Source organism: Ictalurus punctatus, chromosome 9, assembly GCF_001660625.3.
Source record: "Ictalurus punctatus breed USDA103 chromosome 9, Coco_2.0, whole genome shotgun sequence".
NCBI lineage: Eukaryota > Metazoa > Chordata > Actinopteri > Siluriformes > Ictaluridae > Ictalurus > Ictalurus punctatus.
The window spans coordinates 19495677-19562500 of NC_030424.2; the positions used below are offsets into that span (position 1 = coordinate 19495677).

The 66824-nt window shown below is 38.5% G+C and overlaps 2 protein-coding genes across 3 annotated transcripts in view; one reads left to right on the forward strand and one right to left on the reverse strand.

Annotated features, from left to right (window-relative positions):
- The window catches only part of supt3h (SPT3 homolog, SAGA and STAGA complex component), a 91798-nt gene extending 76453 nt beyond the window's left edge, over window positions 1-15345 (forward strand). For both annotated transcript variants that reach the window (XM_017476552.2, XM_017476551.3), the window contains exons 11-12: window positions 1857-1967; window positions 14761-15345. In XM_017476552.2, the coding sequence (XP_017332041.1) occupies window positions 1857-1967; window positions 14761-14802 (153 nt within the window). In that variant the 3' untranslated portion in view covers window positions 14803-15345. The remainder of the gene's footprint in view (window positions 1-1856; window positions 1968-14760) is intronic.
- Window positions 15346-35735: 20390 nt separating this feature from the next.
- cdc5l (CDC5 cell division cycle 5-like (S. pombe)) lies at window positions 35736-51944 on the reverse strand. The gene is made up of 16 exons (XM_017476901.3): window positions 51729-51944; window positions 50717-50820; window positions 50015-50176; window positions 49803-49930; window positions 49596-49695; window positions 49173-49391; window positions 46086-46230; window positions 44413-44601; window positions 44145-44293; window positions 43886-44048; window positions 43632-43796; window positions 41047-41127; window positions 40642-40884; window positions 40312-40509; window positions 36115-36327; window positions 35736-35933 (listed from the first exon to the last, which is right to left on the reverse strand). The coding sequence occupies exons 1-16, from the start codon at window positions 51771-51773 to the stop codon at window positions 35823-35825; spliced, it is 2415 nt and encodes an 804-aa protein (XP_017332390.1). The 5' UTR covers window positions 51774-51944; the 3' UTR covers window positions 35736-35822.
- Window positions 51945-66824: the final 14880 nt, after the last annotated feature.

Below are 66824 nucleotides of genomic sequence, written 5' to 3' on the forward strand. Positions count from 1 at the left end.
AACAAGAATGAACTTGTTTCACTGATGTTCCACAACATTCAAATGTAACTAGAAACGGAAAATGTTGTCAGGGTTTGCAAAAAATGTCTTACCGTTCGAGAATTGCTGTGAATAAAAAGGAATCAAACACATTGTGGCATGGGGTTATTGGAAAATAACGACACCACTTCATCATGTTTTATTCCTTATTTAATAACTACATATTGACTTGAAAATACATCTTAACCCTTTACTGCATGGTGTTGCCATATGGCAACACTTCATTTATCTCCAATGTTTTGATAGGCAATAATACAAAACTACTATTTTCCTATGTAAGTGTAAAAAGCCATCCATCCACATACTTTTTTCAACGGTAATTCCTTTCTAGAGGATACAACTTTTACATGTTTACTAAAAAACTAAAAAAAACCCACCTCTGCAATTTATAGTCTGGAAAATGCAGTAATTGGATTGTAATGTCAAACACTGTGTTATTTTTGACTGTATGATACTTTCCACCATTGCACATTGTTGCCACACGGCAACAATTTACCAACTGAAAAAAGTTAAATATGTTTATTACGGGAACTAATTCAAGTAATAAAAATCCATAAAAACAATTTTTGATGCAAATGTAATTCATGCAGTATTAAAAAATATCTGACTTGAGTTCACTGGTTAGTTTCATGATTTGTGTCCCTTTTATTTACATAGAAAGTGTGCGCTGAAGTGCTGCACAGTATAATAAAGTTCTGCGTAATGGTCCTGAGCTCTGAGTAATCTCAGTAAAGTTCTGAGTAATCCGAGTAAAGGGAGTTTAAAAACTCATCTCCAAATACAGTTTTTCAGCATGAACATATTTTGAGGTTATTGTACAATTCTGGAGTAAGGTATGCTCACATATGAGCCTATTCAATAATTTAATAAAAGTATGGGCCAGGTATGAGTACACCTGAATATTTAGTGCATGTAGAAATGCTCCATAACCGTATTAGTTCTAGTACATACACAAGTAAACAAGTGAGGTAGTGTACTTCTGTCCTAGTATGCATATACATGCTAATATATTAACAGTAGTGTACATCTCCGCAAGCATATATACATACAGTTGTTGCTTGAATTCTTTTTGTAAGTGTTATGAACCATGGAAACGGTAAAGAGATGCTACTTTTTCTACCAGTGACGCTATGCTCACACCCCTCATCCATTCATAGATATTTTGCATTTGTGGATTATACATATAACCCAGGAAGTTGGAATTAAAAAAAAAATAATGATGAACTCAATATGGATACGGATAGGAAAGACATGCTGTATTGTAAAATAACGAGGAAAGTTCAGTGGTCATCTCGATGCAGTCATCAACATCCCAGTGTCTGCATGTAGAGTGGAAACACTGGCAGGGAAATGTGCATTACACTTTCTCATATATCCTGCCATGTCCATTTTACCACAACTGATTTATTACAAGGATGAAAATAGGGAAGCTGTTTTTCCTTTCCTTTCTCTTTCTGCCTGAAGTCAAACACATTTGGAGCATTGAGCACAATTATAGGTCCTTTCCTACAGCAGATAGTTAACTAACATTTACTGTCAGCTCTCTATATATCAGATGAACTTCTCCGCTGAAAGTACATAAAGCACGAGCTGACACATAGCATTTACACGACTGAGGAGGTGAAGGCTTGAGCAATCTCCGTACTCGTTATCCAATTCTGATCCAGACCATCTTCAGAAATGTATTGTGTGTGTGTGTGTGCCGTGTCTGGACGGCCTCCTCTGGCTGTGTTTGTGTGTTAAACGGCCTGTCTCCCACTGTGTTTTTGATTTAGTAATAATACAGCCTGTGTGTTTTTTCTCCCTCTTCGTTGCAGAGCGCAGCAGCGTGTGGCGCGGAGGCTCAGAGCAGTGCCATCCAGCCCGGCCACATCAGAGAGGCCATCAGGCGCTACAGCCACAAGATTGGCCCACTCTCCCCCTTCTCAGTACGTAATAACAGAGCCGTAAAAGAGTTATATTTATAATCGCAGCACAGCCCCATTTTAAAGTGGTCAAGCTCTGAAGTATTGGAATTGTTGAGTGCAATTTGTGGTCAGTGTAATTTTCCTTGTAAAGAAAAAAAACATCACATAATATTTTGCAGAATTAAATAAGTGTAATTTCTATGCGTTTTGGATATGCAAAGGTTATTTCATTTTGCTTTTCTACTATGAGTTTTGTTTAAAAAAAAAAATCACGAAATGCCTTCTTGTTTTGCTTCCATGCATACATCACTCTGCAGCTCACTGTTGGAGAGTTATAATTTCACATCGTGCGCAGGAGTGTGGGTGTCGTAAGTGCTAGTTTGACCATGTGAAATGGTTACTGGAGTGTCGGGAGAATTCTCACAGCCAGTGTGGAGCGTATGCTATTGTGGTCAGTGTGTAATTCACAGGTAATGAGCTATTTAGCAATGACTGAGATTACAAAATCATTGCCAGTCAAGTCCAGCAGCCTGCAGAGACACATGCAGTATTGATGCAAAATCTGGAGTGGTGATATTTCTTTTTGATAATCCTTCTTCATGCTGAAATTGTTGTCATTGTGCAAGTTGTTTTCCCATCCATCCATTTTCTGTACTGTTTATCCTACACAGGGTCGTGGAGAGCCTGGAGCCTATCCCAGGGGACTCGGAGGGGGTGCCAACCTATCACAGGGCACAATCACACACACACACACAAACACTCACACACGTGTTCACATGCGTTCTACGGACGATTTAGAGATGGCAATCAGCCTACAATGCTCTTTGTGCTGGAGGAGAACATGCAAACTCCACACACACTGGGCAGAGTCAGGAATCGAACCCCCAACCCTGGAGGTGCAAGGCAAATGTACTAACCACTAAGCCACCGTGTCCCCGCAAGTTGCTTTCGCTTATGTTGAAATTTAGTGAAGTGGCTGGTAAATAGTTCGTTGGTGACGTTCCCCCGATGTAATTTTTCCTGCAATGGTAATATTAGAAGTGCATTAAAGCTTAATCTTGTTGGTTACAGTAGCCAAGTATCCAAAGTCCTCATAAGGACACGAGTCTGTACAGTACAGCCTTGGTAGGATTTGTGTTTCCTATAATTTTAGGGTACTGACATGTTCGTAATGAATCACACTTCTACCGCTGTGGCTTCTCTCTCCCTCTGGTCCTGCCTTATTCGTCCTAATGCTGAGCTTCTGTTCTGGTGACTCACTTTCTGCTGTTGTGAATGGATCCACATGGATACCCTAAAGATTTGCATTTCACAGAAATGTCACTCTTGCTTCAGTGAATAATCTCATCGGGATACTGTAGAGTTGTACCTGAGAACTGTTGCTGCAATCATAAAGACTGTCCTGTGTTTATCCCAGGACTCATTTACATTTATAGCATTTGGCAGTTGCTTTTATCCATAGCGACTTATAGAATTGATTTGAAGTCTCTGTCAGTAAATACATCCTAATACTGGTTCACTAGGTCACGGACTAAGAATACGATCAGTCTAAAAATACTCTGTTGGGGAGGTAATATAGTAAGAAAAGCACACAATCACAAGATTTTTTTTTTGAAAAATAAAGTGCTAATGGACTCTTACTCACAAAATGCTCAAATTGGGTTTACACTGTATGATTACTGCAGTCTTTTAAGATTATTACTTGTCACAGAGTATGATATGATCCCATGTTCCTGTCAGATTAAATCTGTGATTACAGTAAATGATTATGTTCTGCTTACGTCATCAGTCGGTATGATCCAGGCTCGAGCAGAAAATGGAGTCGCATAAAGGGAAACCTTTTCAAAGTTTCACCATTGCCACATTTGTAATATAACTGTTCCATGAGCTTTGTGTCATCCTGTGCCGTCCTCCTATTGGTGGCCTTTAGACGACGACTCGTAGCATCAGTCAAACTCAGTTTTTAATTTTAAAAATTCTGACACGGGCAAAACTTCAAATGTTTTTGTTCGTAGCGACATTCAATCAGTTGATGTGCAGTTTCAACCAGGCTGAAAATGATACATTAGAAATCTGGCTTTAGTACTGTTTGACTTAGCTCTTCTACAGTTATATACTGTAATGATTTATAATCACACATATGGTGTCACCTAGAAGTGAGTTCACTTTTCAGTCTGTTTTTTCCTCATGTTGTCTCAGGGAGTTTTCCCTTGCCACACTCACCTCTGGCTTGCTCATTACGGATCTAAATCTACATGCGGATTTCTGTAAAGTTGCTTTTTTTGTCATGACATCTATTGTTAAAAGCACTATACAAATGCACTTGAATTGTGTTTAATCACAGTTCATCTGAATGAACTCCTTGCCAATAAAGCAGCTGCTTGTCTTCTCTGTGTTCGCCAGAAGGGAAACGAGCATAGTGGGTCATTTCTTGTTGACAGCAGCAATGACGTTCCTCTTAATACTCAAAAGTCATCATGTCGCTCCCTTATTTATATATATATATTTATTTCTTTATTATCAGGATGCTTAAGTACCAGGATTAGCTTAAGTATGATGGAATATGATGGCTGATGACCTTCCTATGATATAAATGATCTGTTAAATGTTAAAGTTTCATTATCAGAAAGGCTTGATCAAATTAAGGAAGCTGTAGTCAGTGGAGTGTTTCAGTGATTGCTTAACTATAAACATGAGGTTGGCATGTTTAAAAAAAAAAAAAAAGAAAAAAAAGAAAAGAAACTATAAAGCACATTAGTATCCCCCTATATTGTGTAATATATAAAACAGGTTTTCCAACCTATGATGATGAGTGAAGGTTTCCAGATGTTCTCCTAGTGGCATTGAGGTTTTTGCCTTTGATGAGTTGCTCGCAGTCCGTCACCAGCAATGGCATAGAAATAATTAGGTGTGTGTGTGTGTGTGTGTGTGTGTGTGTTGTGTGTGTGTCTGTCTTGGGGTTGAAGTGGAGGCTGAGTTGTCTTGTAATTGGTTTGGTTTTATTGCAACTGGAGCCAGTTTAAGACCGTGATTAATTGTCCCAATAAGTAATTTTCACTCTGGCCTTTTACCACATGTCTAGGGTTAACAAATGTTTAAGATAAAATGAAGCTCTTGTTTGAGAGGCTGAGCTGAAGCTCTGTTGGTGTGTTCTTCATAGACAATTGTAGGGTTACCAGGTGAGCTTGTGCAATTTTGAGCTATAGGTTTATTATAGGGTTTATAAAAATAAATTTAAAAAAATCTGGAAATAGTTCTAGATTCCATAGATCTATAGCAACATATTATTAGCTGTAGCTGTGTGTCCGTGTGATTAGAGACTTTATCTGCCTCCTATTCCTGCATTCATTCTAAGATAATTAACTTTGAAATTGAATTAAAGGTCTAATATAAGACTCAGGGAAATTCAAAGCTCATTTGATTATGCCCCTGCTGTACACATGTACAGAGAAGACAGCCTCCCCTTAGGCATTTCTTCCAATCAGTAGAAATGGCAACATCATGCTTTGTTTGAGCATTTGCTTTCATCACCCTGGTTTGTTTATTATTCTGCTTTTTAATGGTGCATCTCTTGAGTTCTTTGTAGCTTTCCATGCTTCCAAAGAAACCAAAGATGGTTCACTTTTATATAGACTCTGTACTCGTTTCACATTTAATGCCAATTTATGATATCACACCCATTCAGTTATAAAGTTTCTGTTAGAGAAGCGAGTTACAGTTGGAAAGCATTTTGTTTAGTGTTTTTATATGCAAACCTAGCACTCGAGCCAGCCCAACTTGTAGCAGCCACAAAGATCTTGAGAGTATTGAAGGAAAATCTTCGAAGAGTAAAAAGCAAAACCATGGCAGATTGTTATTGCAACAGATAAATCTCAAAATGTGGCTAAGTGCATGACTTTGCAAAGAAAAGTCTTCATCGTCAGCCCTTACGCAGCCGTGTAACCATTGTTAGAAGGTATTTAGATGTTGCCGTGGCTGCAGGATTCTGTACCTTACTTGTGGTTTGCCCGAGTCTCACTGTACAGAGCGTTTCATGCCAAAGACAGCAGACGTAGGAGTGATGCGTCTCAGCTCTTGTTTATTGCCCCATCGTCTCCGTATCTCACTGTGAGGACAGACATCTCGTGCTGTGCTGCTGACATCCACAGAACCGAGGGCTTCAATAGGGCCGTGCCCTTCTCACTGCCTCACAAACGCTCCACTAAATGCCCCATTGAACCAGTTTTATGTCTCTGCATTCCCGTTCCATCCTTAGCACTGGCACTAGACGTTGCTTCCTGTTCTAGGTGTCTCAGAGGCCATTCAAAACCTTCTGCTAACAATTGCACATTTACAAGTGGAGCCATTCTTCCCTGTGGTTTGAATACCTTGTCATTAAAGCATGAAATTGCCCGTTTAGATGTCAAGTGAACAGCTAGACTGGCAGAACCATACTGTACATAATAAGTCAGCTGGAAGGGGAAAGACATTCGGTAGCCATCCAGAAGGCTGTATATTATCTAAATGATATCCAAACCTCCCTGGGATGGATCACGACTCCGGAGCCAATGAAGTAAAAGCTAATATTTATTGTTTAACAAAGTTTATTGAATATAGAAAAGAAGAGGCGCCTAAAACAGCGGATGGTTTCCGAACATTGGAAAGGCTTTATATATTCTGTTTTTCATTTTAAACCAAAACCCATGTTGGCGGACTATCTTTTCATATTTGTCGAAATGCTGATGTGAAAATCCTTTACCATCCAAAGCATGTCGCTAAGCATTTGTTCCCAAATAGCCTTTTCTTGTTTCTTTCTGCTGGATTTATGGAACTATTCTTTTTTCTATTTTTTTTTTCTTTCCCTGGCTATTATTTCTGAATGTAGTCTCATATTTTAGGCGCTTCGAGAAGAGCATTTGTCCCGGGTCTTTTCTGAGATGCTCCTGATTTACACTGTGGTGTTTTTTTTTTTTTTGTTTTTTTTTTTCTTTTCCCACATGCTGACCCCCAGATCCCACTTCACAGCGAGGTGGTGTACAGTACGAACCATTAAGCCTGGGCTTCTGGAGATGCACTGGCTGGGTTTTACCTCCCCAAAAACAAGGCTCTGCTGCACAATAACTGCTCTAATCCTTTGCCCAGAAATCTCAGAAGTACTGCTTTACTGTAAATCATCCTGTGTTTACCTTTTCGTTTCCTGGTCAGACCCGTAGCATTTACAGTTCTAGTGTTTGGCTGAGTGTGCACGATAATAAGACAATTTACAATGGTGAATACACCTAAAGAATGGTTAAAAAAAATTTACCCTCATATGTAGTTTATGACCATATTTCTTTTATATATATATATTTAGCAGCCACAGCATGATTGGGATGCCCTGGATAGAATTTGACATCTTTTCCAGATCACGCATGATTTGGAATTGACCAGGGAGAACCCCTGCTTTTCATTTGACAGCCCTTTGAAAACCACAGAGTGCTTTTACTGCCTGTTCTGTGGGTGTGAAAACCTTCTGCCTGTCATATTCGGGTATACCAGTACGGCTCAGTAAATTGGCCCAGAGCGCAAGATTGAAGACAATGATACAGAGGAGAGGATCCAAAGCAGCTGAACTCTGTCACACTTGAACCTATGCCCTCTTATCCACATTTTCTCCATTATATCCTCTCCTCTCGCCGAAGACGTCTGAGAAGAGTCTGAAAGTCATTGTTCTATTCGTTTGCACACAGACAGATGTGGCAGTCAGAGAGTGGTGTAGTCCTGCTCACGGCTGGTGTGTGCTGCAGCCTTGTACAGACGCTCAATGTCTCTCGCCCCCTCTCTCTCAGTTTCTCTCTCATGTTTTGCCCTTCCCATACTCCCTTTTGGTAATTGCGAGGCGCCAGTACATATACAGCCTCACACACCCACATTTCAGACATACACACATCCCCACATCTGCTGGACACCACTCATGAATATGCAGGAGCAGGAGCGCCGCTTCCTGTAACGGCTCATTATTGCAAAGAGACATGCACGTTCATGCTATTTAACCCTGTCTTATCTTTATTTTATTTGGCTTTCAGGCTTGTTAGTTGTGCTTTCCCAAGCTTTAAACCTTTTTTTTCCCCGCCAGGCTTTGTGTCCTGCGTTCAGAGCTAGTTGTGTAGAATTTATAGCCTTTTTGTGCTGGAGACTTGAGATGTGTTTCTGACCCGTGTCCTGGCCTCAACACTTCACATAAATACAAAGACAAAAGCTAAACTATAGCTGCCACTAGGCTTGAAATATGTGTACTGTTCCCTTGTCTGGAGCATGTTGGGGCTTTGCTTTGTTTATTCCTGCTAACAAGGGTTTTTTGTCCTCAGACCTTTGTTGTCTCTGCTTGGGTACAGTGAAACGGCGATGATTTGGAACACTGCACAATTGGTGCACACAGGCAGTCTCAACAAAGGCTATACATGGCAAATTGTTTACGACACAAGATAAACAGCATGTGATGGGCTTCACTTTTATTGTGCATAAAGAGAGGAGGATGACAGAGTGATATTCACACTAATGTCTTGCATGTGTGAGGTTGCCTCCAGTTTGAGGCTGAAAATTGGAGAGTCATCTCTCCGTGCAGAGGAGGCCGCTTGTCTCTCACATTTAGAGGACTGCCCGGGCCTTGGGAGCCAGCGAGAGGACACGGCACATCTGATCAAAGATAAAGTCCCGCTTACTGAGGGTCATCTATCTCTGTTTTTCTCTCTCAGTCCTGGCAGTCGTGAGGACTGGAAGAAAGGAGTGCAAACAGTTCTCATTCCTCACTCAAACAAGCCCCAGAGAGAATCAGAAAGAACCGCTCTTTTAACTCCACTCTTCTTTCACTTTTATATATATAAGTCCCACACATCAAGAAAGCTGTGACTTTACTTGATCTGTGACTCCTCTCATCAGCTCGGGAACTTCTGCTTTCTGTTATGTCGTGGGATACAGTGAGTATTCAGCTAAGAACCTTCCCCTGTCTGCTGATTCATTCTTTTTAGAATGAGGGGGGGGGTTTCTGAGAATGTCCAGCTCTCAGCATGGCGGCGTCTAACACGCTGAGCATTGTTTTTCTGTCAGTCAGTCAATAAATTAAATTATGCAGGTCATATAATAAGCATAATAACATTTAGTACTGAATGAACACAGTTAAGGCTGGGTGATAGGACTTTTTTTTTTTTTTATCATAAACTGACAGGAAGCAGCTGATGTAATTAAAACATCCATCCATCTTTCATACTTTTCTCATGTGTCTGCCTATCCCAGGGAACTCGGGACACACTGGACGGGGTGCCAACCCACTGCAGGACACACTACAGACACATTACAGACAATCACACACTACAGACAATTGAAATGGCCTACAACACATGTCTTTGGACTGAGGGAGGAAACTGGAGTACTCAGAGGAAACCTCCAAATCATGGGAAGAACATGCAAACTCCGTGCACACAGTGCGGAGCTGGGAATCAAACCCCCAACCCTGGAGGTGTGCTAACCAATAAGACACACGCCCCTGTAATGAAACCATCCATCCATCTTCTACCGCTTACTCCTTTTCAGGGTCACGGGGGAACCTGGAGCCTATCCCAGGGAGCATCGGGCACAAGGCGGGGTACACCCTGGACAGGGTGCCAGTCCATCGCAGGGCACAATCACACACACTCACACACCCATTCATACACTACGGACACTTTAGACACGCCAATCAGCCTACCATGCATGTCTTTGGACTGGGGGAGGAAACCGGAGTACCCGGAGGAAACCCCCGCAGCACGGGGAGAACATGCAAACTCCGCACATACAGGGCTACGGTGGGAATCGAACCCTGACCCTGGAGGTGTCAGGCGAACGTGCTAACCACTAAGCCACTAACAATAAACAAATGTATTATTATTTATAAGGGTTTTTTTTGTGTCACATATCGTGCATTGTAGTAATTCCTGCCAGAATCGTGATATGATATTTTTGTCATATTGTCTGGAAGACATTTTTTTTTTCAGATAAAAACAATAGTCAGGCCAAACATGAATACAGTTCACTCTGTATTACTGTCATTTCGCACCAAGTTTATCTACCCAAACTTCCACCTGTGTATTCATGAGCTTCAGACTTGTGAGCCAGTATGATCTAAGTGGGTGTGGCTGTGGGAGGAGCTGCTGACTATTAAGTAGGATCACACAGGACATTTGTCTCAGTGTATTCTTACCGTCACTTCAGGCACATCTGAAAAATAAATCTGCCGACACTCTAGACTGCACTTAAGGTCGAGTGCAAAAGTTTGCACTCCCTTGTACCAAATGACGGTAGTAAATGGACAAAAAGACATTTGGTCAAACGGTGCTTAAGATATTAATAGTGAAGCAATTAAAATGATATTTCTGAATGTGATAACAGTGGCATGTTGTTCCACTTGCCTGTGAGGACATTTTCAGCTCTCCTGCTGTTTGATTTCGACTTTTGTCAAAGTAGTTTTTTCTCCTTCATTTATTTTTCATTTATTTACTCCCCCTAAAAATACGTTTTTAAACACTGATATTTTGAGCTCTGTGTAAGATCAGTATTTTCTTTTTAGGTCATCGTCCTTGCTTTTTCAGATACTGCTGACTTTATTTGGGCATGGTAAACATGCCGACTGTTTTGTTATCTAGTACATTTTAGCAGGAATGCAAAGTTTGCGCTTCCTAACATATAAAAGTGTTCTTATATAGACATGAAAATATACTTGAGAAGTTGTAACGGCTTGGAAGAAGTGGGCATGAAGAGATTTATCCCTGTAGAAAATTGCTGTGTGCAGGAATTCCCAGAACATTTCTGTATACAGTTTTTCAACATGAGTACATTCTATTTTCCTGAGAGTTTTTTTTTTTTTTTTTTTTTTTTTTTAATTTGGAAAACGTAAATCAAATCTAATACACTGTGTTGCAGATATGCATGTTGTGACCATTCTCTCTAGAAGCACAAGATACAGGGTGTGTTCTGAGTAAAGTCTTCCAGGTCTCACACATCCACCCATTCCCACATTTCTGATCCTTACGCCCTTGATTTCAGCAGAGCTTATAATGAACATGGATAATAAAATGATCCAGGGTCAGTTCCTGGGCAACTGAAATAGTGGGGTTTTTTTTCATGGCTCTTGTTCAACACACTGTCTCTTCCTTCTTGTCCTGTCAGCAGGCGGTATTTCATCAGAGCGCCTGCTCTACGGCCGTTCTCTGCACACATGCGGTCTCCCTCTGCCCGTTTTGCACATACCCTTTTCCTTTTTTCCCCCTGGTTTTTCTTGGACACTGTCAACACGATTTGCCCCGGCATAGCTGTGGACGGCGGCAGCGGCCTGCCACCCACTGCCAAGGCCAGGATCCTGGATGAGTGGAGTGTGTGTGTGTGTGTGTGTGTGTAAAAGGGGTTGGCTGGCCTGGACCTGAGGACCTCCACGGAGTGTTTCCATAAGGGGGAGAGAAGACCTTACTTAGCACTATTTAACTGCAAAATTAAGATTTATGAATGACCAAGTGGAGGCTTCGCCAAACACAGTTTGCAGAGCGACTTTAAAGTATGAAAGTAGTAATTATCATCGAGCAAGAGCTCACTTTGAGCAACTTTGTGTAACATTTACACTTTTGATGTCGCTATTAATGCAATTTAGAGAAAGAATAGAACTTGAAAGATAGCTGTTTATTTTTTCACCTCGTGTATAATGTATGTTACAATCTGAAGCAGTGTTCAGAGCAGATCATGTGACGTGTCTGATCCTGTCTCTTCTCTTTCGCTGCTGTATTTCTCTCTTTCACTCTTGGGAGATTTAGTTTTAGTTTTTGGACTTTCGGTGTACTGCAGTGAGTTTTTGCACACTGTGAGGAAAGTGGAGGCTACAACCATTTCCCTTTTTTTTTTTGCACAGTATAAATAATTAGTCGAGGGAGGATTGGGAGTATGAATGGCAAGAGGAGTATTATGTGAGACAGTCGGATTTAAAATATATTCCATACAGGAAGGAACTCATCCTTGACGTATATTTCAATTACTTGATATTATATACATGACATTTTTTATTTATATTTCTGTTCCTCTCAGAAGCAACTCTTTGTTAGAATCCTTCAAGGTGTGTGTGTTTTTAGGGTTGCACTGAAGTGCAAAGTAAGTAAAGAGCTTGTAAATAATTTGATGTAATATTGTCCATATTGTGCCATTGTAAATGTAGACACATTATGTTGTATAATTGGTTTGATTGGGTTTGTTTTTTTGCAGCCATTTAACTGTGAATACCTGTAATCTCTTAGTACTGGTTTATTTCATGAACATAATCCAACTATTTAAATAGTAGACCCATTATTTAAATATGTCCAACAACATTTTGGCTCTGTATACAGTGGGATGCAAAAGTCTAAGACCACTAGAGAAAATGCTTCTCTTTCACGATCATTTCTAATTTAATGCAACAGTTTCCATTACGAATTATGTTATTGACAACAACTTGAGTGAAAAGTAGAATCTTACATGAATTTAAAATTGCTTAGTATTTGATACGTCCCCCTTTTTTGCTTTAATGACAGTGTGCACTCCAGCTGGCACGGACTCCGCAAGTTTGTGCAAAACCTTATGATGCATTTTAGATCGAATCCATCGGCGTGTCTGAACACATGCTTCAATAGAAGAGATTAGACATAAGGAAAATCTGGGTTTTTGTATAAAGCAGTTAACATGGTTAATAACACATATTTGCTTACATGTAAATAGAGACCTAGAAATAGTAAAGAAGCTCCAATATTAAATATTAGATATTGAACATTTCTTTCTTTTAAATATTTCAGAATTCGTAAACCTTCTGTTTAGTTCCAATTTTATATGATTTTTTTTTTTTTTTAAATTGTATTTTTTATTTTAATCCCAGATTTTCCATGTGGTCTCAGAACTTATGGACCGCCCTGTATATCGTTTGGACTGTCAACTTTTTTGTTCGAAAACTTTCCACTCACAGAATGCATTTATATTAAAATTGCAATTAGCTTCAAGTTGACTTTATTCACCGGCCTACTGGTTTTTGAGTTATTGAGGTTTGGGTTGTTGGGAGTTCCTAGACTCCAATTTGAGAACCATGAGTAAAACCCTCTAAACAAAATGACACTTCTTGAGCCAGTGTTGACACAATTATTAACTCCAACACATTACAATTAGTAAAAGACACCACATCCAAGCTGCATTTATCAACGGATCCCTCATTGAACATGATTCCAAGTTATTTAGTAAATGAAGTGTCTGTGCATGGCATACGTGCAGCTCAGATTGCTGTGTAATGGATCCGGTGGCGTCTTTGCATGAACACTGGGCTCAGACGCAGGCTGTATTTTTCCTGATTGGAGATGCAAAGTGCTGATCCTGTAATTTCACTCACAGATAATAGCACTAGGAAACAGAAGTCCTGAGCAAATCAACAAGCAACCTCAGAGGACTGCAGTACAGGAATCTGTCTTTTATAAGTTCCAGGTTGGCCTTGTGGAGGGAAAGCTTTCACAATTTCTCCCCTTTCTGCAGCACTCTTTCTCAACCTCTGTATTTAGCGCCCTCACTAAAGGGTTTTTTTCCCTCCCTTTTTCATACCACTTTTCCAGCATACCAGCCAGTTCATGTTGTTTCAGCCCGCATCTTGTTTCAGTAGTTGTTTCTCACTGCACGTCTCCATTTCTGTATGTATTCTGAAAATAACAGACAAACTGGCATAGGAATAGAAATGAAGAAAAAAGACCAACATGCATCAAAACGAGCTGTGTTGAGAAGAGAACTTTTGTCAGGTTTTCACATCTGGTTTGATTCTGATTGATTTCACCTTCCTGTTTTCTAAGAGCTCTTTTTTTTTTCACAGCAAGCGTCGGTATGAACTATGAAAAAAAAATGCCGTTTTAATCTGAGGTTTAGAAAGAAGAATTAGTGCTGCTTTGGTACTGCCACACATTGTAATGAGCAACATAAAAGTCGAAAAAGATGCAGTTTAGTTTTCTGGTTATTTTGCCTCATCATAGCTACTGATTGTTTTATTCATCGTTTTTGTATTTGTTTATTTATTTGTTTGTTTGTTTATTTATCTATTTATTTTAATTTGAAATGCATTTTTAAATTATTTGTCCGACTACGGAGCACAACGTGTTGACCTCACGTTAAGGATTCAGAGTATACCAGAGATAAGTACTTCACTAAACAAATAGTTCAATTACATTTTCATTTTTAAATGTTTTTCTTTAGTCACATTGCTCCCAGAAAATTTTTCACACACCACAAAATGACATTGCATTGAGTTAAATCAAGTCTAATGTTGAGTTTTGGTTGCCTGTGTAAATCATGTTTCAGGATTTTTGGAGTATTATGAGGATTGATTTGAGTATTTAGTAAAGTGCATTAGAGTCATTTTAACAGCTTTTTCGCATCTTATTTGAGCTGCACATGAGGCTTGTGTTGTAAAGCACTACCACTTCTCTGAAATTTGGAGTCTAATTTATCAAAGTCTGTGAATTTCCCTAAACAGATTCATGAACCACTTGTTAACCACACTTTTCGTAACACCATTGCCAGGAGACGTGAATGGTGTCTTATAACCCACACAACCAGAAATACTCTGATTAAACATAAAAGGAGGGAAAAGCCTCTCGTTCTAGCCAGTGTTGTCTACAAAACCGGAAAACAAGGGCCTGCCTCTTGCCTCTGCGGAGCTTGAGTGCTAATTCATAACAGATTTAACTCTCTCTCTCTCTCTCTCTCTCTCTCTCTCTCACTCTCTCTCTCTCTCTCTCTCTCTCTCACTCTCTCTCTCACTCTCTCTCTCTCTCTCTGGCAGAGTGCTTACCGCCCGAGCGGCATGACTTTCCTGGCCTGCTGAAGGGGAGTGACGGCGTAATGGAGGGATGCAGAAGAGGAGTGCCATGTGTGTCGCGGAGCTTCTCTCTCACCTCATCCGTCCATCCTCTGCTGAAGCTGAGGCTGAGAGCAGCACTGCATGTTCAGCTCTTTAACACTCCAGCTAGCGGTGCTCGCTTCCACTGGGAAACTGGAAAACTCACACAAGAGCATTTAACTGGTGTCTGTTTACACCCAGCAGCAGCAGCAGTTCTTCACGCCATTTCATTCTTCACATATTCCAGCATGTATGCCTGATTTTCATATTGCCAGGAATTATTTTGTGATTTTTGTTAAGCTTGAAGTCATTTTTGTACTTTGTGAGACAGTAATTACAGAATGGATCGTATCGTACAATGTTCTAATTGTATGCATCATGATGATGTTGTTGTTGTTATTATACGTACTGTTATGTTTCTGTCTTTTTTTTTACCTTAATAAATATCATGTGTAGCCTAGTCACTTTCAAGAGAATAAATGGCTCAGAACAAAAGTAATGCATTTGAGCTGAAATGTTTGCCTCTTCTGCCAGGGTCTGAAGTGTGTTTTAATGTGCAGAGTTCGTGTTATAGAGCAGAGACCAACAAGGCCTCGATGATGAAACAAAGATATTTATTATGTGTAAGTGATTTTGAACATTGCCATTTTGGGGCATTTTCAAATCTGACTGTTCATCAGTCACTGCTGTTACCCTTTAAATATGTAATTTTAATACCAAAACGTTCTAAATATTGTTTTTATTAGTAATTCTTTCATTTTAAGGTAAGGTTTTGATCCTCACACTGCAAAACATGACTTAGCAAGTAACTTATGTAGTCTTTCAAGCTTGAAATAGTTCTGTTGGTAGACACTTTTTTAATTTTAATAAATAATTTTAATAAGAAGGGAAATGACAGCAGAATAAGAAAACTAAAAGCTTGAAACGTGTGAAAGGCTGAATAATATGACATTTTATTTGTTATAATCTCATAATAAGCTAGATAAATTTGCTAGTATGTAACTTTTTACAGTGCAAAAATATAATAATAATATATATATAAATTTTTAAAAAGATATATTTTTTAAATGCATTTGCAGTAAAACTAATATATTCAGTAGTAGGCAAAAATTATGTAATTTTATATATATATATATATATATATATATATATATATATATATATATATATATATATATATATATATATATATATATATATATATATATATATAAATGTTATTTATTTATTTATTTATGTCAGTCACAACCATAAATGTTCAAGCTAGCTCTCTCACTTTCTCTCTGTATATTTCTGACAGTAATCTATCATGAGCAGCTTTTCCCCAGGTGATCAGTCACATCTTTCTGCTGAAGCAGAAAAAAAAATCTGTTGAAGAGAACCACAGTAAAAGTACACCATAAAATGGTAAGTGGCACATTCTCCTTTTTTTCCTGGCTCTTAAAGTTGAGGTTTATCAAGCATATGTGGCAAAACCAATAACATTTTCTAAAGCAATGCATTTTTTCCCCAAATATGTGCAATGTGTCTTCCTCTTTTTTATTTTTTTTTTTATTTGATGAAGTCATTGCGCTCACTCACTGTGTTACAGCAAAGTTCCTCATTCCCTGTGTGTGCTGGCTGGTGATGTGGAAGTGGAATTAAAACTCGAGCTGTATTCTAAGGTTTGATTACGATGCCCTCTGGGGGATTGCAGCTGTCATGCTTAGAACATTTTGTAGAGGATTGATGGAAAGGTGTGGACGGTGCGTGGCATGAGGATGAGCTTCTGCTGCTATAGGTTCATATTTAACAGGTTTGTCCAGTAAATATCAACCTAGAGCTACAGAATCTCATCCTTGTCCCATGGACAGTCCATATCTTTCTGTCAGTACCTTATAAAGTGCTCTTTAGTACACTCTGCTATTTCAAGCTGTTATCAGTTTACACAGTGTGTATCATGCATGACTAGGCAGAATCCTGGCTTTCCCTCAAGGGAGCTTAAGTGAGATTTACGAGTGCTTAAGTGATCTGTCAGCTCACCTTCTTATTTCCTTTTATTGTTCTGTGCTAACTCTGTTCCTCAAACCCCAGCAAGGATGTTTTTTATTATTATTATTTCTTCATTTTTTACATGCTTAATGTTTCTTCTTTAATTGACAATTTTTTTTTGTAATTATCCATAACAGTGATGTGAATGAAATACAACCTTGGCATGGAAAACTAGACCTGTGTGTGTGCGAGAGAGGCAGACGGACACGGTGCACGCGACCTGTCCTGCCCTGGTGTTCGTGGCTCGGTGCACATGAGGTTTGGCTCAATATCTCCAGCTCTGCTGCCACACTCGACACGTGCTTTATGAGCCTCAGCTCAGGGATCCGCACCACAATCCCGCTGTGTCACAGTCTATGTGCTTTCATGGCCAGCACACAGGCCTTGTCAGGTCATCACGGCCATGAGTTATAGCACACTGCTGCTGGCAGGAAAGACTATCTTCTCAGTTATCTGTAAAAGCAATGAGCTGCTCTGATACTCCTTCCAGCTCACTGTGGATCTGATGTCCTTGACAGAAAAATCACATGAACTTTACATGTGATATTTACATATGTAATTTATAGACACATTATGTTTTAGTACTTTAGAAGTACTGCATGTGTTTTTAGTCTCATAAGTTTTATACGCAATTTATTTTTTAGATTTTACGTGATTTGTTCATTTTTTTTACATCATTCTTATTTTCGCATATATTTTTACACAATTTGTTTTATGATTTTTTGACTTTCATTTTCATGTGCTTTTTAAGCATGATTTTTCCTATTTCAGATTTCCTATTTTTTTTCATGATTCACTCATTACATTTATCTTTTTCCACAATTAATTTATTTCAATATTTTTTTTTTTACACTAGATTTATTTTCCCATATGCTTTTTACACAATTTGTTTTTCATATGATTTTTATGGACCTTCATTAAAATTTATTTTCCCATATTTTCCACATGACTCAATCATTTTCGTGATTATTTATTTATTTATTTATTTATTTATTTATTTATTTATTTATTTTACCTTTTAATTCTTTTGCTTTCAGGTGAATTTTTTATTTTTTTTTACACGATTGATTCCTTTTCCAGATTATATTTTTTACATGATTCATATTCACGTGATTCACACACACAATCCATTCATTTTCACGAGCAGTTTTACACGTGCACTTTCAGGGAACATGTGGTAAAATGAGAACATATTATTCACATAATCATGTGAACTGTATTTATGTCCTTGACATTACAGAGAGATTTTGTATGAAAAATCGTATCTTAGCAGTGAGTTGACAATTGTTTAATTCAGTTTTCCATTAAAGAAAAAAAAATGAACGAAGACAGGTAAATTATGAAATATGAACATTCTGGCGTAATTTTTTTCCCCCTGTAGGATTTCCCTTCTCATGACTGCGTAAACTTTACACGGTTTACATTTAACACTAAAATCCATCCTGCCTGCTCATGCGTGTATGCCTGTAATAGTGAGTCAAATCAATACAAGACGTGAAACGTGTTTTTGAATATGAAATCGTAAGCACCTGCTTTACATCACTGTCTTCCATGCTTAAGTTATTACACCCTTCAACCATTCATCACCCTCCAGTAAAGCAGGCCCTTTTTAAAAATCCACAAAACATTTACAAACTGAAATTTGAGCTCAATAAAGCATGGCATCCTGCACGCCATAATGTTCCATATATTTCAAATGTGGTGTGCACTGAAAGACTGTTTTTATTATTCTTTATTATACCACGTTGCTTTTGAATTCTTGATTCTGATTGGTCTGAAAGTTGAAAATAATTTTCAACACAATTAGCAGCAACTCTGACCAGCTGTCACAGGTTTATATTAATGTGCTTGTTCTAATACGGTATTATTTGTAACATAGCAACTCGTTCAAGACATCTAATGATACTGTATGGTGACACTTTCTGTAAGGCAATGTTTATTTAACATTTACAGAAGGAGTGTCGAGTGTCAGAGCCTTTGTAACGGTCAATATTTCCACCATGGGAGAGCCTTTGTGTTTTCCAGGTTCTCAGTAACATGACAAGCGGTGTGTTTGGCTGATTAACTCCAAGAGAGGAAAACAGAGTGGTTGGTGAGGTATAACATAAGTGATGACAGGAACTAACCTGTATCATGGATGTTCCCAAACATTAAAATATATCTATAAATGCTTAAAAGCATGATATATAATTCATTAATAAATAAACTAAACTAATGTTGGCAAATCGCTGTGATATAAGAGGAATAAACTCTAAACAGATCCAAGTTCTGGTTGATGCAAAGACACATCATGCAACCCTGTTGTTGATTATTTTCTTATAACAGCACTCCTGGTCATAATTTATTCCTTATTATTCGTCTTTTTCCTGCCAGATCCTTTTCATAGACACCCAGATTTCCCATCTTCAGAAACAGCCTCTGAAGTTTTCTGGCTTTTCCTGTCATGTAATCCAAATGCATATCCCAGCCCTCAGTGTCGAGCTCTCAGTGTATCACTCCATTTATTTATTTATTTATTTATTTATTTATTTATTTTTGGTTGTGTAGCAGGCACCTAAATGGAAAATAAATCCTCCAGTGTGAGAGGATCATTGTGTACAGAGAGTTCTCCCTACGTCCACACTCCTGTAGGCTGCAGAAGTGGAGTGCGATCGGTTTTCAGGGGCCACCGGGACCAGGTCTGAACTCTAATGGAGGCTGACAGACGTGAGGCAACGTGACACAGCGAGAGTGCCACGGCGGAGCTGTGAAAATAAACAGCTGTAACAGAGAGGCCTGTAAAACCTGCCGCAACCTCAGGTAGATCTGAGGAATTTTACATTAATCCTATTACAGCTACATTCTCACAAGTGCTGTTGCACTTTTATGTAAAAACATCAACGTTCGCGTAGAATTCTGTTTTTTATTTAATGAGAATATAAAGACGTATCATAACATCTTCAACATTCTGGATCTGCCTATGATTTTAACTTGCCTCAAAATTTATAGTAGTTCTTGTGTAATACATTTTCATAGTGGATTTGAAAAGTCTCCCACACATTATTATGATAGAAAGATGATTTCTCTTAGGCGTTCTTTTAGTTGTCAAGTTGTATCATATCATTGCTGGAGCATGTTGTTCCCAGTCCAGTTCCTCAAGACCTCCTGCCAGTCCACATTTTTGCTCTTTTTAAGCTGCCAACAAATGTATGCCAGGTAGTATTTTTATTTTACTTTATTATTTCATTTTCTTTTTCTGGCCCAGGTGTGTTGCGAGCAGGAACCGAAAACTGCAGGAGCTGATGGCTGCCATTCAAGTATTTTTGAAGTGCTTTATGTATAATACTGAAAATGAAGTGTGCGAAGAGAGTTTACATTTCTGTTAAGTCTTCCATCCAGGAAAAGACATTATTGTGCTTTGGATGTATGCAGGATGTACATGTGCTCACAGCAGTAGGTCTGTACATCCACAGCGTTTCACAGCTCTGGGTTTGATTACACAATGATAATCGGTGGTGACAAAACCATTCTCAAATTACTGATCAGTTGATTGTATGTTGATGTTTGGAAAGATCTCCAAACTCTATCATCACTGGGATTTGGTCCAGCATGTAAGCCAGTTTTCCTCTGGATTGAGCAAACACTTATTCTTTATCAAGGCAGAATTCAAGCATTTAATGATCCCTTTCCAGGCATGCCATAAATATCGATCTTTTTGGCCTGAGATTTCGTTTGGCCCTTAATCAGCAATGCTGCATGTTCTGGAGACGTTGTCCAGAGATGTCCATTCTGAAACATGAGGACTTAAAATACAGACTGCAGCATTAAAAAAAAAAAAAAATGTTGAGTCAGTCATTCAAAGCCAGAAATGGATTGCGCAATCTGTTGGTTGCATGATTGATTGAAGTGAAATGAGGAATGTTCCCTGAATCCTGTAGTGATGTCACAGAAAAACTGCATAATTTATTTCTGTTTTGTACTCCTCTAATTGTTGTCTTGTGGAATGTAAAACTTGTTTCCACATCTCATTTTAGTCAAAGCACAAAAATTCTGAATTTTATAAGTCAGCTGAATTAAACATCACAGCAAGGCTCTTATTAGTGCACAAACAAAGAATATATGTCCTGAGTAAAGGAGGAACACATAGTTTAAATAAGATTATTGTATGTGCAAAGAGACCACTGGAAATGTAAATTTGCTACATGAACTACATGTAATTACAAGTGGAAAGCCAATTAAAATGGTGGGATGTGTAAAAAAAAAAAAAGAAAAAAAAAAGTCATTAAAAATATATAAATGCTAAAGAAGAGTGTAGACATGTGTGTTCGTAAAGTATTACATCAAGAAAACCTTTTTATATTTAATATAGTAATGGAAACAAGCTTCTCCCAGTTTAATACCTGCCCTTCGCTTGTATTTTTTGAGCACACTTTTGCTGGTCTCAAAGTGACTTTAAGGCGTCAGTGAATCACATTACAGGTAGAAAATGAATTGATTTGCACTGACATCTCCTTATGTTTTGCAACTTTACAGGAATGCCCCAAATTACGTGTTCATTAATGCAAACATACAAAAACACAACGAGCTTATATGAAAGACGCATACCTGTATGATCTTCTATAGATCCTGCAAATAAAGGTTTTTTTGTTTTTTTTGTTTTTTCTCAAGTGTCTTTTTACACAAACTACTAAATCAAGGATCAAATTTTAGGACAGTCGTTATGTGTCAGTTTCTTGAGCAGATCCAAGAACACCTCTGCAAAAAAGAAAATATTGTATGTATGCAAGCCGAAGTTTTTTTTTACTATAATGTAAGTATTTCAATGTTTAACTTGGGAGACATGTTGCAATCCCAGTTTTGGATGTGCTCCATCAGTAAAGTGCTAGAGTAATGAAGAGTGGATGGACATCCTGACCCAGGCTTTACAAGGTTCCACAGAAGTCCCACCATGTCCTTCCTATGACGGTACCACTCACCACATGTACAATATACATAGTGTGCTCCTCTCACATCCAAGAATGCTAAAGCATGCCAGATATTGTTCTTGGGCTGGGCTGTGGGTTTGACAGCATCTGTAACTTATAGTTTTGGGGCTTGTGTATCAGTTTTATATGTTTTATAGGTACCACATCTCAAATGGAAATCATTATCAATTGGAACATTGTGTTGAGTGTAGTTTAGGTAATTTGGAGGAGATGAAAACAACCCTCTTATTTCAGATGGAATTATTTGATCTTGAGATAATGTGAGTGAGGTGTGTATGTCATGCTGACTCTGAATGACTCCTTCATACTGTAAGATCTCTCACTGTGAAGTCTAAAACACAAAGCAGATTCATGCAACTGGCTCATAAATCAGGGGTAAGGCACTGACTAATATGGAGTCTTGAAGGGGGGCCAAAGGCCACTTGGGAAAAGTCTGCAAAGGCATTAATTATGAGCCAATAAAATGTGTGACTAGTAGAAAGGGGGGTGTTTTTTTCTATAGGCCCAGTCACTGGAGCTCACGCCTGTCTCTGTTCAAGCACTTATACCCAATCAGCTTTTCTCAACGTGGCTGCAATTTTCCCATGCATGAGTCAGACAAGAATATGGCAATCTCCTGAATCCTTGAAACAATACAACTTCGTAGCGACGATTGCAACTAAGAGCTCTGAGACAGAATAAAGAAAAGGAACCCATCCTCATCAATTGTCAGTTGGAAAAGGAGTCATTTATAGTCAGAACTTTTGTCAGAACTTACTTTCTTTCTGCTGTGTATCATTTTCCAGACCATGGTCTCACCTCATCGTTATGACAACAGGATTTATATTGAACATTCCTCCTCTGTAGTGTATATATTATATATGTGCATAAGTTGATAGATATTCTTTCAACAGGATATCAGTCAAGTCAGACTATCTAACATTAACCGTATCCTACATTAAATCAGATTGTATCTGCCATCTTACACCAAAAGCCCAGAAAATGTTCGTGACACTTCAGTGCACACTGCATTCTTTGAATCGTGAATGACTTCCCATAAGATAAGCAAGCATTGGCAGAGCGGTGCAGCTGAGGAAAGACAATGCATACATAGTGGAGAAAAGGGTAGGGAAAGATCCTCCAGAGGATTCTTCAGTAAAGACGGAGCTGTGTGGGACCCAGGCTTAAATAACCAGCCTAATAAACATGTCCGGCACACTGAATGGATCACAGATGAGTGCTGCCATCTAAATGCTTTCTCTCTGTTTTGAAGCAATGTGACTTATCGTGAAATGGTTTAGACAGAAGTGATGGAATAAAGCAGTCTTTCATGGAACTCTGATACAGAAGGATAAGATTTCTGGAGCAGGCCTGACAGAGCGGGATATAAACACTGAACACTATCCAACCAGGGCCTGTCTGTGGAAGTTAGATGATTGTCTTGACTTGAAAATGAGTGTATATGTCTGAGTATTATAATAATTACACTGTCTGAGTATGTAATAAACTAAGGAACTTTAAAAAAAAAAAAAATATTGTGAGCACAGGAAAGCTGCATGACTGATGTAACTTGAAGACAGACACAATTACAGTGTTACTCACACAGCGCACATGCAGTTAAGGACTCTATAAGTGGCCCATAAGTGGATCTTCTCAAGCAGTGTAGCAGTATTTCCTACCAGGTACAGATTCGTTTAAAAAGCTCAGTTTAAGATGAACTTTAGTATTTAAGAAACGGCCCTCTGGGTGTTTTCATAGGTCTTTTACGTGTTATTGTCTTGGGTAGTGGGCTGATATTCGAAGGGTGTCACTCTCTATTCCAGAATAGTTCTCAATAAGGACCCATAAAAGATTTTTAATAGATTTTCAAAAGTAAGTAGTTGTAAGAAAAAAAAATACGTTCATCATCATCACATCCTCACTTCATTGTGAGAACAATTGCTATTGAATATTTTCACATATCCAGTGCTATGAATTTTTTTACTCTTTACACTCAAGTGTTCTTAGGATAGTTCTTGGCTTCCTCAACTAGTTCTACCTAAAACCCTCTCTAATACGGAAATGATGTATTTGATACAGACCTTTTAAGGGGTCTGCCAGAGAGACATTTTAGAAGCATAAGAAGAAGCCTTTATTTGTCACATGTACATTACATCACAGAGAAATTCTTTTCTTCTCATATCCCAGCTTGTTAAGAAGTTGGGGTCAGAGCACAGAGTCAGCCATGATACAGCACCTCTAAGACAGAGAAAGTTTAGGGCCTTGCTCAAGGGCCCAACAGTAGTAGCTTGGTGGTGCTGGAAGCCCCTGACCTTCTGATCAGTAATCCAGAGCCTTAACCACTGTGTTTGTATTACTTGTGATTCTGAACCTGTACTTCCAGGAAGTAATGATTTGAAGATAGGTGAGTTTACACAACGCATCACTTTCTATAACTTTCAAATGAAATGTAAAAGATTCTGTTCACTGTCAGATCTAATTGCCGGAGAATATCGCACTGCTGAATTATCTTTTACAGTGTGTGGATTGGGATGTTCTCATCTCATATTTTATTTTATTTTTTATTATTTTTTTGTCTTATACTATTGGTATCAGAGCTCTGATGCTGATGCAATACTGACATCCTCTTACTAACATTTTGTTTTCAACATAACCTACTTGGTAACTTCCTGTTGTCCTTCTTTAAGCGTAAGATCTGTGTTGTGTTACTCAACATCTAATCCACTGATGTGCTTCAGTGGATTGGATCAGAAAGCATGTAAAAATATGTTCAATCCTATCCAATTCCATCTTCATTATTCAATACTGGATTTTAGGAAAACTGCTGGAGTTTTCTCCTAACCAACTGAATTAAAAATGTTCATACACTTCCCTGCTCCATTCTTTGCTGCTTTTGGAGGAGCACACCACACATAATTCGACTTCAGGAATTCATGATTTGTCCACATTTGTCTTCTTCTCCTGGACAGAATATGTTTGTTTAACGGAAACAAAGGCTTTTTGACATGTCAAACACGAGGACACGGCTAATTGCAAACAGAGTAAAATACGGACACTCATAATGATACTGCAGCTTCCACATTCTTCACTCTAATGAATAGGCCCTCTGGCTAGCCAGCACTACCGCAGCATATGGGGCAGAGAATATATTTTTTCACTCACAGCCTGACTAATTATACGAAAATAACAGCCAGAATGGAACAGCATACCTTTTCTTCAGAAAGAAGAGAGAGAAAAAAAAGGCATTTTTGCTTAGCTTGGCATTTGAAACTGGTTCTCGATATTTGACACCTCTTCGAAGTAGTTTGCCAAACAGAGCTGTAGCTGCCTTCCAAAGACCAGAGCACAAATACACCAGTGAGCACCTGGGTGTCTTGATGCTTGACAAGAAACAGGCCACTAGCTGAAAAAAAAAAGTCTCAGCAGCACTCTGTTTCTTTTAACAGGTGGTCTCGGAGCAAGTAGTGTTTCAGTGTTCAAGACGTTCTTTCCATCATTAGTCAGACTGAGAATTTGATAGAGAAGTTTGAGTTACACACCTGGTAAACAAGATCAACAGATAATGACGTTCGCATGAAATGACTAAGAAAGATAGCATTTTATTTCCACTCATTTGTTTTTTAAATGGAAATATTTATATTAGTGAGTTGTTTTGACTGGTTCACAATAATTACTTCTATGAAAGCACCGATGTTCATCCTGACTAAGGCTTTGTTCAGGTTTATCCAAAAGCACCCATACAATCGGTTATAATGTTCTTGATTAGTGTAAGCGTTATTCACAAGCAGCACTGAATGACTAATCAAAATGACACTATGGATCAGTCATGTTTCAGTTTTTAAAAATCCGTCCATTAGAGCCCTGCGTGAGCCATGGCCTGAACCGAGCCTGTTCTTTTTAAAGCAAGCTGAAGATCAGAAATCCCACGGTCCATAAGTGCATATTGTCTCACCATGATATTTCAACTGTTTTGGAAAGTCCCCTTGAAGTACCCGTTCTTGAGATTGTTCATAGATAGAGCGTTCCTTTCATTTGTAATGTCTTTATGGTTTTCTGTAATGACAGGCTGCTGTGTGAGCTGGTTTGCGATGCTCGGTTGGGCTCCGACCCCTCAGTGGGCTTAAGATTAGAGGCCCGAGCTCTCAGCTATGAGTCAGACTGATCCAAAGCCAGAGGAGACGCCTTCGCACACTGCTGCGGGCGTGATGGAGCCAAACCACAATCCTTGAAGTCACAACTGTAAGGTGACTGATAATTAAATATCACTTTATTATTATTATTATTATTATTATTATTATTATTATTATTATTATTGTTGTTGTTGTTGTTGTTGTTATTGTAGAACTCAAAGAAGGGAATAATTACACTAAATATTGTATATGTATATACTTTCTGTGACATACAGATGAGTGCACATGTTTGTATTCCCTTAAAAATATACAGAAGGCAGACAATTGATTTATACCAACAAGACCTTTGGTTTGTTTCACAGATGCTTCCTCATTACCACAAACAAAACTAGTGCAGGCTATCAAATCAAAAGGATATCAGTTTAGTAGAACATTTCCCTTTCTAAATGTGATGTAGATGATCTCTAATAACCCTAATAACCTTCAAGCACTTTGATTATCCTCTGAACATATTTCATTTACAGCATTGGCCGCCCATTCTGCTTGACACATCTGGTATAACTGACACAGGTCAGATGATCAGTTCTTTTTGATTGAGTGTCAGGGGAAACATTGATTTCTGTCTATTGGTAACTTTTTTGGTAATTCTGCCTGATATGTTGGACCGTTTCCTTGTTCCACGTATCATTTTTACCATTTTGGAATTCTTTTCTCTGTAGATAACCATGGGGGAGACAAACTTTTGTACTCAACTGTTATTGCATGTGTATATGTTTAATGTGTTAGATGCAATTAAACATGCTTTTTTGTAAACCTTAAACTATAAATATTAAACAATCTAGAATGTTTTTAAAGGGTATTATTTCCCTTTAATTCAGATAGAATGATTATATTTGATGAAATTGCTCTTTGCTCTACATCTATTTCATAATTATAAATGGCAGGTAAGGCAAGTCAGCACACCGATGATGAGTTCAACAGAACCTGCGATGCATCGTGTATTTTAAGAGGCTGTTTTCTTAAACACTCTCTGTGAGAGTTCAAGCCATGTCGAGCCAGCATATTTCACATCAGAATAAATATTTTTTCAAATGTTTACATTTGAGCAGTGAGATGTTTTATACATTTTGTAGCCTTATAGTCCTGTGAATGAATTGCATTCATTTCAGGTACATAATACATCAAGACACTTTTTGCCAAAAAAAAAAAAAAAGGCACATCATTTAAAAATTCCTGACCTACAGTACAGTGTGAACACATTGAAGATCCATTAAAGTGCACACATTACTTTTACATATTCAAATCAAGGCTGTGTGATGGAGGTGATTTATGTGATGAAAGGAGTTAAATCTGCCAGACGATGGCGCAGGAGGAGACGAGCTGAAATCTCACTACGCTGATGTTTTACAGCCCGCTGTGGAATGCCAAAAGTTCCATAAGGCAACTTCATCCCCCAGAGTTTGCAGTGGGTTATAAGTGCTGTTTGTGTTTCTGTCTGAGCCACCGCTTTCAACACCACTCACCGCTGGGCATTTCAGGAATCTCACTCAGTGATGGGTGTTAATTTTGTGGCAATCAGCATTTAATTTGCCAAATTTATGACCTGCTTTCCTCAGCTTCATCCTTCACACTTGGTCCTGGCTTTAAAAAAAAAAAAAAGAAAGAAAGAAAGAAAGAAAGAAAGAAAGAAAGAAAGAAAGAAAGAAAGAAAGAAAGAAAGAAATCTACAGAAGAATTTAATGACTGACAAAACTAAAGTCAGATTATGTTTAATATGACTATTAAATAGTGCATATACTCCAGATAGAAAACAAAAACAAAACAAATAGCTAGCAAGAGTCTCATCAAACCAGCTATAGGTATTTTGCTGCAGTTATCCTTTAATTAGCCAAATTTATGACCTGATTTTCCTCAGTATCATCCTACACACTTGGTCCTGTCTTTAAATTTAAATGACATCTACAGCATAAATCAACGATAACCAAAGCAAATAAGCAAATAGCTAGCAAGACTCTTAGCTAACTCAGCTAAGAAAAACAGTATGTACGTTATCTGATTGGTACAGTCGTTTAGCCTAAACGTTTGGCTAATAAAGCTAATTCTTTCCACTGATAAAATTGTCCTCCTAAAAATTAACACATATCATTAGGTGACATTCTGTAAGCACTTGGTGAGAGCCGCAGTGAGTGGGCTTTTGAGCCGCAGCACTCAGCAGGGCGTCTCTACAGCTCTGACCACCACCAAACCCGAGTCCTCACCACAGAGGCCTCCAGTAAGCCTTGTGCTAAGTGTTGCCCTCCATCACTGAGGGGAGGGGAGACCACACAGCTCCTCAGCACTGAAACACTCCAGGCAATGGCTGAAATGTTGAGGCTAACACTTCCTTTAAAGCTAGTTTTAAACCACTTTTCCAGAAATGCAGAAGCATTTTTTTCTGCTCGAGTTTCACAGGGCTGATTATTACTTGTGTGCATGTAAAGCACCACCAACCATTTCTTTTGGTTTACCAAGTTAATGCTCGAACTTTATTGATTTCTGCCCCCCCCCCCTTTTTTCTTTCTTTATTGAAATACATAAATGTCACATAATGAATACCATAATAATACATGTTTATTGTTAACCTAATTAAAGACCTACTGTTCTAGCTTTCTGATACAATTCTTAATTTTGATTTATTTAATCAGTTTTTATCCATTAATTCTGACCTTAACCATAACACCACACTTGACTTGAAAAAAGTCCTATTTCTAAGACTTTATGACTTTCAAAGCACCACTTTAGTTCATATTTATGATTTCCCCTTTTAGTTCGTAGTTTAAAACTGAATTTATAGGCAGGCAGATATTTTGGGTCATTGATATTTCTCATTCAGTTGCCGTATGAATGAACTATGTGTAATGTGAGCTACTTCACACCTTGGCAGTGGAGTCTGCAGAAATTATTGAACGTTTTAAGCAGACTGAAATGCCCTGATTAGCACAATATCACCACCTTCTGGGGGAACGTTGAAAAAGACTCTTCAGCTCCAAGAACCTTGAAAATTTTCACATTGAACTCTACATGCCAGGTACAAGACTGTTCGAGTTGTAACGATTTTAAATATGATCTTAGAGTGGTGCTGTTATATCAGTTTACAGTATTGTGCTTGTAAGTATTCCTTATTTCATATAATAATATATTACAAAATATAATGATTAAATTAGTGAAAGTAGTTTGGAACTCTGCACTGTTAATGGCACTATGATGGTTCTTAAGCTCTCGATAATGTTTGTATACACCCCAATCCTGTCTAACAGCTCTGAGCTGGTGTGTTTTCTCTAGGCTGACGTGTTCCTGTTTGCCGGTGCTCGTGTGAGGCCAGCTGCTGAAAGGTAAGAGCAGTAGTGCTGGAGCTGCTCCACACACCACAGAGACCACAGAGCAGAGGAGGGTGCGCTCCCCTGGGGTGTCCAACGCCTAGCAGCACTCCATCGCTGACTCTCACAGACAGGCCAAAACCCTGCATAGGAGTTCACAGTTCAGCCTGCTATTCACAGCCAGACACTAACAAATTACCTTTAAAGCACTGTTTGTTTCTCAGTGTGGGAAAAGTTGGTAAATGTTCTGCACTTATATAGTGTTTTTTTAACCTTAGCAGTTCCAAAGCGCTTTACACTGTGTCTCATTCACCCATTTACACACACACACACACTCACCCACCCACCAATGGTTGCAGAGCTGCCATGCAAGGCGCTAACTTGCCATCAGGAGCAACTTGGGGTTCAGTGTCTTGCCCATGGACACTTCAGCATGTGATGTCATGTGGACTGGGAATCGAACCACCAACCCTACGATTAGTCGACAACCGTGGCTTAGTACGTTTGCCTCACACCCACAGGGTTGTATTCGATTCCCACCTCTGCCCTGTGTGCACAGAGTTTCCTCCGGGTACTCCGGTTTCCTCCCCAAGTCCAAAGACACGCATTGTCAGCTGATTTCCAAATTGTCCGTAGTGTGTGAATGTGTGTGCAATTGTGCCCTGCGATGGGTTGGTACCCCCGCCTTGTGCCCCAAGTTCTCTGGAACCCTGTGTAAGATAAGAAGTACAGAAAATAAACAGATGTATAGACAATGTAGTATAGATCCTGTGTCTAAATCTAGCATGGTGCGGGTATATAAGAATGTTGAAAAAGTCATGTTTAGAGTGACGAGTGTTAGATCGGATTTGAGAATTCATCAGCTCTGTGGTGTAATGTCAGATCACAAACGAGTGATTTTTTAATACTTACATTTATACTGCAAAAGCAATTTTTAGTTCCCGTACAACCGTTGCCCTTCTCAAAGACACAATGAATAATACAGTTTCATGGTTCGATAGTTTTAGAATGTTTTACACAGAGATGTATCTCAATAGGAGCTCATTTGCATGAAATCAAATTACTTTTGATAAATGTCAATTAAAACAATTTATGCTATAATTTTTCTAGGTGAATTTTTGATTCGGACAACGAATATATGAAAAACAAAATGATTCACTACTTTCTCTAAATGGTTTCAGCATGATGTACATGTCCTGTAGCAACTCTACAGAAAGTTTTGATTTCGATATATAATAATAAAACTTTATCATTCTAAAGATTGCTGGTCCAGACAAACAGACATTCCTAAGAATATTAAATTTCCACCGCTGAAATTGTGTCCTCAGTTGAATTAGTTTGGATTATGTTTGGATCTTACTGTATTAGATGGGCAAAAATCTCTCCCAATATTTGCTCTAAGTGACATAATGCAAGTGTTTCATTCAGCAAACTCCTTAAAGTCTTTAGCACCTGGCAGCCCTGCATGCGCACTTCTAAAACACCAAATTACACAACAGTTTAACCTTACCCATAAAGCCTGAGTGAAATCACATGTCTGAAGTCCATGTCACTTTTGATCTGATAGGCAAATCTCATTTTTGGCACTGAATGGTAGCACACACACACAAAAAAGCTCTGCTAATGTTCAGCTGAGATAAATTTGGAAGTTGGCCCTGGAGCAGCAAGAAGGTCTTTAAATCTACTCCCTTGCCCTGTAAATTACAACCCTGCGTTTTTAATCTCGTTTCCGTATCCAAGGTTATTCATAGGCATCCAAAGCAAACACGGGCCATGCTGTCTGAACAGCTCGTGAGAACAAATTGTCCCTTTTAAATGCTTAAGCTGTCCATGACATAATATAGATCACTAATTCCCAAAGGGCCTGCCTCACAGGTAGACATGTAGCCGACAAGACGACAAAAATCAAGAGGATTTAAAAAAGCATCTCATGAAATGAAACAAGCCAAAGGTTTTGTTTTTAAGCCCCTCAGCCCAGCACCTTTCACTGAACTCTCTCAAAGAAAAGATGTTTTTCCACTTATCATGTATTTTAATACGGTAACATTAAAAGCATCTCTCTGTTCTCGAAAGAGGGTTCAAAAAAAAAAAAATTCTGCACGGCTCAGTCACAGCGAGGTCATGCTGGGTGAACGGAATACTGAAATCATTAAAAACATCTTGCATAATTCACCATGACTCCGTTTGTAATTACCAATGCTCAGATTCAATTCCAGCAGACGGGTCTGAATTTGACAAAAGATTTCCAACCAGTGCAGTTTAGCTGCATATAAAGCGGGGCTCGTGTTTGATTTGTAACCGAACCCCGTCTCCCTCGGGGGTTTCCAATTCTGACTATAATAACAGGCTAACACACTGGAGACCTCCCTTTGCCCTTGTGCATTATAATCGCCGCTGAGTCCGTCACACTCGTGTAAACAGGTCAAGAGTGGAGCTGTAAAGAACACAAGCTACGCTGTTGGCCAGAAGAAAGGCAGCAGAAGCCCTTGATGTGAAAGTCAAAACAGAAGGTTGGTCTGACGGCTTCTCACTGTCACTGGGTGAAATCTGTTTAAATTTAGCTTCTGAAGACAGCTCCGATTTACAATTGAACCACAGACCATAGGGGTATAGATTATTATTATGCTTGGAAATATTTTGGATTTGATTTGAGAGAACAATGCTGACCCTTGCTTTATAGTCAGTTCCACCAGGGAGAGCATGGCCAATGCTTGGAGCCAGACTTGGCTAGACAACAGGAGTTTTTCCAATGAAAAGCCATGCTGGTTTTTTTGTTCTACTCTTCTCTGCTGTTATTTCTTCTCCGACACGAAAAGGAAACGTCTAATTCAGTGTCAGCCTGAATAACACGTAGCGTGTTGTTGCACTGGCAATTGGTTGCATAATCTGCCGATTACCCCATCACTGAAAGCTTTGTTCTTGTTTTTCGATGACTGTTCATGTCCTTTTATGATGTGTTTTCTCTCTTCTGCTTCCATCTCTTTCCTCGTTCTCAGACTGACAATGTACTTGGTTTCAAATGTACAGTCCAGGGCCTTCTCTGGGAAAAAGGTGAAACCTCAGCATAAAGACTGCAGCAGAGAGACAACAACTGTGAATTTCTGTGCTTTCCTGTTTTGGTAGATTTCGAATGGGTTTTATTTGTTCGCGTGGCTGCAGGACGTTTTCATTAGCGTGCCGAAGTGGGTGTACTTTGCCGCTTTTTGCCATCACGTTTGTGCTTGTATTTTGCAAGTCTGCATCCTGTTTACAGTGTGTGTGTGTGTGAGTGAGAGAGAGAGGGAAAATGGGATGGCTGGAGGAGGCTCGGTGGTAATTAAGTTATCATAGTGCTCAACATCCTTGCTGTAGTGTTGAAACTGGTGATGCCATAAGCAATATCACCATCAAGCAAAAGTTTTCATACATCACAGGACACACACAGACTCACACACTCATTCACACCAAGGGGCAGTTTATTTTCACCAATCCACCTGCATGTTTTTGGGAAGTGGAAGGAGAACTGGAGAATCTGGAGGAAACCCATGCAAACACAAGGAGAAACTGCATGTGGAACTCCACAGGAACCCGAGCTCAGTGCGATGGCAACACTGTGGCACCATTGTGCTGCAGTTCAGAGTGGCTTTATTAAGACTTTCAGAATCAAAGTGCTGAAAAGTCAGTCACTGAAAGACAGCATGACCCAATCTACTGTTGTGTGACCACAGAATGAGGCAGCACATCCACTATCAAGCTCTACTTGCTAGAGTTGTGAGAGCAGAGAGCTCACTGGGACTGGACACTAAAGAGAAAACGACGTGATGTCCACTCCTTCTAGACAACTGAACTCACGGGAAATGGCTGCACACTACTTTCACAATCACTCCATTCCTTTCCTAAAGCAGTGGCCCAATCACATACATAGGATTGCTATTAGATTAGCAAACCAGAGGGAGCATTGAAGGTGGAATTAAGCATGTCCCCTGGAAGACCTGAAGTAAGTGGAGGAGTTAGAATGAAAGGATGGAGCAACTTGTATCAGAAGACAAAAGCTCACTTGCTCTACCCTTTACTAGATAAGTTTTCTGTAACAGATTAAGTACCAGAAACAAATAACACAAGAAACAAAAACAGTTTTGCGTATTCCTGTATATTAGTGCATTCTTTTTACTAAACTGTAACTTGGTTATGTTACAGATGTTTTCTTCACATTTGAAAGTCTTTGCTCATCCACTTCTATGGTCCAACAGGTCATTTATTCCTTCTCCACTCACAATATGATGGTTCTTCTTAAACTACCAATTAACCTTCACAAACCTCATGTTTTACAAATGGCTCTTCAGCCTCATGCTAGAACAGAACAGAACCAGTCTCCAGATGCAATTGCTATGTCAAGAATAATTCTATCTCTCTCATGTATGAATTAATATAGCAATGTCTTGTGTGCGCGTGAGACCGATACAGATTTGCTATGTAAGGCAAGAGCCAGGATGACCAGAACCAGACCTGCATTGCATCTAATATAGACTCAAATTACAAGACTCTAACCATGTCCTAGGCTTCGGTGTTGCAAAACACATTTATAATGCACCTAGATCCAATAGTACAATATATGGCATTCTAGTGAAAGCTGATAGTGTTGTGCTACAGCCAGTAACACCTGGTGTTAATCACACAACTCTCAAAATCTCAGACTGTAAAAGCCACACAGAATTCCACTGATACAAACACAGAGAAGCCACTGCTTTGTATCTAGCGAAAGAAACCTTTTAACACCACTACAATATATTCAGTCAAATATGGTGACAGCTATCAGTTTGGCACACACGGTTTTGAACATGATTCACACTGACTCAAAAACGACTATTATATAATCACTAAAATAGGTGCTCTCGATCACTGCTATTAAACTGACATTCGGGAGAGAATCAGTTTTACCGTTTGATCAGATTTCTGCTAAATCACTTCTGAGTCTATGAACACTGACAAATGGCCCATTGTAGCACAAGCCCTGTCTTTGGCCAACGTACAAGTCTTATGCACCAAATCAGTCATGCATTAATGGATTTACAAATAATCACTTCCTTCTCTCTTGTACAAAGACAAGTGATGCCACTCACCCTGTCATATTTGATTCATCACATCAGCCAAATAATTAAAAAGGTCCATGAATAAACTTGCAGCCGACTGGCAAAGGGAACACTGAAGAGCATTGACAGCCTTTGAAACCACATCCGCTCTTCTCAATAAGCTGAGGCAAGGGCTGTCGTTTTTTTTTCCTTTTCTCCACAGTAAAAGGACACGGACACAGAATAACTACATCTGAAAATAATTGGTAATTTCTAATAATGTTCTAAGACAATTCCAATCATCTTGCCAAACTCCATTAACCCAGGTTAAGTCTAAAAGCTTTAAAACCCCATGAATATGGCAAAGAGATGCACGTCACGTTTAAATACAATCATTGCAGTAGAACAATGTCAAATGCAAAGCATATGTGACTTGAGTAAGGCATAGCAAAATGAAATGCAAAGCCTTTTGGTATGTTGTTTTCATTATATTGGGGGTGTAGTCAGGTTTGTTATGGAGCACAAGTACCACACTGAGAAGGCATGGACTGCAGTGGGCATTTCTCTTAATTATCAAAACAAATGCTGCATAATAACATGAACTTTGAATAAAGGAGAAAATTCACTTCTATTAGTCTCGTGTGAACTTATGCACCATCAAACCCCATGCCCGACTATAATTATACGATTACATTTCATTATGACATGGTGCTGCATTGTTTATATTAGATTCAAGCATGATTCGACGACTAGTAACACTTGGAGAAATGCAATAAGGTACCACAGATTTAGATTTAGCATGTTTAAAGCAGCACACAGCAAAGCAATTCTGGGTGTGTACTGCACATTACAGTTTTACATAAACGACTGGATTTACATTTAAGCGCCAAGCAGGAAAGCATTTGGAGAAAATTGTTGACATCCATCGGATTGTTGTATGGTTTTACCTTAGAGCTTACTTCCACTAAATGTAAACTCCTCTGGGTATAAAGAGAAGGATCCTGAGAAGGTATAGGATCACTAAAAGTAACCTGTAATGCAAAACGGCAACACGGGAATTCTGAAGCTAATGATTTATTGTGTAAATAACCAGTACTCTCAAAGCCTATATCGTTCCCTGCATAATGACAGAGCAATGAAAAGGTGTAAGACCTCCTTATTCTGGATCGTGATTCTGGAAAAAGTACTTCCTGTTAGATGTCTTATTTTATTTACAAAATGAATCACATTTTCACAACCATTTTTTTTTTTTTTTTTTTTTTTTAAATCTGAATGAATGAGTGGTCTTCGAAATCTTAAGTACCAGCTAAATTGCAACTGTGTATGAGAAATATGGACCACACGACTGCTGCTGAAACTGAAGGTACAGTAGCAAACATTAACATAGTACATCAACGCTGAACAAATAAAACCACTCCAAAGCTTTAACTGTATTTTTGTTTTATAGATTACAGTGTAGACACAGCCAAGGTGGAGTTTTTGAGTCCCAGATCACATTCAGAACTTCTCTGAAGAAAGCAAAGTTTCCTTCTCAAGGAGTAGATCAGCAAACCTCTGCTGGAGCTCCTTCTCTCGGTCCTGTTGCCTCTGCACATCTTCTCTTAAAGCCTGAAGAAGGAGGGGAAAGAAGAAAAAAAAAAGGCACGCACAATGTCAGTCTATTTTTATTCTATTTATGTCTAACAGGCGCAAACACAGCACCAGAAGTGGAAACGGCTACATTCCTACATTCTAACTCATTTCAAGTTATGAGCACAATGTTCTACTACAGCCAGCTAGTCTGAATCACCTCCTTTCTGCGTGGAATGGCCATGTCCTCCTGCTTCTTCAGCTCCTGGAAGGTGTGCAACTCCATGTGGGCCTGCTCCACCTGGTCCCACAGGTCACTGAGCTGCTTCATCAGACCCATGGCCCGAGACTGGTATCCCCCCAAAAGAATCTTCATCTTCTTCTCCATCTTAGCTGCCCGTTTAGCCTCTGTTGTCATGTGCCCTCTGTTGACCTAGATCAAACCAAATAATAACAGAGCAATGCTTTAGTTAGTGTCCAAATTAGCTTTCTATAATTTTATGAATCCTGTGTCGCCATAATATACAACTTATATACACACTACATGAGCTGTAGTTTAACAGCTAGACTTTGATAATTAATCTAATATGTAGAGAAATCATTTTCAGTGATTCAAAACATGGGACATTCAAATGAATGGGCAAGTTTAATAACAAATTGAGCAGGAAACATATCAACAGCCCAGTATTAATGCGTGTAATTATCAAGCCCTCTCACACAAAGTAAGCAACGGCTCATTTTAGAAGCAAAAAGAAAATAGACAAGGATTTACATTTTAGTATCTTAAAATTGGTCCCATGTGACTACTAAGGCCCACATGTGGACACGTTGGCGTTCGTACTACTGTTATACACATACAGAGCACTTTATTAGGAGCACTATACTAATACTGGTACGACCTCCCTTTGCTCTCAAAACAAATAGAACCATTCCAGATTCTTGACATAATTGCACCGTGCAATTCCTACAGATTTTCCAGGCACACTTTCAGCGAATCACCCGTTCTACCACATCCCAAAGCCATTGATTTGGTGACCAGGAAGGCCACTGAAGAACACTGAACTCTGTGACATGGTGCATTATCTTGGAATTAGCCATTAGAAGATGGGTAACTAGCGTCCATGAAGGGATGCATATGGTCAGCAACAATACACAGGAGGCTGTGGCATTCAAGGGATGATTATTTGTATTAACAGGCCCAAGGCGTGTTAAGAGAACATTCCCCACACCATTACACCACCTCAACCAGTCGGGACTGTTGACAAGGAAGGTTGGGTCCATGAAGTCATGCAGTTGGTGCCAAATTCTGACCCTACCATCTGTGTGCCTCAGCAGAAATCGGGATTCATCAGACAGTCTACATTTTTCCAGTCTTCAACTGTCCAGTTTCGGTGAGCCTGTACCCACTGTAGCCTCAGATTCCTGTTCTTAGCTGACTTGCTTGGAACCCGATGTAGTCTTCTCCTGTTGTAGCCCATCCACCTCAAGGTTCAGTGTTTTGCATTTCTGAGATGCTTTTCTGCTCACCACAACTGGACAGAGTGGTTATAGGCGTTACTGTAGCCGTCAGATCTGCTCAAACCGGTCTGGCCATTCTCCATTTACCTCCAACAAGGTGTTCATGTCTGCCATACGATTATCTCTAATATGAGCCAATATTAGCACCTTGGTAAAATATCTTTTAAACAGGGAGTGTTTTAATACTGCTTCATTATGTCATACTGTATGACATTACCTTTAAATATTGCAACTCAATCTTTAAAAAAAAAAAAAAAAAAAAAAAAAAAAAAAAAAAAAAAAAAAAAAAAAAAAAAAAAAAGATATAGGGCTTGGAGGTTTAAGGTTTGGGCATGTGCATTCAGCTGTTGGATGGCAGTGTTAAGGGAAACATTTTAATACCATAGGATGGTATTAGCTATAGTAAAGCATTTACTATATTAATGCACAGTTACAATACACCCAGAATGTTCTTTGATATTGACAGGATATTTGAGTTTATAGCTAGGGATGGGTATCGTTAAGGGTTTAAATGGTATTACTACTCTTACTGATACTGCTTATCGATCTGGTACTTTAAGAGTATTCTTTTCAGTACTTTGTGTTAGTGGGTTTTTTTTTTTAATGGAAAAAAAAAAAAAATCAAAAAATTAAATTGCTTTATTTTTTAAAAATAAGTTTAATATACATCTATTAGTAAATGTACCAGTGTGAAGGCATTTTTTATTGTTTGAGATGTATATACACACTGCAGAAAAAAACAACTCTGAAGTTTTATATGTAGGCTATTTGTAAAGTAACTGAAAGTGAAGTGCATTTAATGGCCTAAATGTTTACATACTAATTTATTTCTTTATTTGCGATTTTAAAAAGGTAAGCAAACCAATTAGGGTGATTTTACATTTATTTTAAATGGCGTGAAAAATGTTGATTCAACATGACTAATGAGCAAAAAGCTGTTGGTTCAACATCGGAGATGAACATTGTGTCGATGCCACGAGAGACCTCGATTATGTGAGGACTATACGTCTGTTATTTGGGAAGGCTGCTAGCATACATGCCTGACGTAGATGGGCAACCAGTGACGCACTAGCTAGGCAGTCGAAAACTTTGCATTTCTCTTTCTGCACATAATGCACTACTGAAAGATGCTTTGACGGACTGCTTGCGTTTCCGCCCTTACAAGCAAAAATCTTGTTGCACTTGTGGCAATGGGTGTTGTCTGTCTCAACTCTAGTGAAGTGTAACCACACTTTTGAACGTTTGGTTCTCTCGGCATCGTCACTCTGTGTATTAAATGGAAGCTTTCATGTGTGCGTGCGCTCGCTGTTGCATGTAACAGACAAGAGATCTCATTTCTGGATTGGGAATAACAAAAATGCAGACAAATATCTTAATATCACAAATTAGAAATGGTTGGCGAGATAAAAATGTGTAAGATAATGTTTATTTAGCAATAATAAATAGGAAATATAATTTTCTTAATCTCTCCAGTACCGAAAGCAGAAGCGATAGAGTCAGAGTTTATCGATAGTACGGTCTTTCACAATTTAGCCAGTTTAATACCGGGTTTCAGTACCCATCCCTATTTATAAGTTAATTAGAGCTGTATTTGTGAGGCAATCTTTAAAACTCTGACAGCCACACCTACACTCTCACTACACAATGACTAAATTTATGCAACACTACTCACTTTTTAATTTACGTACCTGTCTTTACATTTGCATAAATATTAAAAGCACATTAATAAGTGGCGACACAGACAGATGACAGTACGTCTTCCAATTTGAGTAGTATTTCTGGGTCTGGTTTTGAAGTGACATCAGGCTGCTTTTGGCAGATTAAGCAAGTCTGCTACTGAAAACTTGGGTCATCGTGATCACTGAACATGCAGGCAAGACACATGCAAACAACCAGGTGTGAAAGGCTAGGCACCTGATTTGCCCACTTGTGATCCGATCACCTAAGACTGATGTTAACATCCAGTCTGCACAGGGCTTTTGTTTACTCTGTGTGGTTGAGCCAGCGGGTAAGGTGAAAGTGTGCCGCCATTTATGGACCCTACCACAGATAACACCCTGAACCCCTCTAAAATGCCGCTATTCCAAGCCACTTCTGAGGCCTGTTAATAAATGTGGAATGCAGCTGCTGTTAACATAAATCCTGTTGATTCTCTGAATGAAGGGAGTGCAGCGACACTTGGCCCTCTGCTCCCTCCCCCATTCCTGTGAGTGTGCTGCTGTGTGAAAAGGCTCCAATTTTCCGCCAATGTTTCAGCCAAGAAATATGAAACAAATGCACCCTTTGTGAGACAGGGGTTGCCTTGATTAACTGAAACTTTGCACCTATACCAGCCTTAAAACTAAAGCCAACTGACTGTCTTTATCTGCATTAAAATCAGTGTTTCCACAGGAACAACTTTTTATTTTAGATAAAAAAAAACCCCTCATTTTTATCTTCAAATTCATGAATATTGACTGGAGGACCACTCTGTTTCTCTTGAGTGATGTAATGAGAAATAAAACTTTAAGCACCAAGTGAATTTTAAACGAGCTTACAATATTACCCGCCTCCGACATACCGATCCAGAGATTAATTAATGACATTAATTTACAATTGATGTGCTTAATTATTAATTGCCTCTCCACAAACAGAATGACACAAAAAGTAAGAACATTTGTCACTTTGATTCTGAACAGTGACAACCAAATAGTGATAAGGCCAATAATAAGTTGTCAGCGCCACCTGCTGTAATGTTCAGGAACTGCAAAAATAAAATTAAATAAATAAATAAATAAATAAATAAATAAATAAATAGATAGATAGATAGATAGATAGATAAATAAACTACATACATACATTTAACAATTAAAAAAATAAAAAAAAAATTTACGTAAAAAAAGGTTTGATTTTGCTATACCTCCAGTTTCTTTTCCAGAGACTCAATCCTGTCTTTTTTGCTGGCCAGATTGGCTCTGGTGTATCGGCTCTGTCCAGGTAGGTACAGCACCTGGCTGTAACACTCCTCCCAAACTTGGTTATAGGCGTCAATGGAAAGATCACCATGACCCATCCCATGCTTCACCACCTCCATCTCTTGCCGCAGTAACTCTTTAGCCTGACGTTCATACAGTGCAACATTAATTCATCCATTCATTTACATCATGAACAGGTGGCATCAAAGAATTGTTGCTTTTTAAATCTGTGTGAAGTACATTTAATAAAACAAGTTAGTGCACACAACGCTTACCTTTTTGAGGTCCTCCTCTGCCACTTTTTCGTAGGGCGATTTCTCCAGGTAGGCAACATGCTCAGTGCTGGTAGAACCTGAGCCTGCTCCTTTAGCTTTCTTAGCCAGAACTTCTGTGTATGGATGGTGCAGACTATCATAGTGGATCATGGTGATCATCTCTTTCTTTATGAGCTCCTCTGCCAGCTGCAGCTCTGTGAGAGGAGGCTCCACATTCTGAGGCCTCAGAATAGTCTCATTTACCTGATTACAGAAACATCATTACAGCATACATTTGACTGACTCATCAGGGTACTCTTAAGTTAACTGAAATGGAAAAGGCCAACTTTAGGAATTATTTGTGAAACCATTAAAGCATGATGAGGATTTGGACAATGGTTTATCAACAATCAGAAGACAGCTCACCTCTGAGGGCCTGGGTAAATTCCTCTGCACTGGTGTATGTCTCTGCCTCAGTTCTTTCTCTCGCTCAGCTTCTCTGACTGCCTGCAATAGCATCATGTAATAACAGAAATCATTAATAGACTACTATATGGCCTGACATGAGCACAGAATATATACTCTAGTGCAGGGGTACACACTTTGTACACCCTGTGTAGTATACTACATATAGTGTACACCATTTGATATTTAGCCACAGAAAAATTGCGATGGGAAAAACCAAATATTTCTACAAATATATAAAGTAGCTTTCTGTCTTTATACATTTTCCTTTATATATTCAAGATTTTAACTTCTAGATTAGTCAGGACATTGGTGACTTTCAGTGTGTGCAGTTTCATGACTGTGTGCTTAACTGCTAGTGAGCAGGGGGATGGGGAAGGGGCGGAGGTTGAGCCCCCTGCTGGGCAAACAATTCGCACCTCGCCATGAAAACATTGAGACAGAAATCAGAGAGCACGACTAAAGCTTTTTTGATAGTAAAACACCGCATACAACTGCCACAATAAAATTATAACATTTAAACCCAAGATTGGACTTGTATAAATGTTTACTACCTTACATTACCTAGTTCGCTCACGATTTTATAAATCAAGCCTATTTCCATTGGAATATAGTCCAACAGCTTTATTGAAGAAAACAAATGCAAAGTTAGACATTTAGTCAAAAATGTCCTCTTCAAAATGCATTAAGTGTTTTGGTATCCCACTCCTCTGGAATTTAGTAATTAGTCATAAACTGAACTGAGACACATTCTAAAAAAACTAATCTGCTTTGGCTATGCTGAACAACCCACCTCCTAAATTGGTAGGCTAGGTAAAAGAAGAAATACTTGAAATAACTGCTAATTCTTAAAGTCTTAAGTAGGGATGCACCGAATGTCCGGCAACCGAAATTATTCGGCCGAAAATAGCTTAAACACAAAAACAAACAAACAAAAAAAACAACAAAAAAACCCTTTCGTTGTTCTGCCAAATAAGTTTGACCGAAAATGGAGAGTTTGATGACGTGACCATATAGCCTAGCAACCAGAGTGAGATGCGCAAATGTCACGACCTCCACTTCCGACAGCGTGCTCGGAGAGATGAGGGGGCGCGTGCATGCACGATCTACGTGCACGAGTGCTCTTCGGATGCTGACAACCGTGACATTGTTTACTGTGGACACGTGCATTTGTTTTGTTTCTGTTCGGGAGTATTCAGTCACGTCGCAAGACGTAAGGGAGTAGAGTACGGAAGCAGATGCAGGTAAAGACATTTATTTAAGGGCAGGCAGACAAATCCAAATCCAAATCCAAAAAACGTAGTCAAGACAGGCAAAGGGTCGGGCAATCGGCGAACAGGCATAAACGGGGCAAAGCAGGAATCAAAGTCGCAGTCACACAAAACAAGAAACATGAACTAGTACTATGGACTGGGAGTAGAAAAACCAGCGGGGACTAAATGAACTAATCTATAGTTTAAACTAACTAAATCTATCAAGGAACATAACATTAACAACGTATCTAACTACACTATATCTACTATAATACTACGTGAGGTGTACAGGGACGCGAGCGGTATATATCCCCAATATAATCAGCCGTATAGAACCGGATAGAACCATTTTTTGCACTCTTGTCCATGCACTTTTTTGTTGTAGGCTACAGTGTGTTCCATTCTTTCAGCAGTCAGTTATAGGCCTAACATAGGCTATTCAAGGGGGGCTCAAAGATGACCAAAGATATTTTTATTTTACTAATTTATTTATTTAAAGTTATATTGTGCCTTGTTGGTAGCCTATGCCTTCTGGAATGAAAAAAAATATTGAGTGTTAAATAAATATTTTGAAATTGTAGTTTTTGTAATTGATTTTTTTCCCTTTGAAAAGCAAGACAAAATAGTAAAAAGCACATTTTGACTATTTAATTTATGCAATGGTGAAAAAAAAAGGCAAAATAAATGGAAAAAATGTGTTCGGTATTCGGCCAAGTTTTTCATTATATTCGCCTTGGCCAAGAATTTTCATTTCGGTGCATCCCTAGTCTTAAGTGTCTTTCATATGAGCCATTAACCACTACTGTGGTGTATGAGATCACAAAACAAAATCAATGCTGAACACAGGTACCCCAAAACAGACAAAAATGGCATGTTTTGGCTACTGGGAAAAGAGGTTAATGTGTCGGATTTTTTTTTGTTTTTTACATTTTTGTTTTTAATAGGATTTTAACACAACTAAAATATTGTGCTGGAGAATGGTCAGAGAAAACAGGATGCTCTTTGATGATTCCTAATTTTACTGATCAAATGTTATTTTAATTTCCATGACATTTATGTATATTTGTTTAAACCAGCTTTTCCTAAACATTCTGGGCGAACTGACCCCAGTGTCAATACTCTTAAGTTAATTCATTTAACGCACACATTATTTTCACGTTTAAGTATAAATTATTCTAACTGAACATTGGACATATGTCTTCCAAGGAGAAGGAGACATTTGTTACTTGTAATTTTTGGAGCTCTCTTTTTTAAGAAAACATGATTAGCAGCAGAGCAAGTGAAATCCCTGACCTGTTTACAGAGCTCAATATCAGCTGCGTCCTCCACATAGCTCTCGTCCACCTCTGGCTCTTCCATCTCCCTCTCAGCGTTCTCAGGCAGCACGATCTCAAAGTCATTCTTGGGCAGTGGAAGAGACATTAGCCCCAACTTCAGGTGCTCGCGAGACTCCCGTTGCTGGAAAATATACATAACGTATTAAAATTCCGCAGGGAGATACTCAAAAAGAAGAGAATTATTCTCACGTCGCTTTTTTTTCTACCCACCAAGTGTTTGGCATAAGCTGGATCTGCGTAATCCACCACACCATCCTCAGCATTGATGTTGAGTTTGTCCCGCAGGGGCGTCCGACCTGGGGTCACTCCTATTGAAGGCTTTGGGGTCATGCCACTGTGAGGGGTCAAACCCTCGGCACCATGACTAGGAGTTCTGCCAAAGATTTTATCATTCGAGGTTGTCATTGGTTTGATACGTTTTGTAATCATCGTAATCTGATCTTACTAAAATATTCACTCTGTACAGTACCTGAAAGGTGTAGAGAGCATAGTGTTGGGGGTCTGGACCACCTGCCTCTGTGGGGTGACCCCGGAGAAATCACTCTCATGCAAAGGAGTATTTAGACCACCCTTCAGAGGGGTGTCCACATTAGTAAGCGCCATCAGATTCTGGGCTTCCTAGAGTGAGTGTAAAAGAAATACCAGATTAGATCAGATAGTGGGCATGAAATTATGCTCAAATAGGTTTTAACGTCAATGTTTTGGTTTGACAAACTGAAAACGAAACACTGAGATACCTGTAGAATCTTGTCCTGTGCTGCGGGAGTCTGGGGTGTGCGCAGGGCCATGCTGCTATTGGTGACGTTGTACTCAGAAAGCAGAGCGCTGGAAGCAGAGTTTGTGATTCCAGACTCTTCAGCGGTTTGACGAGCGATTTCGCTGGCTTGGCCAAGTTTCACCACCTCCTCCAGTTCAGCATCAGATATCTGACCAAGAGAACATAGTTATATAAATCTGTATAACCATGTACAGTATCTCACAAAAGTGAGTACACCCCTCACATTTTTGATTATAGCTTTTAATGTGACATCACTGAAGAAATGACACTTTGCTACAATGTAAAGTAGTGAGTGTACAGCTTGTATAACAGTGTAAATTTGCTGTCCCCTCAAAATAACTCACACAGCCATTAATGTCTAAGCCGCTGGCAACAAAAGTGAGTACACCCCTAAGTGAAAATTGGGCCCAAAGTGTCAAGATTTTTTGGTGCCACCATTATTTTAAAGCACTGCCTTAACCTTATTGGGCATGGAGTTCACCAGAGCTTCACAGGAGCTGGCATCATGGGGCTGGTGGATGTTGAGACCTTGTGCTCCTCCACCTTCTGTTTGAGGATGCCCTACAGATGGTCAATAGGGTTTAGGTCTGGAAACATGCTTGGCCAGTCTATCACCTTCACCTTCTTTAGCAAGGCAGTGGTCGTCTTGGAGGTGTGTTTGGGGTCTTTATCATGCTGGAATACTGCCCTGCGGTCAAGACTCAGAAGGGAGGGGATCATGCTCTGCTTATTTGAACCAAATAAGTTTATCTTGGTCTCATCAGACCACAGGACATGGTTCCATTAATCCCGGTCCTTAGTCTGCTTGTCTTCAGCAAACTGTTTGCGGGCTTTCTTGTGCATCATCTTTAGAAGAGGCTTCCTTCTGGGACGACAGCCATGCAGACCAATTTGATGCAGTGTGCAGCATATGGTCTGAGCACGGACAGGCTGACCCCCAACCCCTTCAACCTCTGCAGCACTGCAGGTAGCACTCATACGTCTATTTCCCAAAGACAACCTCTGGATATGACGCTGAGCACGTGCACTCAACTTCTTTGGTCGACCATGACGAGGCCTGTTCTGAGTGGAACCTGTCCTGTTAAACCGCTGTATGGTCTTGGCCACTGTGCTGCAGCTCAGTGTCAGGGACTTGGCAATCTTCTTATAGCCTAGGCCATCTTTATATAGAGAAACAATTCTTGTTTCTCAGATCCTCAGAGAGTTTTCTTTGCCTTGAGGTGCCATGTCGAACTCCCTTTGACCAGTATGAGGGAGTGTGAGAGCGAGGACACCAAATTTAACACACCTGCGACCTTGTAACACTGACAAGTCACATGACATTGAGGAGGGAAAATGGCTAATTGGGCCCAATTTGGACATTTTCACTTAGGGGTGTACTCACTTTTGTTGCCAGCAGTTTAGATATTAATGGCTGTGTGTGGAGTTATTTTAAGGGGACAGCAAATTTACACTGTTACACATGCTGTACACTCACTACTTTACATTGTAGCAAAGTGTAATTTCTTCAGTGTTGTCACATGAAAAGTTATAATCAAATATTTACAAAAATGTAAGGGGTGTACTCACTTTTGTGAGATACTGTATTTGTACAAAACTTCATTTTCCACAGAAGAATATATGACTGTTTACCTGTGGTGCAGGCAGCACTAGCTTGCTCCTTTTTTTCGTGAACTCTGACACCCCACTAGTCTGCAAAATGGCAGAGGGAAGGTCGGACTCCTTCTTCTTCTTGATCTTCTGTTTATCCTTTTTACGCTCACGCTCTTCTTTCTCACTATGGCAGTCCATGAAAACATCATTCAATTATAGCGGTGCAAATGAAATCAATTATCTACAATTTTCATGTGAGACTCTTATCTTTTGCATTTGAATTCAATTTACACTTTCTGAAAAGGTCCCTTTTGTTAGGTGTACCAATGAATCAATCCAGCATTGAATCAATCAATGAATCAGTCTAAAAACTGTGAAAAACTGAGTTCAATCACAAGAAAAAAAAAAAAGCATAATTATTTAAAAAGGTTTGTTTTAGCATAAAATGTACAATGACAATTTATAAAGCTTTTAAAGATACAGTACAAAACATCAGTTCATTCGAAATACGAATATGGTATTACATTTTTTTTTTTTTTTAAAGTTGTATAAAAAGATATCGCAATGCCTGCAATCTCTGATGAGTCTATTGTGACAATTATAGAGCTGCACAATTAATCGAATATCGATCGCGATTACAATTTTGACTGCCCACAATTAAATGAACATGACTGACTGATATTAACGTTTTAAGTTCGTCCTACGCTCATAGAAAACTCCACTGCAGATCAAATCATGTGTCTTCCTACATTTACAGCCAATCACCATAGAGCAGCACATGAATGACGTCATTTTGCAGTGCCAAAACCCGGAAACGAAGTTAGCATTTTAGCCCTCGACTTTGCAGATAAACTCGGGGCTCTACAGTGCGACCATTTCACTCGCATTTGTAACTGAACAGTACTTTATGCGACTGTGAATAAATATTTATTCATATTGGTGCGAGTGACCTGTTCAGAGCTGTATAATACAATCGGAATAAAAGCTACAGGAAGTCCAAAATACATCTACACTGTGCAACACTTTACTTTCACACTGCTTTTCATCTCCACAGTCAACCGAACAAGTGTGGAAATACTGCAGCGAAGCCATTATGATGAAGAGTAACTCTGTACATCATCTGCTTCTCTCAAGTTCCCAATCTCACAAACCACCATCTTTTATTGATCCTGAAAAATGACCTGAACTTGCACCTGCTTGTGTAGTCACAGCAGCTTCATACAGAGTAAATTAATAATAATGCTAATGCTACAAGGTGGGATTAATTCGAACTTCTTTATTAAAAAATTCCTCACCAATCATAATCAAGAGAAGCAACTGTTACGTCTGTACACTTACAGTACACTGCACCTCTCCATTCACTCTCTACACTAACTCTAAAACATAACTCTGTTCACTTCATTTAAACCCAGGGTTGCCAGATACCACCTGAAAAGTCAACTCCAGTTTCCATGTTTTGATTTAGTCCCCCCAAAACACAATATCATCAGCAGACATGGACACTGTACTGGGGGAACTGATCTAAAACTGATAAACAAAAATAAAACTACTAAAATGTAAAGACAGAAAATGTGCTTAGTTATAAATAAATAATTTAATTTAAAAAAATTGATAATTTCATAAAATATAAATAAAATGAGAAATGAAATAACGTTTAATTTCTATGGGTTGCATTTAATATCAATTTGACATTAAGCTTAGTTTGTTATCTCCTTAGAAAGCTATTTGCCTTTTTCCTAATATGGATCATTTAGTGTTAATCTACTTTTTATTAGGACTCTATTGCTTAAGATATTTAAAAATAAATATTTTATCAATTAACCAACAGTATCTCATTGCTATTATTTTAATTCAATTAACAGTGACCATGAGCAAAGAGCTTACATTTAACTGTTTATGACCTCCTGATTAAAGTTTAAATAAAAAAATAAAACAAAAATAAAAAAAGATTAGTATGTGGATCGCTATCGGCTGTAAAAATCCTAATCAGCACATCCCTAATGAACACCATTAAAGGACTTTGCATCTGGAGAATAAATGAACTCACCCAATCACATACTATATGAGATTATTCAGATATACACACACACACACACACACACACACACACACACACACACAGAGTGGTTCGAGAACTGACTCCAGCCCAGATCCATGACAGTGGGAAATGTCTAATATTGTAACTTTAAATATATTTAAGAGTAGCAGACTTCAAACACTGAACATTGATGTTTATTGTACTTGTTTACAAGGTTGTGAGGGAAATTATTCATTTTTACTTTGTAAAAATTTTGTTCTCGTTCAGAGGATAACACCGAAGAAGGCCATGTGATGTCACTGAGATCAGTACATAATGTTTATCTGCTTACAGAGACACAAACATGTTCTTCTGTTCAAAGTTCGTCTGCACATCTTCTAAGACCCTAAAACAAAGCCTGTTTGACCTACCTCAAACCGCTTCTTACGATACAGAGAAGTGAGTCATGCTGTTTATATATATATATATATATATATATATATATATATATATATATATATATATATATATATATATATATATATATATATATATATATATATATATAGTTCAGCACAAGCACTTAAGAGCGCTCTCATTATTCTATCCTGCTTTATCCTATCCAGTATTAAACAGCTTTCTGTAATAAACCTTTTTACCTTCAGAGGACGAGTCTGCGAGTGTTGTCTAATTTCCACAACAAGGTGAACAGGTTAACGGTTGTTGTTTTCGCATACAGTCTGTAAAATTAACTGAAAATTACATTTAGTTTATCAGAAGGTAAATTAATGTGTCATGGCTCACACTATGTTCCTAAATTCTGTCATAATTTACCAGCTCATGTTCTCTCATGCCTACTTGTGTGTTATATTGTGGCATGAGAACTTAAATGTGAAAGTGCAATAAAAATATGTTGTCACTAAAATCAATTAATAATCGTGATAAAAAAAAACCGAGATCTCAATATTAAAAATAATAATCGGGATTATCATTTTGGCCATAATCGTGCAGCCCTACATAATTATAGATATCATATCATATTGTGCAGCCCTTCAAAGAACATTCATTTAGTTATGATCTTTATACATGAGTGTGTGCCTCTCACTCACTTTCTCAGCTCTCCGTCAAGATGCTGCTGGCGAAGTCTTTTGAAGTCAGGCTCGAGTGGATCGTACTGCTCCATAGATGTATCGTAAAATCCCGGAGCAGGCTTTTTTTCAAAGGGAATCTCAGCATTGTAGTCAACACCCCGCTTTTTCTTCCGCTTCTTCTGAATATCTATGCCGGCAGCACGCAACTCTCTGCGCTTCTGCAGGGCTGCCAAGCGCCTGGGGGGGGGAATTTGGTGTTCAACAAACTACCAGCAGCTGCTCAACTAAAATGGTAGTCATTCTGGATAAAATCCACCAAGTAAATGTGATCTATTTAATGCATTACGATTTAGTACATGCATTTTTACAGCCTTCCAATAATTCCTCATGTAATCAGTACATATATACATACCCGTGCACATCCAACATTAGTCATCTTACCTCGCCTCCTCTAGCTGCTTCTCCCTGGCTTTCCGCTTGGCCTTTTTTCCTTGTGTGTTTGCTAAACGAGCCCTGGCCTCAGACAACATCTCCAACTCATCTGCAGAACAAATAAAAGCACTTCATTAACCGTCAGCAAATGAATTAAAATTGTACTGTACTCAGGTCAGACAAAGAAAGAACGTTCCAAGACGTCAGTATGAAAACCTTCATCCATGTCCACAGGGTCTGGCCTGGCCGGCTTGGTTTCAGGGTTTGGGTCGATCTCCCCTGGCTTGAGCTTGCGAGGATCATCGGTCGTGTCTTCTTCGTTGTCTCTTTGGGCAGCTTTGTCTCTGGGGTCAGAAATAAACAGTGCAGTTACAAAATTGAGTCAAACGTACTAATAATACACAAGCACAATGAGCAAGCGCGCTTACAGAAGATACTCATAGTGCTCCAGGCACTGTGCTGCGGTTCTGCCGATGATGGGAGCTATCGTTCTCCACTGGGTGGGCATCAGCTTGGCCAAATGAAGGAGCTTCTCCTCTTCTTCACGTGACCATTCTGTTTTCTTAATGCTGGGATCCAGCCATTCATACCTAGTTGAAGTTAACCAAAGAAGAGTCAGTACTTAAGGCATTACACACACGTACATTGCCACCGACTTAGAACAGCAAAACCACGGGGATGTTTGATTCTGTTACAGTAGAAATCACAACTAAATATCATCAAAGAGGTATATTTAATTGTTGTGCTGTTATGGTTATTGTTCTGTTCGGCTGGTCAATTGAAGTGAACAGGTTTTAATCCAAACCTCAAGAACTCAAAGACAAGTACGCTTATAAATAATGTACATCGATCCATTAACAAATCTTAATAGAAGAGTGTTCCGTTATGGGAAATTTGGGGGGTGTGAGGAGTAGAGAATAAAAATTCTATAGGATAAAAGAATAAAAAAAGCTATTCTTAGGTCATTGACAGACAAACAACAACAACAAAAAACAACAAAGAGTCATTTTCCTGCATGTTGTACTGTGTACGGTGGTGTATGTGGCCAATAAAATGTGAATTTGAAACAACCGCGAGCAACACACATGAAACACAGAACTCTGAGTAAAGAATTAAAAAGCCAGACTCACCATCTAGCTTTACACTGTTTAGCCGACTTTCTGTGCAGCAGAGAGGCGATACGTGACCACTGATTTTTGCCATATTTCATTACAGCTGCTTTAAGGATCTCATCCTGTAGAGACAGAATACAAAAACAGGTGGTTTAACACAAACGTAAACATAGCTAACTATACAACAAATCCTGTTATTCATCTTAATGGATAACGGGGGCATTGAAAAAATAATCTGATGGCTGAGATAAGTATGGTAAAACTAGAATAACATGCAAGTGCTCAATCTAGAAAGCTAATCTTACTTATAAAAGGTCCATGAACCATTTGTGCACACAAGGTTTATTTCCTTTTATCTAGCCAGGGAGTGATGGACTCACAGATCCGATCCATGGACTCACAGAGGCTCTGGGATAACCATGTGTTCGTGAAGCACAGCCAGGTAGTTTTTCATACAATAGTGAACATCATGGTCATGATCTGTACTAACTGCTACAACTACTAATAGATTATAAACCTAACTAGTTTAACTAATCTGAAGATTAATTACTTAAAAACCAAGTATACACATTATATACCATCTTGCATTTAAATGTAACAGTGTAACTGTTTCAGCGGGGAAAAGTTGAAGAATAAAAAAAATCCAACAATAAATATGAGGCTACATGTTTCCCTAGTGTTTATACTTTGGAAAAAAGTTGAGAACTCTTGCTTCATATTACATTATAAGCATAAATCAGTCTATACACAGAAATGATCCAGATACTGTAACTAGCCAGCTAGCTTAGTAGGCTAGTTCTAAAGCTAACGCTTCTCACTAGCTTGGCGGCGTGACTTGTGAAGTCCTCGTCTTTACATTTAAAATACCGTGCTAACTAAATAGCGTTTCATGCACGCTATTTAATCCATGTTTAAATACGCTTTAGCTGATATTTAACATTTAACTTTATCTGAAGTATTAGCAACGCTAGTTAGCAAATTTTGCTCGACTATGCTAACTAGCCAGCTACGTGTTTATCGTTTAGCATACCTCAGTGTTGCGCCAAACGCCACCTTTAATCATAATTCGCGGCATCTTGACGGTTTAGTCCTCGCACACGTCCCTGGAAAATTAACTAAAAGTAATAATAGTTGAACAAACTTGGAAGTATAATGTTACGTTTCGGCTCTCAGCAAAAGAAATCATGCAAACATGCCACAGCGCGCTACTGAAGAACCAATGGCGTCCCAGGGTGGGTTGCCAGATACTATACAAATACGGGGTGCTGGTTCAGGAAAATAATTAACAACAGCTGCTGGGATTTTGGTAGGATGTGATAGTCCTAAAACAGCCGCACATCATGAAGCGTTTTATTGCTTTTAAATTTTTTTTTTTAAGAACAACATGTAAGGCATTTCATTATTTATAGTTACATTTAATGTTGTGGAACGTATGTGAGACAATTTAGTTCCTGTTATCACTTACAACTATAAACAGTTGTTCCCTCTATCAGCTTCTCGCTGTAAAAGTAAATCCAGCCATCCATCCATTTTTTGTTCTGATTATCCTACACAGGGCCACGGGGAGCCTGGAGACTATCCCATGGGACTTGGGGAGCAAGGCTGGGGTTACCGTGGACGGGTTCCGACCCACTGCAGTGCACAATCACACACATTCACATACTACAGACAATTTGGAAATTTGTGCATGTCTTTGGACTGGGGAAGGAAACCAGAGTACATGGAGGAAACCCCTGTAGCACATGGAGAACATGCAAACTCCGTGCACAGGGATGCAAGCCCCCATTCCTGGAGGTGTGAGGCAAACCTGCTAACTTCTAAGCCCCCGTGCCCCCATGAAATAAGTAAGACCCCCCAAAAATTATAAAATCTGAAAACTCTCCAATGGCAGGAAACTCTTCCATAAATGTTACATAACTGTCTCCTGATAGAAAGCCTTACCATGTCAAAATGTATGCATTTGTTTGTTAAATAATATGTTAGGTTTTTTTTTACTTTTAGATTATGTGTGTGTATGCCCTGTTATTATAGAAACATATTAGAAATGGTGCATTAATATAAACCTATAGCCTAGGGCTACTGTCACAGCTGTCCTGCTATAGAAACTGAAAGCATACCTTCTGATTTGAGATTTGTATAATGCTTATTATCTGTTGGTATTGCAGTATGACTTCATTGGTCATTAAGTTCAAGACTTCAGTTAACTATTTATTAAAACTTCATTATTCGTTTATTGCTTATTGTGACATCTTCATTCCTTTCACATTTCAGCCACCAGTTAGGGTGTCAATGCAATCTGGCAACCGCACGCATCTCTTTTTCCATGTGAGGAAGTGAGTCTACATCGTGCCTGAGATTAACATCGCCATCTAGTGATGAAAAATAAACGGGCGTCAATATAATCACGGAGGAACTGACGTCATGAGAAATGTAACTGATTACTGAGTATAAACTGGGGGTTGATTTGCAGACTAGGAGGTGAAGTTCATTTGGGATATCTTTGGGATATATTTCAGTGGCTCATAAAATAATTTGTTGTGATGTATGTCCTTTTCAAAGAATGCTCCATCGACCATTGTTTACAGTCAATAAAATATAGATAAACCATTTGGAGATTTCTTTTATGGGAGCCGCTGTTTGCTCCAGCACAGCAAGCGCTATTAATAATGAATTAGTGTCAGAAACAAAGCCACCCACTCCTCTGAGCCTTGTGATATAGCGACTGATGCGGCTATTACTTTTGTGGCCATGAAGCACAGATTGTGCCCTAAAGGTCTGCAGTTTTGGTTTATCAAGATAAATCTCCTTTAATGGAATTAAAAAAGTGCTCATTAAAATCAGCTGCAGTGCTGTGATGCTGGTCTATGCCAGGATTTAAATGTGGTCTCAATGCTAGTTTCTGACCTTGGTTTAGGTTTTTCCATGGAGCATCAGAAAAACAACTATAGAAACCAAGGAGGGTCAAAACTTAGAAAAACAGAAATTAGGAACTCATGTAATCTGGTAGTAAAGCCTACAGTGCTATGGTGCTGTAAAAAAGTATTTGTCTTCATCCTGATTTTTTTTGTTTTTGTGTATAACTCATATTAAATAGTTTTAGATCTTCAAACGATATACAACATAAAACAAAGCAACCTGAGTAAACACACAATACAATTTTTATTTATTATTTATTTATTTATTTATTTATTTATTTATTTTTTAAGCAAGTGCCCCCTTTAAATTAAAATCTGGTTGTGCCACCTTTAGCAGCAATAACGGCAACCAAACACTTCCGATAACTGTAAATCAGTCTTTCACTTACTTCTAGGACTAGGATTTACTCCTATGCTTTGGATCATTGTCTTGCTGCATAATCCAGTTGCGCTTGAGTTTCAATTTATGGACTGAAGACCAGACATTCTCCTTTAGGATTTTCTGGTAGAGAGCAGAATTCATGTTTCCCTCAATTATTACAAGTTGCCCAGACCCTGAAGCAGCAAAGCATCCCCACACCATCACACTCCCACCACCATGCTTGACCATAGGTATGATGTTCTTTTAGTGGAATTCAGTGTTTGGTTTACACCAGATGTAACGGGACCCCTGTCTTCAAATAGTTCCACTTTCGACTCATCAGTCCACAGAACACTCTCCCAAAATGTTTGAGGATCATCAAGGTGTGTTTTGGTGAAATTCAGACGAGCCTTAATGTTCTTCTGGGTTAGCAGGCATTTTCGGCTCACCATTTTGCCATGGATGCATTTTTGCCCAGTGTCTTTCTGATAGTGGAGTCATGAACAGTGATATTTATTGATGCAAAAGAGGCCTGTAGTTCATTTGATGTTGTTCTTGGCTCTTTTTTGACTTGCTGGATGAGTAGTGCTTGTGCTCTCGAAGGAATTTTGGAAGGTCGGCCACTTCTGGTAAGGTTCACTACCGTGCTGAGTTTTTCCATTTAGAGATAATGGTTCTCACTGTGGATCTTTGGAGTCCCAGAGCTTTTGAAATAGCTTTGTAACCATTCCCAGACTGACGTATTTCAACCACCTTCTTCCTCATCATTTCTGGAATTTCTTTTAATTTGGGCATAGTGTGATACTGTGTAAGACCTTTTAACCAGCTTCATGCTGTTGAAAAAGTTCTATTTAAGTGTTGATTTGATTGAACAGGGTTTGCAGTAATCAGGCCTGGTTGTTTCAAGTCCAGCTGAACCCCATTATGAATGCAGTTTCATAGATTTGGGGAATTAGTAATTACAGGGGCAAATACATTTTCACACAGGCCCGGTTGGTATTGAATAACTTTTTTGTTTCAAAAAATTACTATCATTGAAAAACTGTATTTTGTTTTTACTCAGGTTGCCTATTTTTTTATCTTAGATTTTTTTTTTAAATTTCTGAAACAATTTAGTATGATATACACAAAAAAACAGAAGAAATCAGATACTTTTTCACAGCACTGTATATAAATATATCAATGTAAATTTATAATATATATATATATATATGTATATATATATATATATATATATATATATATATATATATATATATATATATATATATATATATACACACAACATTATACTATATAAATAAGTTTATACAACATTTACTTCTGGTAAATTAAATTAATTGGTTGTGTGGCGTACCAAGAGTGCTTGTATAACATTACATTTATGGCATTTGGCACATGTCATTATCCAGAGTGACTTAAATTTCACTCATTTATACAACTTGAGCCTTGCTCAAGGGCCCAACAGTGGAAGGTTGGTAGTGCAGGGATTTAAACTCACAACCTTCCAATCAGTAGTCCAACATCTTAACCACTGAGCTACCACTGCGCACACTGGGATGTTTCAATGTGTGTATCACTCCATTTGTCTGTATCTGCCATGTAAATTCCCCTTCCTAGTTTGAAATGTTTACTACAGTATTCACTAACAAGTGACATCATCAGTGGACATGGAAATCGATCATTTTCAACTTTTGGCTTAAAATACGAAAGCTTGTCAGATAAAGACGAAAAGAGATGCCAATTTTACCAGAAGTACATTTACCGAAAGTGTACAAATCATTGTGAGGTAGCTAGTGAGAGAGCCGGCAGGCTGTAAAGTGAATGTGGCTTCAGTGGGAGCTAGTTCCACTAGCGTGCCAAAATAAACAGGACATTTTGCCTTACTGTGTCCGAAATGTCACTTATTCAATAGTAATTTCTTGTTTATAGAACTGATGTGTAAAAGCAATATCACACTCACAGTTGTGCAGTTATACTGCGCGCTTGTGCCTATGGCCAAATCACAGCTATGCCAATATTCAGTATAGTCACACTATTGTTTGTGCAGTATTGCTTCAATCTAGAACCACTAATGTGAAGGCAGTGTGGTGGTTCAGTCCTCACAGGTCCATTGTCCCCAGTTCAATCCTGGTGTTCTCCTCATGTCTGCATGGGTTTTCTTAGGGTTCTTCAGTTACTTCCTACGATGTGAATGAGTGTGTGTATGATGCCTTGTGAATGACTGGCATCATATTCAGGGTATATATTCCCACCTCTTGCTCAGTGTCCATGGGCTCCAGATCCACCGTGACTCCTGACCTAAATAAACTGATTACTGAAGATGAATAAGTGATACAAATTTGTCAAAGTAACTGGTAACGGGAGTATGTGATCATCCAAGTGGAACTGGAGCTTGATTAATAGTAGATGAGGAACAAACCAGGACATATTGGAGGTAAATTATCCACAGGAATCCTAAATGCTAGATACACAACTGGTAGAGATACTTTGGCATGTGCTCAGGGCAACTAGCAGTCACTAACAGACCTGAGCAAGTTGAATCGTCTAACAGAAGCAAGTGTCAGGGATTCATCCATTCATCCATTTTCTATATCGCTTATCCTACACAGGGTCGCGGGCAGTCTGGAGCCGATTGCAGGGAACTTGGGCACAAGGCGTGGGACACTCTGGATGGGGTGCCAACCCATTGCAGGGCACAATCATGTGCACGACAGACAATTTGGAAATGCCAATCAGCTGACAACTCATATCTTTGGACAGGTGGAGGAAGCTGGAGTACCCGGAGGAAACCGTCGAAGCACGGGGAGAACATGCAAACAGGGCAGGGGCAGTATTCGAACCCCCAACAATGGAGGTGCAAACGTGCTAACCACTAAGCTACCTTGACAATGTCCATTATTAAAAGCACTATATGAATACAATTTAATTGAATGGAGGTGTGAACATGTGCTTCAGGCTGTCCACTCTGTACATGAATCAGCCTGGAGAGAGACAGGCTGTACCATTCTACACTGAGGGAATGGTGTTGTTTGGATACAGTCATGTTCTGATACAACTGGAATATGCTCTGGGAGCCAATTTGCTGTTAGTGCCTCATTATATTGTCTGTCCATTATATTAAGCTTATATCAGAAAGGAAGCTGCACCTGAGCACCAACTCAAAGAGCTATGGCTGCATGTTGGCTGTGATTCATGAGAAATAATCTGTTCCTGCAAGCTAGGATGTCATCTCTGTGCTATTACATCCTGAGAGAATGCTCAAGTAGCTGTGAGCCGCTATTACAGAACTTCTATTAGATGCACTAAGTGGACTAAATGCTTACAGGAATTTCGATTTTTCATTTTCCAACAAGAACCGTCACAATTTTCAAACCTCACCATAAGAGAACTGTCTATTTTTTGGCATGTACAACTGAAGTGCCTTCATTTAATGACAATGATTTCTAACCAGAATGCATTATGCAGTCAACACCAGAAATATTGGCACCCTTCTGAAAATGAATATATTAAATGAACAACACATGCAATATGTGATATTTTGAATTTAAGCATATGGGGACACTGTACACTTCTGGTGAAATGACATTTCAGTGAAGACTCTTTTGGAATGTATTACAGCACCATGGAGAACATTTAAAATTTATTTCTAACCTTTCTAAGGTTTGTGCACATGTGCAGCCTGCTTAAATTTAGACCACAGTTCAAGAACCGGAGAGGTTTAAGGTAACACTAGAAGGGGTTATGGACTAGTGGTACATTTTGTTTTTGTAACTAAAAGTTTAATGTATTGTTTCTATAAGTTATGTTTCACTTTTAAAACGGAAAGTTTTCATTTGACTCACTTTAGTACATCATTGTCTTGAAAGATCGATCATAAACTTCTGGCAGAGACAATCAGGTGTAATATGTTCGTGTGCACTGTTCCTTTTTCAGAATTTTGACATTTTTATTGTGGCCTTGATTATGGCTATTGATGAGTTTGACCGACCTCAAAAACAAAATGGTTGTGCCTTCGTCAGTGGACGTTCGTGGACGTCCACTTCTTGGTTGTTCCGCAACACTTCCAGTCTTTCTGAAGTTTGGCAACTGTGTCGTGTGTGATGTGCTTGCCATGTTTCTTGTTAAAATCCATCACAACCTTGTGACATTTCCTGATCCAGCCATGAGAATAAGTTCAGTGTGTTATTTTTTCGTCAAATGCATTCTTAAAGGCTATCTGAAAGAAATTATTAGGAGTATACAAAAATTTTGGAAGACATTTTGCTAAAACGTGTTAATTTCCCATATGTATGGAGACTTTTGGGACACCCTGTATATATAGCACAACTCAATTAAAGGTAAGAAGTGCTACATTGTTTACTGCTGATGCACAGTCATGTCGATTTGATGTCACTTGCTGAACTTGGAGGCACTCAGAGTTTGGGAATTATAAGTTATGACCTCTAGTAGAGGGGACATTGTGGCTTAGTGGTTAGCATGTTTGCCTCGCACCTCCATGCACACGGGGTTTCCTACGGGTACTCCAGGTTCCTCCCCAAGTCCAAAGACGTGTTGTATGTTGACTAAGATTTCCAAATTGTCTGTAGTGTGTAAATGTGTATGTGGTTGTGCCCTGTGATAGGTTGGCACCCTGTCCAGTGTGTACCTGCCTTGTCCCCTGAGTTTCCTGGCATAGGGTCACTGTGACCCTGTATAGCATAAGCTGGAAAATGGATGGATCTCTAGTCAAATACAGAATATCATCAGACTTGTCCAATCTGTCTATTTGTTTTGAAAGAGCTTTTACTTGTTTGCAACATGATATTTAATAAATAGAGTTTCTGGAAGAAAAAAAGTCAAGGGCAACAATTTAATTATCTCTTAAAAGGGCCAATAATGTTGCAAAGTTCTTTAGAGAGAGAGAAAAAAACAAGCATTAAAAAGACATTCTCCAAATACTTGAGTGGAATATTGGAATACTTATTGTGTAAAAAGCTCATGATGCCATCATGAACAGCTAAAACAATTAATATAATGTATTAGGGATGTAACTGAAGACAAATACATAATTTGGATTGAACAGATATATGTTTCAACCAAATACAAAATCAGACACAAACAAGAAACACACTATTATTATTATTATTATTATTATTATTATTATTATTATTATTATTATTATTATTATTGGTCAAATTTGTCCACTGTTGACTGGCGCTCCAGACACAGAGCAGTGGATTTCCCCTGGCTTTGATCTTCCATGCATATCTATGTGTCCACTGGCTAATAAACCACATTTCTACCATATTTCTGTGCACAGGGAACGCAAAAATGTCTCGGCCAGGTATCCAAAAATTTTAATTATTTAAATTAATTAATAATAAAAATATTAACTAGAACACCTTGTCTCAAGTTTCACAGATACACAGTAGTGTAGGAAACAGTCTAGCAAATATACAAGAGAGCATCTTTCTCAGACATCTTTCTAATGAGACGGTGTTTGAGATCATGAAATATTTAATTGCAGATCTTTATGGCCTTCACCATCATTGGTTTTCAATTTCTTTTCAGCAAAATTTTTTACAATACTACAAACATAAGACATGATTATAAATAATCATTAGATAGCTATTCAAAGGCATAATGAGAGTTTATAATAGGATATCTCCCCATTTTCTGGTCTTTAACAGGAGCAATTGCCTGAGACAGAAAGCCTAATGTTCTATTGCAAAATTGGAGACTTTGTCAGGCTGTTTTTCAGGAATCGTCTCTCTGAGGTTAAAATAATAGATTTGTTGGCATATTACATACATTGCACTACACAATGTATGTAAGGTCATTTCATATTATAGACGTGAAAGATTTTTACTTGTGTATTTTTTGTATCTATGTTTAGATACAGGTAAAGTAAAAAAAAACAAACAACATCAGTAAAAACATAATATGCTATACAACATGCTGCTAATAAGTTGGCAGTTGCTAATAAGCATGGAAAGCAGAAGGAAAGATGGAATTAAGAGTTTGAAGACAATCAGCTTAGTGACATTGTGTTTCCTTGGTTGTAACAGATCTAACACGTTAAAACCAAGAAACTATACAGGCTCAAGGGGAAGCATTTCTTCTAGTGTCCCTGGATCTAAAGACAGTTTGGGAATGCCAATCAGCTGACAATGCATATTTTTGGACTGGGGGAGGAAGCTGGAGTGCTTGGGGGAGGCCCATGGGGCACAGGGAGAGCACACAGGCTTGAAGAGAGATTTGAACCCCCAATCCAAGATTTGAAACTTCCAAATCAATACAACCAAACAAATATTAAAAATGACTTATCACCAAGTCTTCATCTATTAGAATTTGGTAGTGTGTAGTAACTCCCCAATAAGAAAAGATGACTGGATTTTGACCCTCAATAGCTTACAATGTGTGCTTTTAGTTCTTTATGCATCACTCCCCTGCGGAAAACAACTGAGTAGAAACCCTCATAGAATTTGTAATGGTTATAATAGGAATTTTATTGGTTTTAATGGAAACTGTAATGGTCCCTGTGGGTCTCTACTGGTAATTTGTTGCCTATTTCTAAGGCCTTGCCTTGTTTTCTATTGGTGGCATGTTACAGTATGTCTAGTGGATACCATTAAGGACCAATAATGGTAATGGTAATGATTTTAAAGGTTAGCTGGTGGTTTGTAATGGTATTTGTTGTGGAGACCTTTATAATTTCTGTGATGTTTTCTATAGTTTTTTCAGTAGGCTCTTGTTAAAGATCCTGATAGATTTGTGGCTTTCATCCATGCAGGTAATTAGAATTTGAAATAGCAGGCTGGAAAGTACCTGTGATATTGTTTAATATCTGTTACCAGAACACAGCTGAGCCCAATATGTGCTTACACATGCAACAAAAAACCAAACCAAATGATGATTTTTAGATTTGAATTCCTAATAATTGTTGATTATACTAAACATGGTTTAATATTTGTTTGTAATACTGAACCTGTATTCATAAAAGTTTCCTCTGGGTTTTCTTGTTTCTACCCACTGGCCTAAAACATTCTCTGGTTACGGTAAATTGCCCCTACATGTGAATGAGTGTGTGAATGTGTGTGACTGGTGTTCTACGATGGACTGGCATCCCATCTGGGGTGAATTCTCCCTTCTTTGTCTGGATTCATCCTGACCCTAAAGATGAATGAATGAAAACATGATTTCAGATAATAATTAACACTACAGGGCACTAAAGCAGCAAAAGACCCTCATCTTTCCATTATGTACTAACTGTTAACAAAAACGTCATGGCCTCAATAATATCAGAAATACAGGGTAAGTATAACCCAGGTGTAATGCTAGAAAAACACCTTGGAGCCTTTAGTTAGCTACCTAACAGCTTACTAGTTTAAACAGAAACTCTAGATTAATGTAGAGTGCAGTATTCTGCACACTTGACATTTTTCAGGCTAAAAAACTCAGTCAAATAATAAATTAAACTTGTATTAAATACAGATCATTTTCTCTGGAACATCCTCACTGAGTTCTCGCTGGATCACTCTAGTTCTGAAACCCTGTGGTGACCACGGTTAGTTCTCAGTTATCAGTACTTGGAGGTGATAGCACTAAGAAGAAGGAGAGAGATAGTTAAAATGAGGTGGCAATTGAGGGAATGAATGATTCCAGCTCTAGTACTGTATTAGTTGAATCCTAACTTAGCAGAAAACCACATTAGTGGCAAAATCGTAGGCACTGGTTGATTAGTTCTCTATGATGGATGGAAATAGCTAGCTTACTTGCTTCTGTCCACTTCATGACAAGCATAAATTAGTTTTACAGTATGAATATTGTAAGTCTGTAAGATACTGTAAATATACAGGTTAATAATAATAATAATAATTATATATTACAGTGTATGGAATCACAATAATCAGAATAAGACACAATAAGCCCAACTCCCAGTTCCCGTTCTGTCACACGTTACTTTCAACCAATTTGTATGTCTTTGCAGACTAGTGTCTGTGTCTGGGTGTTGATTATAAAAGTGGAAGATGAAAAACTCTTGACACAGCACGTTACACAAAAACATATAATTGGCATGTGGTGCTGTGGTGCTGCAGACTAAGAGTGGGATCAATAGTTTCTCAGCTTGCGCTGGATCGTTTCTGTTCGGCAGAGGTCAACTGGCTGTAGGCACCACATTGATCAAAGAGGACCTCAGACTGAGAGGCCCATCTCTCACACAGGTGAACAGAGAAGGACCCCAGGACCAAAAGTTGTTCCAACATATTGGTACATTTGTAAATTCTGTTTTACAGAAATGCACTGATGTAATTTCTGCTTTATATATATATATATACACATGCATTTTTAGAAGTGCATTCTCATTCAGTATTCATGGGCTGGTGTGAAACAACAGAGATGGTCAAGTCCATTCATTTTAATGCAGTTGCAATAGAGGAAATTACAACAAGTCATTATGTTTATTACTGTTATTATATTATATATTTATATAGTTTTATTAAAGTATATTTATAAACTGTTATTATGTTTATTACGGTTATTACCATTATTATATTTATTACTGAGTTCTTGTGCAGCTGATTTGATTGTTCACTTGGTTAACTGAATATATTTAATCCAAACCTAAACAACACAGAGACCTATAAATAATGTCAACGTGACCTAATGTGTTTTTATCAGTGCTCAGGGAAGCCATTGCACAGCTGTCCTGATATGGTTTCAATGTAATGGACAATTGCTAGAATTGGAATTTTATGTAGCACACACAGATAAGCGGAGTGATACAAACAGAGAATTGTACCAGTGATGCTAAACTAAATACAGTAACAACACTCTTGGATTGCCACTTATCCAATCAAATTAGTGGACCAGAACTAACTATTGTATAAATAGACAATATTATTGTTCACATGCATAATGATCATTAAATAAATGTGTCCTGAGGTGATCTGTGGAATATATTGTACAGTTTAGTTGACATCTGTGAGGTCTGATCTATTTTGCATGAAATCAGTCTGATTTATACTCAGAGACATCCTCCATGCATCCATACCATTGGTGCAGCATGAGCTGGTGATAAATTAGCTACCTTTGTGTATACATCTTGACAGCTGGGTGTCCATCTGGATAATAAAATGGACTGGGCAATTCTGAGGCACTGTACAAAAAGGGTCAGCACAGACTACATACAGAAGAGGTGGCAGAGGTGGTTCTACCATACAGTTGTAGCGAGAAAGACGGGTAAATGTTGGGCATGGATGCTGATTCACTGGTGTAAGTGTCTCAGAGGAGGATACTACACAAAGTATTAAACATCATCAACAATAACTCACATCCTCTTGGAGATGTACTGAACAGTCTTAGGATTTATTTATCTATCTAGCCTATATATGTAGGGAGCACTCTATAATGAGCTGCTCAATTTAGCTGAATAAGGCAGTGTGTGTGTTGGTGTCATTTTCCCCTTTTCAGCTGATTTAATGTTACAGCATGGAACAAAGGTTTCTGAGTCAGACATTATGTGACGAATCAAGGATGGGTTCGGAAGCAATCGCAGTTTACAACGTCTATTTAAACAAATACACAACAAAACAAATACACTAAGACAACCAGGCAGAACACTTAGGCATGAAACAAAGCACCATGGCATGGAAGACAGAAGTCTAAGACAACGAAAGGCAAAGGAACAGTGCAGACAATGGCTATATATACAAGTGTGCTCATTAACAGAAACGTGAATCTGGTGAATGGGTGTCATGTGACATGTATTGCAGTGCAGTGGCTGATGCTCAGTTTAGAGCATTTTATTTTCTAAGTACTATGAATCATAACTAAATTGAAAATATAGACAAAGTTATTGAATTAGTTTTTAGTTATTCATTATTAAAGTAAAGAATGTAAGTCTGCTACAGGTCCTGGGACTTTAAGGGGTTACATCTTACATCTTACATCTTACATTGTAAACATAATATTGATTTAAACATAGTATATATTTTTTTATTTAATGTACAATTGCACTGTTAAAAGGAAGCATTATAAATTAAAAAGTTATTATTTATTATTTTTTTTAAAAGAAATTCTCCCTCATACGTGTTTACAAATAGGAGGTGGAGTGGATTAGGTCAAGCTTACAAAAGTCAAAATTTTGTTAAGAAAACACCTAAAGTCAGATTGCTTGTACTGGAAATTTGTGAGATCTGATCTGTTTTGTACGAAAGCCCTAAGCGACCATGCATTATAATTTTTTGTCTGTTGTTTTCTCGTGATCACGACTTAATTTTCTCGTGATCTTGACATAACCAAAACCAAGATTGTGTTTTCACACAATGTAATTTTATCCTGAGAAAATCTCGCAATAATTTTATCCTGAGAAAATTTTTCTGTGTACTCGACATCCATCGTCCTGAAGTCAATGGGGTTTTTGAATAGGTTTTTAGTTAAATGCCTGAAATAAAGTCTGTGGATAACACCAGCTCAATATATGTCACGTTTTATACTATGACATAAAATAGTAAACATAAACATCAATAATACCCAACTCAGGATTTTTTTAAAAGCTTTCACATGTCTGAAAAAAGGTGATTGTTAACAAGTGGCTACATAGGACTAGGTTGTCGGGGACATTAAACGTCATCATGCCGAATAGAAAAACTCATCTACTACACCCTCATTGTGTTTATACTCGCGCTGTTGCAACTCAAACTTTCCAGTTTGTAGATTTATCAATTTATAGTATTTTCCAACTGTATTGTTTTTTAAAATAAAGCTCGAAAGAGGTGTTGGAAGCTTGTGGTGGTGACGCTGAAGTCATGCGACCGTGGTGTAGTTCATTTATAGCTAACTTTAGCTTTTTACTTCTGGCGAGTGTATCTAGGCTTCAAAATCTTATGAATCTTATCTTAATGAACGAAACATGTAAGAATCATAAACTTTTGTTGATCACAGGGTTTATTTGTATCTTATTTATTTGTTTATCTGTATCTGCAATAATCCAAAAGCCAATGGAAAAAATCCTATTGGCTTTATGTGGAGTGAACCTGGATGATGCTAACTTCTGGGGTGGCCTACAAAATACGTCGTCCATACAGGATCGACAACTTCCACATTAGTGTCTGACACTTGAAAAGGGGACACCCCTCTCTCTTAATGTGGAGATAAAGACAATCTCTACAGTGGGCAATTATTACATTTATGATGTGACACCAGTCCCATTCATAAAGCATGAGATTTTCTATGGATAAAATTACATAGTGAGAAAACAACTTTTGTTATGTCGAGATCATAAGAAAATGAAGTCGTGATCATGAGAAAACACAACAAAGAAAAAAAAGTATAACACAAAGCCGCTTAGGGCTTCTGTAGTTTTGCATTAAATTCTATTAAGGAAAATAGTTTAAAACATTACAAGTTATACTGCTCTCTGATGAGTGTTTAAAAACTTTAAAGCTCCCTCCATTATTCTTATATTTATATTACTCATATACAGTTTTTCATGATTTTTCTTTGAATATGAAAACTTACCATTAACCATAATACTGCACTAGAGAGAGACAAAGAGAGAGAGAGAGAGAGAGAGAGAGAGAGAGAGAGAGAGAGAGAGAGAGAGAGGTAACAGATTGTCACATTCAACCCAGGTAGTCATGGTAACTCTTTCTCCCCAGTGTAGGACTCCTACCAGGCTGATTGATTTATTAAGATCTGAGATTCTGCCTTGGCAGGAGCAGTTTCGAAACAAGTCCACAAAAACTATAGTCACAGTTAAGCAGTGGAAAAAATCTATCCAGAAAAATCTAACTTTTTCCTTCAAAGCCGCACTACAACAGTGTAGAGACTCAAACACTTTCACCTCCCCTCTCAGAAGGGCCCATGGGGTCTGTGCCTCTTCAAGACAATCACAATAATGATAATGAGGACTAAAAACAAAATGAAAGGCTAATTAAAATGGCACAAAGTAATCAGTCACAATTTGTATGTTAATTTGCACGCAAATCATACAGATTTACAAGTGTTATTTTTCCCCCATCAGTTTAAAAATGAAATTTTAATATGTTCCACCACCATTGTGGCAATAAAATGATATACGTTTTATCCATGTGTTGGCGATCTACTCTTTCTTTGGTGTTCATTTATTGCCAGAAACATTATTTTTGGAAAACATTCTTAAGTAAAGTGCAAAAATGTATGTCTAACACCAAGTACCATAAAATAAGTCTAACTTTGTGAAACAATATGTACTTATGTAGCAGTAAATTGTCCTACACACTTTTTCCATACTACCATTTGTACTAAATTGCTATTAATCTAATGTTGATCTTCTATAGTGCAGTTGTACACATAAAATAAATATATTTTCATATTCTATTTTGGCCACAATTGTTATAGAATTTAAATATATTTGCAGTGAAGGGTCAACGGAGTTGGGATCCATGTGCAGCTTTATTAAAGGAAGAAATAAAACAGAAGTAAAGGTAGGCCGAAGTCAATTATAGGCAAACACAATGTCCTAGGCAGGTAGTAGTTAAACAGGCAGATGGTCAGGGAAGGCAGCGAAGTTTCAAAACAGCCTAAACAGTCCAGGGTCTTACAGCAGTCAGTACTCGGGTGATGGTGCCCTCTGGCGGTGAGCGGGAGGAACCACAGAGGTCTGATTCGTGACAATATTGCTCTAATATGTCACCAGTCAGAAATTTTAAACGTCATCTTAAAATCAAGAAAGTAGCACAAGAAAACTACAATATTCTTTACCAGTTTGTAAAATTCAAGTAAATAAAGTTTACTTGTAGTCATGACTGATCTAAAACTAAGCATGCAAACCTTAGGTTTCCACATGATACGATTCAATTTCTATTATTCAAGGCAATGCGTC

Coding starts and splice junctions, on each gene's coding strand:
- cdc5l (XM_017476901.3), bottom strand. CDS start 51,773: ATGCCGCGAATTATGATTAAAGGTGGCGTTTGGCGCAACACTGAG. Junction 40,510..40,641: donor CAGAGGAGGACCTCAAAAAG/GTAAGCGTTGTG, acceptor TATGAACGTCAG/GCTAAAGAGTTACTGCGGCA. Junction 35,934..36,114: donor CCATTCCACGCAGAAAGGAG/GTGATTCAGACT, acceptor CTCCTTCTTCAG/GCTTTAAGAGAAGATGTGCA.